This window comes from Elgaria multicarinata, chromosome 9 (assembly GCF_023053635.1).
Source record: "Elgaria multicarinata webbii isolate HBS135686 ecotype San Diego chromosome 9, rElgMul1.1.pri, whole genome shotgun sequence".
NCBI classification, from domain to species: Eukaryota; Metazoa; Chordata; class Lepidosauria; order Squamata; family Anguidae; genus Elgaria; species Elgaria multicarinata.
This window is the reverse complement of record NC_086179.1, coordinates 61,218,984-61,291,072: the sequence shown is the minus strand read 5'-3', so window position 1 is coordinate 61,291,072 and position 72,089 is coordinate 61,218,984. Positions and strand designations below refer to the sequence as shown.

At 41.1% G+C, this 72,089-nt stretch overlaps 2 protein-coding genes and 1 long non-coding RNA gene across 6 annotated transcripts in view; 1 reads left to right on the top strand and 2 right to left on the bottom strand.

Annotated features, from left to right (window-relative positions):
* The window catches only part of GXYLT1 (glucoside xylosyltransferase 1), a 31,088-nt gene extending 2,876 nt beyond the window's left edge, over positions 1-28,212 (bottom strand). Inside the window, exons 1-7 of one of the 2 annotated variants that reach the window (XM_063133995.1) lie at positions 27,885-28,212; positions 15,598-15,690; positions 6,065-6,236; positions 4,396-4,521; positions 3,226-3,477; positions 911-1,034; positions 1-108 (exon numbers count right to left, since the gene is read on the bottom strand). The exon at positions 1-108 is cut by the window's left edge and continues 65 nt beyond it. In XM_063133995.1, the coding sequence (XP_062990065.1) occupies positions 1-108; positions 911-1,034; positions 3,226-3,477; positions 4,396-4,521; positions 6,065-6,236; positions 15,598-15,690; positions 27,885-28,138 (1,129 nt within the window). In that variant the 5' untranslated portion in view covers positions 28,139-28,212. The remainder of the gene's footprint in view (positions 109-910; positions 1,035-3,225; positions 3,478-4,395; positions 4,522-6,064; positions 6,237-15,597; positions 15,691-27,884) is intronic. The other variant, XM_063133996.1, reaches the window with a different exon arrangement.
* A 5,682-nt stretch (positions 28,213-33,894) lies between these two features.
* On the bottom strand, positions 33,895-71,264 carry YAF2 (YY1 associated factor 2). Of its 3 annotated transcripts, XR_010025824.1 has the most exons (6): positions 71,005-71,264; positions 70,469-70,594; positions 68,677-68,760; positions 45,574-45,726; positions 44,907-45,411; positions 43,683-44,506 (listed from the first exon to the last, which is right to left on the bottom strand). XR_010025824.1 is itself a non-coding variant. In XM_063133993.1 (5 exons), exons 1-5 carry the CDS (start codon positions 71,028-71,030, stop codon positions 34,446-34,448), a joined length of 627 nt encoding a protein of 208 aa, XP_062990063.1. In that variant the 5' UTR covers positions 71,031-71,249; the 3' UTR covers positions 33,895-34,445. The 3 variants fall into 3 exon arrangements, 2 of the variants coding, with proteins under 2 accessions (XP_062990063.1, XP_062990064.1); XM_063133993.1 differs by lacking the exons at positions 43,683-44,506; positions 44,907-45,411 and adding an exon at positions 33,895-34,683 and having other exon boundaries at positions 71,005-71,249; XM_063133994.1 differs by lacking the exons at positions 43,683-44,506; positions 44,907-45,411; positions 68,677-68,760 and adding an exon at positions 33,895-34,683 and having other exon boundaries at positions 71,005-71,129.
* Positions 40,166-40,918, top strand: LOC134403647 (uncharacterized). The gene is made up of 3 exons (XR_010025825.1): positions 40,166-40,220; positions 40,641-40,748; positions 40,833-40,918. It is a non-coding gene; the product is annotated as an uncharacterized LOC134403647 (long non-coding RNA).
* Positions 71,265-72,089: the final 825 nt, after the last annotated feature.

Genomic DNA, 72,089 nt, shown 5'->3' with positions numbered 1-72,089 from the left:
TTCCATGAAGGATGAATATTCCTTCCTTTTCAGCCTCCTGGCAATTGCTTCCATAAATACAGTGGTCTGGGCGATAGTTCCATTGGCAAGGAAAAACAAAAAGGCTTTCTGTACAGAAAAAAACCCCAATAACAAAGTGATTATAGGCAATCTGTTAATTAGTTCCAAGTTTCTTTTTGGTATTGCATATGTGGATACATTAATTAAATAGATGGTATAAAATCTTAACAAATTGACATATGTGCAGTATCCTTAAGCTTCATCATATTGGGAATCCTATGAGGGCCATCAAATTTCACCTAAAACAGGATTTGGTGATTAAGGCCTTAGCTAGACCAGGCTATATCCCGGGACGAACCCCAGGATCGTCCCTGTGCGTCCACATGACGCACAGGGGAACCTGGGATCAGGCAGGGATCATCGCTCCCTTGCCCCGGGATACAGCCCTCCACTTTGGGCCCGCTTTTTCCGAGGAGCACGTGGCCCGTTTCCGTGGCTTTACCCGGCTCCGCGCAATTACTCGTGGGGAGCCGGGAGCTGCACCCATTGGGGTTAGGGTGGGGGGAGCAATAAAATAAAATTAAAAAAACAATTACCTTTGCACATGAACGTTCGTGTGCTCCTCTACCTTTAAGAAAATTTTAAAAATGGTGGGCGCAATGCCTCTCTTCCTGAGGTCGTCGCACCTTACGTGTAAACGGAGGCGAGATCTCGCGTTAATTGCAAAACGAGGTCTCCCCTCCTCTCCCCCAGACTTCCAGGTAGGTCTAGCTAAGGCCTGAGTCAAACTGAAACCTGATTAGCATATAAATGTAAAGAGTAGGTAAAAACTAATTTCAAATAAAACATTTTGCGAGCATATTTAAATGTGTCATTCAAATGGTATTCTAAACAAACAAAAGCAGCTTACCTGGATTATGAAAAAACATAATGTTCAGAAGATCCTGATCACCCCACGTTATATTCAATTTGTATTTTTTCAGCAATGGCATGAGAATTTCTTCCCACCGTAATCGTACTGTTGTCATATCATTCTTCAACATCAAAAATAATAAGATCAACATTAGCGCTAGTACAGAATCCAGGAGTCTTTCCACATTAGAAAATTATACGTCTTAAGTCCTTAAAATACTTATTTCTGACAATCTGAGGGTACAGTACATAGTACAAAAAATAGTACAGTACAAAAAATGTTTTATTGCAGCAGTATATTCTTGTAACATTTAATTATTTTAATTGACCTCTCATACAAATATATATTTATTATATATTTATACCTGTCTTAATAGTAATATTTATTATTCTAGCGGTATCAGCTATAAACCTTATTTATTTATTTATTTATTTATTTATTACATTTTTATACCGCCCAATAGCCGAAGCTCTCTGGGCGGTTCACAAAAATTAAACCTTAACACCATAAAAAGCATACATAGGGTAGTATTCAATGCTGCCCATCTGTGAGCGGGGCCCGCAGCTATTCCCATTCTGTGAGCAGATAGCCCCGCCGGTTCCCCATTGCACAGGCAGCACCCACTCCTTGTGCAATAGGGATTTAGTGGAAATGCTTGTTTATGGGAGCTGAGTGGTCATCATTGGATACTGGCCTCTGTTCTGCTTTAGAGGTATATGGATGTTACTTCCCATTCAAGACACTCTAATATGCACCAGAAAAACAAAGTAATTTTTAAAGAACTTTTTAAGCCTGTGCTGCAAAAATGGTCAACATGCAGTCCAAAGCAGTTTTGAGTACGCTATTTTTTCCAGATTCTATAAAGTGTCAGCTCTCATTATTTTAAAAGTATTTTTCAAATACTCCATTGCAGATACAAATGAGAAAGTGCAAGAGCTATAAATATTCCATGATTGAAAATGAGGCAAGAAAGAGGTAAAATTCATCACATTTTCAATTTTGATCATTTAAGCCAGGAGTCTCCAATCTTTTCGGGCCACTGAGCACATTTGGAATTCTGAAAATTTTCATGGGAGTTGTCACAAAGTGGGCGCCCTAAAGGGTGGGCATGGCCAGTCATAAAGCAGCCATTTCACAGAAATGGTGATACTAAAAGATGAGCAACTTGCCCAACAACCGGAATACCTGTCAGGCGGGGCGGGGGGGGGTATTTCTGAGCCTCAAAACACAAACCTAGTCCTTTGAATGTACAGTTCTATCTCTTGTTCAGGATGCCCTCTAACTTTCTCTCACATGTCCCATACTCCCAGCACACAAGATCCATTCACCCTAGTTACCCATTGCGTCTATATAACACCCGTTCAAAAGATGATAATGTTATTAAGTCCTCGATCCATTGCATTATGGGAGGTGCGGATTTGACCTTCCAATGTGATAGTTTAAGTCTTTTGGCTGTCATAAGGGCTCTGAAAAACCATCTGTGCTGACCATGTGTTAAATCAATTCATATTGTTTAGATAGATAGATAGATAGATAGATAGATAGATAGATAGATTCAAAAAGATCTGGAGGGCTGGGGCCTCAGAGGTAGGGCACATTTAAGCTATATTAAGACTGAAGAGCTGTACTAAATTTTCTGCATTTGGAATGAATAATTTCAAAACAAGTCTGTAACATAATAAGACAAGTATGCTTACTAATATCCATTAATCACCATTTAATTACATCCTATGAATTATATCCTTTTTCTTGCAAAAATTCCTATTATACATTACCAATTTCATTTAGTGAAAAGGCAGTTAGCATTTCCTTTTAATAATTTCAATTTTTTTTAGTACTGTAGCTGTCTAGTATGGAAAATAAATATATTTTTTGTAATATAAGTGTTGGTTATGAACAGGTTATGTGAACTGATTAAGCAAGTGGCTTAAGAGCAACACATACACTAAAGCAGACAAGTCTTTTATTGTAAGCTTTTAGTAGATAGTCTAGTAGCACCACCTTCTGGTTAGGTTGGTATACACACTCATCCTCCAAATATAACATATTATGCCTATTATTTATTTAGCAGGATGTTATACAATAAGGAACCAATGTCCTTTTTTATCAGAATAAGAGGTGAAGAAACCAGGAATAGGTTAAAAAGACTTTAATCTGGAGAAACTAAGTAGCACTACATGCAGGACAAGAAAAACAGCATATGTGCAGTTATGAAGTCTCAGTGAAAAGGAATAAATTCAGTGGTCATGGTAAGCGTTCCTTTTGAGTCTAAAATTTTAAAAGTTCTGTAAATGTGAAAAACATGCATTTACCTTGAAATACTTTCTTCTTATGCGGGTCATATTCATTAACATTACTCCAGAATTTATTCCAGTTTTTCCATAATATGGGTGCCTAGCAAAGCGATTATACCATCCAATACGAGGCTCTTCGTGTTCTGGTGCCATTGCAGCAATTTGAGTAGAATTAAATTTTTTCAGGAAAGACCAAATATCATCAACAGGTCTTAAGAACAAGATGTCGGTGTCAACATACAAAAGAGAGTCCACATCACTAAGGATTAACTATGAATGAAAAAGGGTTTGGGAAACAAATGTTAGGTCAAACACTAACCATGCAACTCATCCTGACCTATGAGCTATTATGGAAATTCAATATCCATCTATCACTGTTGCTTTCCAATAGATAGCTATTTAAACAAACATTCTTTAATTATCTATTTTTCACATCTATGAATTGATTGTGCACCATAAAAGAATAAGAGTTTAACATAAGCAGTATAAGATGATGATTCACTATAGACTAAAATTTAGTGTTATCCAGAACTGAAAACAAGGCTCTTTTGTTATGTTAAATTAAGTTTTGACATTTTGATGTCATTTTCCTCGTTTTAGTGTAGTTTATATTGTTAGAGATTTTATTGCTTTTCTGTTTTATTGCTTTTAATTTTGGAAGCTACTAAGAACTCCTGGTAGAAATAAAGTACACATTTCTAAATAAGCCAGTAAATGTTTGCTTTCGATTTTATATGGAAAGAAAAAAATGTTAAGATTCATCTATTATGAGTGCAAGTAAGAAAGATAAATAAAAAAGGGAAAACACAAAATTCCCTCTCCATTATTGTTCATATATACCGAGTTCCCAGTCTCTTTAGCTTCCAAAGCATGCATATATTCCCTGTTTGTGGAATACATAGAGCTTCCTCCTCCTCTCCCCCCCAAAAAACCCTTTTATACACACATACCCTCCTCTCTTCCAACTGGCATGAAAAGAGGAGACAACATCCTACTTAAGATCCAGATTGACTGTGGGCTGCCAGCTGTGCATTCAACATGGATTCCCTTTAGCCAAAGAGCAACAACTTTCATCCCACTGAGAGACCCAAATATACCAAATTGCTGCATTTGGAAATACATCTATATTTAATAAGGTGATTTTTTTTTTAAAAAAATACAACTTTTCCTATGACCACCACCACTTACTGGCAAGAAAAGCCTTTGAGAAGCACAGGGCTTGAACAGTTTCTTCCATTCTGCTGCATTCTCAGTTGGAAATGTGATGGGGTATAAAGTATAATTAAATTTTTCTTGATAACCCAAACTATTAAGCTGGAAAAAAATACAAATGTTAGTATTTTCTTAAAGATATTTCATAGGAAGAATAAGAATCATGATGAACAACTCTTCAACTAGACAGACACCCCGAGTTTCAAAGCAGTCTCAGTTCATACAGCGAGAGCTTCCCTCATTTCATACTTCCATAGTAACTGCTCTGGCTATAGAACAGTAAAGCTTTTTTAAAAAAAAAATGTAAAATCATTTAAATATTTGTTAATGCAACAAACAATACTGTAAATCAAGAGCATCATAAGTCTGAAGTGTTTTTATGGTATAGAAAGGTATCTTCACACTGTGTTTCATTTACTTTCAAGCCGCTTTGAGCACCATTTTCTTGGTGGAAAGGCTGGGTATAAAACAAACAAACCACCTTTCTATTGATTATGAGATAATCATTTTTAGAGGAGATAAATACAAGAACAGTGTTTGGTGGGGGGATTTGATGAGGGACTAAAGGCTTCAGAGAAGGGGTGTATGGTTTCTTAATTAACCATAATAAACCCCAAAGTCTAGAAAACAAGAAAAGATGCGACCTAAGATACTGAAGTCAATACTTCAAGAAATGTTTATGAAACAGTTTTGTCTTTTCCTACTTTCAGCAAATGACATACATACCCATGAGTTAGGTTAGTCAGTTATGTGCCTTCAAACCGGCTTCGACTTATGGAAACCCTATGAATCAGTGGCCTCCATTCGCATCTGTTGTAAACAACCCCATTCAGATCTTGTAACTTCATGTCTGTATCTTCCTTTACGGAGTCAATCCATCTCTTGTTCGGTCTTCCTCCTTTCCTTCTACCTTCTTTTTTTTTTGCAGAAGGAAGGCGCTCCTTCCATCCCCTCAAGCCAATACCCAAATGGATCGTGAGGTGGAGGGGACGAAGGGAAGTGCACATTCCTGGGAACACTTGAGGCACCACTGATTGTGGCACCCCACCCAGGGACAGCATGTGCACGTCCTGGGAAGCACGTGGGGAGCCGCCGATTGGCAGTGCCCAACATGCTTCCCAGGATGGCTGATACATGCCTACAGAGCCCCACTGGCCAAGAGCAACAGGGGTTTCTGCAACTCTTGCTTCACAACTCTGTAGGCACATGAAATAGTCAACACATGACACAATAATCAACGGTTGTGCACATAGTCAACTCTGCACACCGTTGATTATTTGTGTTGGTTATTTTGGGGAAATAACCAACCGTTGTGTGTAAAATGCTCAACAGACAACACAATAATCAACGGTTGACTATTTAATCAATGACTGACTATTTACCGTTGACTATTGTGTTGTCTGAACCCAATCAGAAAATAAAAATATGCAACTGGTTTTCACTGATTTCAGATCTAGGCAGCAGTTTGATTGTATTATTCCAAACAAACAGGCTTAGAGTAGTGTGAAAGCTAGACAGTCAAACAAAGAAAGTTACCTTATAACCAATCATCTTAGTAGTTAAACAATTACGATAAAAAAAATCACTACGAATTTTAACTAATCATATTTGCAGTTAAAAATTCACTAATTCTTTGAATACTTACCTTTCCTTTAAAATCACTGTGTAATGGGTCTTCTGCAAAAATATGAAATTGTAGAGGTTTGATGCTGAAAATAATAGCTGATTTCAACATAGTAACAGTCTCCTCCAATCTTTCACCGCAGGCTACCACTGCCAAGTGCATCTTCTCAGAAGGCATTTTCAGAAAATCATATCTAATACAGAGAATACAAGTAGTAATGGTTTCCAAAGGGACAATGGTAAATATAAACATTGAAACATTGCATTTTCAGGAGGATATTATTTGTATAAGTTGTATATTCTCTATCTTATATACAATCAATAAACAATTATTTGAGGGACATTCAAGGAAGTCATATTAGAACTATGGAGATAATGGCAAAAGGAAAAGACATGTTGCCAACTGCTCTTTGATTAGTGTCTGGGCTTTTCTAAAATCAGATACTTATTTTTCAGAAAGGACATTAATCAATTTTTTTTGAGAATATAACCCAATTTATACTGCATGACGTAACATCCCCTACTCTCTGCCCCACCTTATACCTCAGTGCCCCTTAGTGTACACACCATACTTAAAACTAATTTCTTACAATTAAAAATAGTTATACAACTTTTTTGTTGTAAGAGCAATAGACTAGCCACTAAGAAACAGTTCAATAAAATGGTGTTAGAACAATAATCTTGATGGATAGACTATATAAAATTTACATGAACCTTATGTCTAGATATGGCGTGTAAGATATATGAATACTTTCCAATGAGACTTCAGGTGCGGCACGTTTTTTGAAATTTCAGATACAAAGTCAATTGTTAAGTTGTAAGATATAAATTAAATATTAATACCAAAGGGGGGGTCTAGGTTTGCCAAATCTAAAATTATACTTTGCTGCATGTGGCTTGGTATGGATGAAAGACTGGATACTGTTGAAAAACAAAAGACTATTGGATTTAGAGGGACATGACTTGAGATTTGGGTGGCATGGTTATATATGGTATGAGAAAGTTAAAGTTAATGTAGAGTTCAACAATCATTATATACGGCGTGCTATCCTGAAAATATGGAATAAATATATGCCCAGATTATGTCAAAAAACACCATTATGGATATCAGTGCAGGAAGCATACCAAAGAAGGGAGAGGACAGGCAGTTACAATTGGTGGACATACTGTGATATTTTAGAACCATGGCAAGGGGATTATCAATTAAAGTCAAGAGAAGGGTTGACAAAAAAAGGGTACCCATGTCAATGGTTTGAATATATGCAAATGTCAGAAAGGTTTAAAATTGATAAAAAAAAAGTCTGTGGTTTTGAAACAACAAAGTCAGAATTTGAAAGGGCATTATGTACGAACGACGAACATGTTATTGCTAAAATTTATAAACTCTTATTGAGGTTTGAGATGGAGGAAGAACAAGTGAAAGAATGTTTGATAAAATGGGGCCAGAATATGGGACATAATATACCAATGGCACAATGGGAAAATATGTGGACAAGAGGGCTAAAATTTACGTTAAGTACCAATCTTAAAGAAAAATTTTACAAAATGATGTATAGGTGGCATATGCCACCAGCAAAATTGGCCAAAATGTATAAAGGGGCATCAGGATTGTGCTGGAAATGTGAAGAGCAGGAAGGGACATTCTACCATGCATGGTGGACCTGCAAAAAAGCAAAGACTTTTTGGATACAAATCCATTCTGTAATCCAAAAAATCCTAAAAATTAATATCCAATTGAAACCAGAATACTTTCTTTTGGGATTTATGGATGAGCAGATGAAAAAGAATTATGGGACTATATTCTTATATATGATGACAGCTGCAAGACTGATATATGCACAAAGATAGTGCCCACAACAGAGGAATGGCTACTGAAGATGTTTGAGCTAGCGGAGATGGCGAAACTCACGGCAATAATGAGGGGGAAATCGACTGTAAGATTTATAACTGAATGGGAACCTTTTGTAAACTTTATGAAGGGACGAGAAAAAAATGACTTGCTTATCTGTGGATTCAACCAATAGTGTAGAAAATGTGGAGAGAGAAATTAGAGATTTGGATTTGACAGTGATAAAGAAAAACAATAATAACGACAACATTGTTATATATTTTTGCTGAGCAGAAAATTGGAAGAACATTTTATTTGGTGTTTTGTTTGTTTGTTTGATTTTGTTTTGTCTTATTTTTGTAGCCGTGTCTTTATATGTATATTTTGTTTTGTTAGTGTTTTTTTATTTACTGATATTTGGAAATAATAATAAAAAAGATTAAAACAAATTAAATACTAGAGAGATGGTGAAATGCTGCATCAATCCAAAAGCAAGTCAAATTCCAGCACCAGACACTCCTTAAGATTTGAGTGCTAGAAAGTAGTTCTGGATTCAATGCAATATGTTCAGTAGCAAATGTTGTTCATTCTTTTTAAACTAAGAAAGTCAGTTTCAAACTTTCTTTATAGTCTCAACATGTATTTTATTCTGCGACTTGTAGGGGTTCCATTTTGAAGATCAATTCCTGCCAAATAAGGCATGGAACAAGAAATTCCAATATTACTTCATTTAAACATCTAAACACTACAGTTATTTTGGAGCGAATCCAACCACAAAATGTGACTTATCTCATAGTATAAAAGCTGTGAATGAATTTTTGGTTTAACTTTTGTTCACTCTTGCTAACTAAGAATTTAAGGATGCTTCAATAATACAGAGAGGGTGTGAATGAACAATAATGAGAGTCCTGTTTTCTCTCATCTTCTCCTTAAAAAGGCAGCAAAGCAAAGGCAAGTAGCCCCTCAATCTTTCTCTTCAAGGTGCCCTTGCTAGTCCCACACCAATTCTGCTTAGACTTTTTTCCAGACTCCCTCCTTACAGCCAAAATAAGATGCTCATGCCTGAAGAAAGAAAACCTGGAAAGGTCACTAGAGTGGCAAAAACTGGACTAATAAAATATCGAGAAAGTAGCACAGAACGGACTTTACACAGTTCTGACTTCATCTACTCCTTTAGCTTTCTCTTTCTATTCCCTCAAATAAATCTGAAGTACAATGAAGGCTTAGTCCATTGTTGGGCAATTTGTGGCCTTCCAGATTTTGTTGGGACTGCAACTCCCAGCCACCATAGCCAATGATGAGGGGTAATGAGAGTTGCAGTCCAGCAATATCTGGATGGTCACAAATTGCTCAACCCTGGCTTAGTCAAAGGAAATAAGATGTCAAGCTTGCAGTATCACCTATACTTTGAAGGGAATCGTGTCAGTTGGATGGCATAATTATTAATACTTTTTTTCTTTGAACAGCAGACCTTCTTGTAATATCACAAACTGCTTGTGAATTTCCCTTCCATCAATGATGTGGGTTTTCTGGAAAATTTGGAGTCAGATTTTTTTCCAATGCAAATTAGGTCAATTTGCATAGGAACAATTTCAATTTTTATCAGAAAATTTTCTGATGCTCTGGAGAGATCTAATTTAGCATGCTTATTTTACTTGTATTTAGTAAACACTAAAGCTAATAAAGTACCCAATACTAATGTTTATTTCCAAGCATTTGACTGAAATATTTTGAGGGGGGAAATTAAAGCGTGTATAATAATAATAATAATAATAATAATAATAATAATAATAATAATAATATATTTATTATTTAATAAAATAACATTAGTACAAGAATCAACACATCTTAAAAATTCGGAAAAGGCTAGTCTTCAAAGCTGTCTTAGGCCATACCCTAAGGATTATCCCAGGCAAATGGAGGGGTCGTCCCTGCCTGCTCCCGGGATCCCCTGTGTGTCATTTGGATGTACAGGGATGATCCTGGGACAATCCTGGGATATAGGCCTGGTCTAGCCATGGCCTTAAAATCACAGAGAGAGTTAATTTTACAAATCTACTCCAGCAGACCATTCCACAATCTGGGGGCGACATAAAAGAAGGTCCTCTGGGTAACAGATGTCAGCCTAGTTTTGGTTGACTGAACTAAGTTCTCCCCAGAGGACCTGAGTGTGCGGGGCGGAGAAGGCGACCCTGCAAGTAACCTGGACCCAAACCATGTAGGGCTTTAAAAGTAATAACCAACACTTTGTACTTTGCCCGGAAACTAATTGGCAGCCAGTGGAGTGATTTTAATGTTGGGGTAATATGCTCACCCCTAGATGTACTGGTGACCAACCTGGCTGCCATATTTTGAACTAGTTGAAGTTTCTGAACTAGGTACAATGGTAGCCCTATGTACAGCGCTTTGCAGAAGTCAAGCCTTGAGGTTACCAGTGCGTGCACTACTGTCTTTAGGTCTTCCAACTCTAGAAAAGGTCGCAGCTGGAGCAACAGCCAAAGCTGATAGTAGGCACTCCTGGGCGGGGAGATTGCAGGTTTAGACAGAAAAAACTCCTACCACTCCAAACATGACCCAGCCATCCATGCTGGTTGGGGCATGCTGGGAGTTGTAGGACTTTTCTCTCTCTAAGCATCCACAGGATTGCACCCCTAATGTGATTTAAATGTTATATTACATAGAAATGTACTGAAAACTGTTAAAAGACTTATGAATTTTAGCAACCCAAAGGAACTGTGCAGGATATGCTGACAACCACTCAACTATTTCAAGAGTTCAACTGTCAATCCACTAAGGCTGTTTGAGCACCTTCAGTATCACTGCCACTAGTAATTAGTTCCATTTCACACTGAGACAATGGAGGCTGGTGGCTTTGTTTTCAGTGAGGCACTGAATCCATCCTAGGTTTTAGTCAGAGCCACCCAGAACTCTAAAGGAGCTATCCAAGATGCTGAACTTAATTTGGGGATTGGACAGCTGCTTTAGAGTTCTGTCTGGTTGTAACTAAAACACAGAATGGATTGACAGCCCCACCAAAATCGGAGACACCAGCCTCCACTGCACTGAGACATATATGCATTTCAATGACATAAATGTATTCTCTCACATAGTTGCTAGATATACTCACTTGAGAGACATTAATTACAACTTTGAAATTACCACGTTTGCCAAATATTGTATTTGCATTTAGTACTGCATTTTACTAATGAACTTATGAGGTGGAAACATTTCCACAGAATAATAAAGCACTGAAAAAATTTCCACCCCACATCACTGCTTTCCATTCTAAAATCTCTTTTCCATGATCTGGTGTTTCAGAATCACAAACCCCCTTGGATGTGCAGAACTAGTAATGTGTTTTTGGGATCTCAGCCATACTATTATTAGAATTGTAGAAAACACTACCCAAGAATGTAGTGTATACAGTGGTGGCCAAAATTGTGGACACTTTTTGAAATTTTCATGTTTTGCAACTTTGCATGCTTATAGAAATGTTCTGTTTCACGAAATTCAAATGTTTATATATCAATTGAAAGACCTGATTCACGTAATACAACAATCCTGCTTCTTTTCCTGGGTGTCCAATCAACTCTTTTCTTTCATGCCATTGCTCTATTTATGATGTACGTACGTACACTTTAATTTGAGAAATACTTCAAATATTCACACAATCTCCAATTGTGCTTCAGTTACAGAACAAACAGTAAAACTGACTTTCCCCAACTTGAAACATGATGTATCGCAGCTACTGCTATGTGATTGGTCCCAAGAACAAGGACTGTGATTGGCCAGTAGAGTCTGCAAATCCAATCCACTTCTTCACTCAATCACCTGTGTTTGTTTTTAGACTAAAGTGAGCATAACTTTTTTTGTACTGCAGATATTTGCATTCTGTTTTGTGTATTGAATTCAGCATTACATTCCCTTTCAATTAATATATAAACATTTGAATTTCGTGAAACAGAACATTTTCTATAAGCATGCAAAGTTGCAAAACATGAAAATTTCAAAAAAGTGTCCACAATTTTGGCCACCACTGTAGCTTAGTCACTAAGAAGCAACTGCAAGAACTTCTTCTGGGTTAACTGCAAATAAAGTTCACAACAACAAAGGAAGATTGTGTCAAAAGCAGTGACAAATAAATAATTTTCAAGATATTCATCAATTATATTTTTACAAGTCTTCTCATAATACAACATATTAAATATTTTCACATACACCTCAATTAAGGGTCCCATGCGCACAGAAGTTTCACATTCTACTGTAACAGAAAATGCTCTATAAAAACACAGCTCCTTCCATTGAATACATTAAGCATTCCATTCTTATGAAAGTCTATTGCCTCCAAATTCTGTGTTTCACAAATTTCTCACTATATTGAAAACGAGTAAGATTTTTTGAAGTTTAAAATCATATTAAGAAAGTTACTATGTCTCTCAAAAAATATCTTATTTTAAAATGAAATCTGAATTTAAACAACTTGAAGTACTCTTATGATATCTTTAAAATGAACCACAACCATCTATTAAACACACTGGTCCAGTTGAGACAATCATCTCTCAACTTAGTAAGCCAAGATATGCAGAAGCCTTGTCCTCTGTCCTCACTTAGAATCATAGAATCATAGAATAGCAGAGTTGGAAGGGGCCTACAAGGCCATCGAGTCCAACCCCCTGCTCAATGCAGGAATGCACCCTAAAGCATCCCTGACAGATGGTTGTCCAGCTGCCTCTTGAAAGCCTCTAGTGTGGGAGAGCCCACAACCTCACCAGGCAACTGATTCCATTGTCGTAGTGCTCTAACAGTCAGGAAGTTTTTCCTGATGTCCAGCTGGAATCTGGCTTCCTTTAACTTGAGCCCGTTATTCCGTGTCCTGCACTGTGGGAGGATCGAGAAGAGATTCTGGCCCTCCTCTGTGTGACAACCTCTTAAGTATTTGAAGAGTGCTGTCATGTCTCCCCTCAATCTTCTCTTCTCCAGGCTAAACATGCCCAGTTCTTTCAGTCTCTCTTCATAGGACTTTGTTTCCAGACCCCTGATCATCCTGGTTGCCCTCCTCTGAACACGCTCCAGCCTGTCTGCATCCTTCTTGAATTGTGGAGCCCAGAACTGGACGCAATACTCTAGATGAGGCCTAACCAGGGCCGAATAGAGAGGAACCAGTACCTCACGTGATTTGGAAGCTATACTTTTATTAATGCAGCCCAAAATAGCATTTGCCTTTCTTGCAGCCATATCGCACTGTTGGCTCATATTCAGCTTGCGATCTACAACAATTCCAAGATCCTTCACGTTTGTAGTATTGCTGAGCCAAGTATCCCCTATCTTGTAACTGTGCCTTTGGTTTCTATTTCCTAAATGTAGAACTTGGCATTTATCCCTATTAAATTTCATTCTGTTGTTTTCAGCCCAGCACTCCAGCCTATCAAGATCACTTTGAAGTTTGTTTCTGTCTTCCAGGGTATTAGCTATCCCACCCAATTTTGTGTCATCTGCAAATTTGATAAGCGTTCCCTGCACCTCCTCGTCCAAATCATTAATAAAAATGTTGAAGAGCACTGGGCCCAGGACTGAGCCCTGCGGCACCCCACTCGTTGCCTCTCCCCAGTTTGAGAAGGTTCCATTGATAAGTACTCTTTGAGTCCGATTCTGTAGCCATTCACCCTTTCCCTTCCTAGTCTATTGCAATAGGCCTGGGAGTCTTCAGTTAAACATAGTATTCCATTACATCCAAACTAGGAAATCATGGTTACCAAGTTTGGAACAAGCCAGGACCTTAAACCAACTTCAAACTGTGTGCTTGCATGCCCTCCCCTTGCTTTGCTTGTAGCACAAAATCATAATTACTCATTAAATCCAAACCAGTAACACAAACCAGCTGCAAACCATAGTTTGCTGGTTTGGTCATAACAATAAATTATGCTAAAGAGTAAATAACAAATTGAAACAGAATGCATAGAGGAGGGATTGTGCAAGCATAAGGCTTTCTCAAGTAACATCAAAAGTGGTGAATCATTCACTGAACAAATGGCTGCTTTTCTCCACTAAAAGGGTACAAAGGGGTGGAGGTGAATCTCACATCTGCAGCTATCCATTATAACACAATGGGCTGGTTTACATGACATGACAGTCCACCATGGGTTATTTAACCCAAGGTGAGGCTTCAGCGTGTGTGGGGTGCATGCAATTATTTTGCATAACCAACCACTGGTTACAGGTAGTAGCGTCATGTGAATCTAGCTAGCAGGGGTTATGTTGTGGCTATGGGTAAGTGAATGGAAGCTATTGCTTCCATTCATAACTAAGTGCAGTTTTGCATTATGTCTAAAACTGGACAAAATGTGATATATAAAGTTGGCTTGTTTCAATAAACCACAGTTAAGATTAACCACAGTTTAGCGTTTAGAAGTAACACTAAACTATGATTAACTGCAAGCAGAGGTGAAAGCGTCCACTCTTCGCCTCACGGATACACTGGAGGAGGGAGAAGTGCATACGTCCAAGGCTCAAGCATGCTAACCACAGTAACATCCACAGAAGGTCTGTAGGTCAGGCATTGTATTTATAAGTGGATGTGGGGACTATTAAGTCATTATAGGCCCTCAGTTAGAGGAAATCTCACCATAATTATCCATAGAGTCCATAAGAGTGATTAATGTATCTATTTATACTTGACTTCCGCAACTACTTGACATCCTCAATGTATACAGTTATTTATCACTCTACTAACCAAACAACTAGGACATTTCATGGAGGAACACTATTTTGCCCTGTAACTACCAGCCTTGCTTTTGGACAGTGGCAGCCCAATTCTATCCATATTAACTTGAAAGTAAGTTCCACATTGTTTAACAGGTCTTGGTTCTATATTAACATGCACTGAATTACAACCTCAGGCCAAACTGCGGTTCCTTTCCTCAATTTTTTAAAAGGCTTCTAAATTGACATATGGACTAGCCAAGTCTCTTTTTATCCTCACTATGAATTCCTCAAGCCCACTAGCAGACAGTATTCATCAGAGGGCAAGGGGCATATTCACCCTAGAAAACAGTTGCATAGAATCCTAATTGGATGACTGGTGAGGAGAGAAGGAAGTAGCTGCTTAACCCCTTTCCTACCAAATCTTTGCTCAAACTCCCCCCTCTGAAAACTGCTCTCCACCTGGTGTGGGGAAAAGAAAAAGGGACCTTGAATCTTTTACTCACAAGCAGCCCCCTCTCAACACCTGTTTTACACTCAGCCTCAAAGTCACCCACAACAGCTTTCTATTAAACAAATGTTACGTAAAAGAATAATAGAACTACATGCAAAATGTAGTTTGGTCCTTCACTATCTTATGATTTTGTCTAGTATCCTTGTATGTTTACAGAGAGATCCAAAAGAAATTTGCATCTATAATTCTGCTGTTCATATGGACTACAAAACCAAACAAAGGTGGTGTAAAGGGTGAATTTAGTCACAAACCAACATGTTCTAATTGCTACAGCAACCATAACAACCACCTAGTATGCACACTGGTTCAGGAAATCTTTGAATTTCAACATGGGAAACTTTTTTTGTTTGAGGAGTTAAGTCATGGCTGAAAGTCTAGTAAGACTGATGCACAGTGACTGCTGGGGACAACAATCCCCAAACATTAATTGCTTCAGTATTTTTTATATTGCCAAATATTTATTAGCATGTCTAAAATTAGCTAATTGAGTAATTAAGACTTTGTCAAAGCCTACCTACGAGCAGCTTCCCAAAAGCAGTTCTTTCCACAAACATCAGAGGGCAGCATCCAATAGGAATTCCAGTAAGATACAGACACATGCTTACACCTAACAGGATAAGACAGAAACAGTCCTGCATCAATATTATTTGTTTTATTTAGAGATTGCAATGGGGTATTTTTGCTTGCTCATAAAAAATGGCCCAATTACTAATTACTGATTAGTTCTTGAAGGTCAGGCTTCTATCAGAGCAGGAATCTTGAGCCCAAGGACAGTTCTCCTGAAATGCTATGTACAGTGCAAGCCTATGGAGGTTTACTCAGAAGTAAACCCATTCTGTTCAATGGATTTACCCTCATATAAGTGTACACAGGATTGCAAACTTAATAACTGGCAGATGGGCTTAGTAATATTTCTTAGTACTAAAATTATATAACTTTGCAAAGTGCAGACGTTTATAAATATTTTATTTTAAAAACAACCAATGGTACACTTCATGTACATCTAAATCAGCTTTCCCGAATGTGATGTCCTTCAGATATATTAAACTACAATTCACATCATTTCCCACCAGCATCGCCATTATGAGAACTATATTCAAACCTATCTGGACGGCACCAGGCTTGGGGAGATTGATGTAAACTACTGGGAATTTTTTTTTAATTCCTATTCTGAAAGAACCCCACTCCCATTATTGATTGTGTTTTAAAACACTATTAGTTGCACCACAGCTTACATTGTTAACTATGTTGCCCTTTGGAGTCATTTGCACTTACCTCTTTTGGATAACCTACTCCTCCTCCAATAGTTTGCCTGGACAGCTAATAAGCTAAAGTGACATTAATGTTTTGCTAACCTCACAAGGCCCACATATCTTAAGGATCCTGGTACGTTTCATTTGTTATGGACAATAGATGATTTGCTGAGCAAGATGCTTCTGCTGTAATTTGTCCTTGCTCTATTACCCTACTACAAATCATTCCATCTATTTCCAAGTTTAGAGGTAAGCGTGGACTCTTATGTAGCCAGAACAGTACCTCCACACACAAAATAGAGGCTTGGGGGAAACCCAAGGTTTGTAGAAATACAGTGGGGAGAGAAGATTTTAAGAGGGGGACATCCGCCTGTGTGTACAGAAATGCTGGCTGGCTGTTGGGAGGAATAGAAAACCTGGTTGGGGTGAGGGGAATGGAATGGAGTATCATGTGGGAAGGCATGTCTGAATGATTGAAACACAGAACAACAGCACTCCACAGTGTGACTTTATTTATTTATTTCATTTTTATATAGCCCAATAGCCGAAGCTCTCTGGGCGGTTCACATTTTGGCACTAGTTTTATGCAATATATTTTAAATGCAGGAGTTTCTTAATAATGAAGACATTTTATGAAGAACTGATTAAAAAACAGAAGAGTGTACAGCAATATATTCTAACACTTAATTTGTAACAGGAAACTAGGCAGTGAGGAATGTGCAGATGCTCAGCAGAAGTTCTATGCTGAACAGCAACTAATCATCAGCTTATAACCTCAATGAAGCTGCCCTCAGGAATGCAATCCATCAGGAATTATAGGTTCCCTGCAGCTTGTTACCATATTAGCTTGCAGAAATCTATTTTAGTTATTTAGAAAATGCTGTCTCAATGGGCAACACACACAGTTCAAGGCTCACAACCAATACAAAATACCAGTTTGAACACAGGAACTGAAAGGGGGAAAGATATAACTTAGATCCTCACCATTAATATATTATGGGGCAGCTTTTAAAATTCAGTCCTATGTAAGCTAAAAGCAGTACCAATATAGTTGTTATGATAGTTGCACTAATATAGAACTGTTGGACTTCCACTAAATCAAGGGTGGGGAACCTGTGTCCCTCCAGAAATTGTTGTCCTAGACAGCATAGTCAATGGTGAGGGATTATGTGAATTGTGGTCGAGCAACATATGGAGGGCCATCTATCCCTGAACAAAATGGTTAATTTTAACGCTGCAAGCTCTGCAAGGAATAATGCTCCTCCTGCAATATAACTACATTAACATAGAGACTAACCTGCATTTGCAACTGAAAGTCTATCAAATTAAAATCTGTCACTCATAAAACAATTAATATATATTAAACTGAAACTCCCTTTATTAAAAGAATATCTGCTGTAACACTTGCACTGGAGTCAAGGCGGCACCTGCAGTGTTGCAGCACAGTTGAAACCTTATTTTCAGTCATATGAGCTGCCATACCCATAGAACAACTCATGAAATCAAACTTTTAGGTTCAAAACAACAGCAGTTCTCCTGCTCAAAACTAGACATCTTTCCCTTTTTAATTACAGAGCTCAAACAAGTCAATACGAAGCTACAACTGCATAGACAGAAGTGTGTTCTATGTCTTTTGTACAGCATGCTATATGGAGTCAGAGAACAACCTCAGGCAAGTTTCCTACTTTCATGTTAATGTTTCTGCAATAGTATGACTCATTTCTGCTAAAAGAACTAGAACAGCAATTATAGTATTGCATCAGAGTTTTCATCTAGTAGTAAGAAGTGACTAAAATGATTTGTAGAGGCATGACTACAAGCTAAATCTCAATCCTTCCCTTACATATAAATATTTAAATGATCAATTACCTTAAGATACAAAATCACTTTGAAGTACTGTGCGATTCACTTCGCAATGTGCAATGACAGGGAAATATGAACTGACTCATGACTGGCACTTATTCATAAAAAAAGGGTAGCTCACATCATTAAACCTTACCAGATCCCACATGTTTAGCTCTGAAGCTGTACTTATAAATACATTACATAAATACATTACATATGCAATACATCTATAAATACATTACATATGCAATACATCTTTGATGTTGACCTTTTTATAACAAGAATTCAAAAATATCTGAATTTAGCTAATGTGGTAGCATTGTTCTAAGAGCACGAACTAGAAAAGTCCCTGGTTCAAAATACACCTCGGTGATATATGTGCCAAGGCCAATGCAAAGACAATTCTGATCCTCTCCTGGCTACAGTGAAGTGATCAGAATCTGGCTATGGGATTGCATTCTCCTTCTACCAGCCCCTCTCTTCCTCCATGCAAATCCCCCTCACTCTTTCACACACTGTAAACATGGCCAGATCTACACCAAGCAGGATATGACACTTCAAAAACGTTTTCAAAACTGTATGTGGAGTGTGCCCTGGGCCCCAACAGTTGTCACTACTGTTATAAACCATTTTAAAGTAGTAGTGTAGATCCTGCCCCTGTTTGCTGTTATGCCTACACTGACATGGTTAATATGCATAATTGCTCACCATAACTCTGGTTCACATTAATCATAATTAACATCAGTTGAGATAAACTCTGAATTCATTGTTTTATCTATTCAGTGTAATAGGGAACAAAACAACACCACAGTAATAATGCTGTTACTATAAGACTATCACAACACGCCTTCTTGAACAACACAGGATATATCTAGTCAAATATCCTGTTTCCAACAGTAGCTAGCTAAATGCTTGCAGTAAGGACACAAGCAGGATATCCCTCCCCTCTTGTTTGTCCTAGAGCACACTGTCTCTGAGTCTGAATACAGAAGTTCTATTTAACTATCTAGCTAGTACCTGTTGACAGAGATATCCTCCATGAATATGTCTAATCACCTTTTTAAAAACATCTAAACCAGTGGCCATCAGCACATTTCTGGCATCAAATTCTGTAAGTTAATTATGCATCTTGCGAAGAATGACATTCTTTTCCTTTCCTGAATCTGTTGCCAATCAATTGCAATTGTGTGAGTCAGAGAGTTCTAATATTCTGTACAATTTCTCCACACCATGCTTAATTTTATCTATCATATTTCCCACTTAGGCTATTGTTTTCTCAACCAAGAGGTCTCTTTTAACGAATTGTCATATTTTATTTGTTTATTTTGTTTTATATCATGTTTGTAAATCGTAAGGAAGCTCCACTGAAGGGTGGTATATAAATCTTCTAAATAAATAAATAAAAGGTGGGGAAACTCATTACATATCTAGAACACAATTTCCCAATCTGTCTTATAAGGTCCTTTCTGTAGCTTGTCACACAAAACAAAGCTACCATATACGTGAACTAATCTCAATAGAAATTCTCAAACTTTCAGTGAAATAACAAGGTCAGAAAACAGACTGGCACAAACTAGAAATAGTGTCCTCCAAATAACTCTGAAAATACAAGGCTACCAATTATTCTACAGTATAACTCCCAACATGGAAGAACAGCTAGAGGGAAAAGTAGTGTTCATGAGCTATTTATTTAGCAACTACAGGAAATGTGCCTCACATATCAGAAATGTAGCTCACTTCTCCTACAGGTCTTTACCAGGATGGGCAGAGGTCCAAATTGCAGTTTGTCACCTACATCCTTGGTCAATATCAGTTGCAACTGTTCTGTAATAACTGGACAAAGCTAAGCCTCTCATACCTTCAGCTAATGCCTTTGCTAGACCTAAGGATTATCCTAGGCAAATGGAGGGGTCATCCCTGCCTGCTCCCGGGATCCCCTGTGTGTCATTTGGGTGCACAGGGATGGTCCTGGGACAATTCTAGCCATGGCCTGAGAGAACTCTCAAGCTGTAAGTACCTACACCAGGGGTACAGGACAGGTTTTTTGACCAGATAATGTCAGGCACTGTGGCCACATCCCTCAGACATCATCTGGTCCCCAGCCAAAGTGGTGGTGCTCCAGTTGGCACTTCTCTGTTTTGCCAATGCCACATTTTCCCCAATGTGGAAAGGGGCAGTTCAGGAGAAACGGCCCAAAGTGAGATCAGGGCTGCTTCACCTGTGCCACATCCTCTTCAGTAGGGGAAACCACGGCGAGCACACAGCTGCTCCTAAGCCACCCAAACCAAGGAATGGCATTATATTGCAACATTGGTGGAATTATGTAATTCAATTACATAACAGTGTCTTTTCAAATTACTGATTTGGAAAGAAAAAATGAATATAGATTTGTTGTATGTAGGATGTCCTGCATAAGGGTATTTTCTCATCTCTTTGTATCCTGACAGTGAAGCGAATGACCTGAAATAATTAGTGCAGGTTTACTGAGCCACTGATGACTATGTTAATAAGCTGAAAAGCCTCTGTAAGCATTCCAGACTTGTTGAAGTGATTGGTTAGTGTGCTGTTGCAGAAAATATTACAAAACTATGTATGCATGTGTAATCCTTTAATATTGGTAGTTTTATGAATTTTCCATTGATATTTTCCCAATGCTGCACACCTTGTCTGTGCAGAAACTATTCCCTTTTCATTACTTTCTGCATGGATGGCTTAAATAATAAAAATGAAGGAATTTAACTATACAAAAAACTTACACAGTTCACTTGACTTAAAAAGAAAAATTAAAAGCCGGGTTTAGAATATTTATCCAGCAAACAAAATACGCATTCTTGTTCACATCCGATGGGAATGAAGAAGTACTTTGCTCTTGAGAAATGAGGAAAAGCTTAGCTCCTCTAAGTAGGAATTCAGAACTTGGAGAGTTAGGGCAGTTGATTGCTATCTTTCTTTTTTCCCATCTCTGTGGCTAGAGCTTATATGGAACAATGCTCCAGCAAAAAACTCAAGGGACCAGATATTCTGTTTCCTACATCCTGCAATAGGAGTATACAAAAACAGAATGGAGAAGTGCTCTTTCCTAAATGCCTTGAGAAGCTTCATGGTTTGGACAGATGTAAAGCTTCTTACTGCCGTGAGAACCACTTGGCTGAAGGGTGGTATAGTAATTTATTAAATACGTAAAATAAACAATGAAATAAATAGATGCTAATTATGCCCACTAATTTACCAAATATTAGTTTGCCAGGCAGCTCGGTCCTATGCTTCTGCTAAGAAGGACAACCGATATACTTCTGCTTCCATCTGTGCAAGGTAATCTGTATCCTATTCTCCAGTATAGCTAGTTGCTATTCTGTCCTTCAGTCCATGAGTATTCCCTTTGCACCAATATTGCGCTAGGGTGCTGTCTGTTCACCTCATTCCCCTTTGTTTCTTCAACATGGTCTGTTTGTCAGCCTGTGTAGTTTTGAGTGAATTGTTACTATTTCTTGAAATACAGAAGGTTCATTAGGTGCCCGGGCCGTGTGTGCTGTCAACGCCTCTATTTTTGGGAAACAACTCTCAGCAGGGACATTCAGGGGAAAGTTTTGGGTGGGTAGATATCCTAATTGTGGTATGTGGTGGGGAAAGAGGAGAAAAAGAGAGAGAACTGTGACTGCTAGTCTTTTGGTAATTTATTTTCCCATTATATATGTTCTGACACACCCATGTTTTGATATGCAATTTTATACTGGTACAAGTTCCTGATTCTGGCACTGTAAAAAAGGTACTGATTAGCACTGCTTGTCCAATGTTATCCCAAATCAATTTAAGTTTTACATGGATATTATACATCTGTGTAGCTGCATGGGAACAGCTGTGCTGCCTAAGTTTCTTGTACACAAAAAGTAAGGTGGAACTTCAGGCTGCACTTGCGCAAGCTGGAGAATGATCTTTCGCCAGGGCATCTGAAATCATTCATTCGCAAACACACCATTCTGTTAGTAAATCTTTTTATTAAATTAAACAAAGTGAGCTTTAAGAATGCAGGTGTGCAGGATGCTAAAATAGGCAAGGGAGAAACAGGAGTGAGTTCCTGTATAATGAAGGAATCCCCTTGCCAAGATATCCCCCACCAAGCCATGGGAAACTGAAGACTGTGCACATATACCAGGGGTGAGCAATTTGTGGCCTTCCATATGTTCTGACCTACAACTCTCATCATACACCATGGCTATGCTGGCTAGGGCTGATGGGAATTGTACACCAAAGTATCTGGAAGACCACAACTTGCTCACCCTTAACATACATTGTGCACTGTTGTCACAGAACCCAACTGCACAGAGCAACATGCAAGCACAAGCTCTTAGTCAGCCAGGGACTAGCTTAAAGAACGGACACATTGGGCCTGTTCAGACAACACTTCAGGCTCTGTGGTTAGTGAAACCATGGTTCTCTGGGGTTAGCACTAACCACAAGCCATGCTGTCGCACACAACACTTTAAGCCATGGTTAGAGCTGCTAACCCTGCAGCAAACAGTCTGACTATGGTTAGTGAGTGAGCAGAATTTAGCAAAACACATCACACAAGACACCTTAAACCCTGCTGCTTAACCAAAAGCCTTAACCAGCAGGGTTTAAGATATCTTCTGAACAGGCCCATTTTTGTTCAGCATACAGTGTTGTGGGGAGTGGTAGATAAGAGATTGGCCCTACTTTGGTCCCTTTAAGCTGCATGGCCAAGTGCCTTCACAGCTTATGGGCACGCAAGAAAAGGGATAATTGGCCAGCTGGTGTTGTCAAAGCCCCACCAACTCCATTACAGAATTTGCTAAACTGCAAAGTGGCAGTGCCCACACAGCTTCAATAATAGTGAGGATTACTGGCCTTGGAGCCAATTTCCTCTGTCAAATACACTGTTGCTGGATTTCCTGCGCAGGCAGGAAATCCAGCAACAGCATTCAACCAGCAGCTGGTTCCAAGAGGAAGAAACATGCAAGTGAAGGGGAACATAAGAGCAATCCTCTTATGGATCAGGCCAAAGATGCAGCTAGTCCAGTATCCTGTTTTCCCCAGGAACCATCCATGTGCATCCAGGAAATTCAGAAGAAGGGCATGAATGCAATAGCCCTCCTGTATTCTTAGCCTGCTAGCTGCTGATCTCTGTCCTCTATATTTTCCTTCCACTCCCCTTCCCTTGCATGTTTTGTGTATTTAGTTTTTAAGTCTGGTGGTAGGGCCTATCTCTCTTCTTTTAGTGATGTGAGACACTTTGGGAAACAGTAATTGCCTGGAAAGCAGGATAAAAATAAAGAAAAAAAGAAAGTCAGAGACATAGTGCCTCTAAAAACATTGCTAATAGATTATGTGTCAGTTGTGGCCTCTCCTTCGATAGAGGTAGCTCAACTACAGTGATACTTGCTGTGGCTCAGTAGTAGAGCATATGCTTTGCAGGCATAAGGTCTTCAGTTCAATCCCAGCATTCCAGGTAGGACTGGAAAAACTCCTGCCTGAAACCCTGGAGAATGGCTGCCAGTCACTGGCCCCATTCAGAAGACACTTTAAACCACGGCTTTAACCACAGTGGTTAAGCCAGAAAGCCGGGTTGTGTTCAGAAGACACCTTAATGTCTTTTTTCCTCCAAGGAACCCAAGGCAGTTTACATAATCCTCCTCCTCTCTGTTTTTATCCTCACAACAACCCTGTGAGGTAAGTTGAGCTGTGAGTATGTGACTAACCCTAAGTCACCCAGTGGGTTTCCATGGCCAAGTGGGAACTAGAACCCGGATCTCCCGACTCCCAGTCCAACACCTTAGCCACTACACCACACTGGCTTTTTGCCTTAGTCACTGTGGTTAAAACCTTGGGGTGCCTTCTGAACATGACCTGGCATTCTAGCTTAACCAGCATGATTAAAGCCATGGTTTAAGGTGTCTTCTGAAAGGGGCTACTGTCAACAATACTTGGCTAGATGGACCAAGGGTCTGACTTAGAATAAGGCAGTTTCCTATATTCCTATACCCTAGTAACACCCAGATTAGATTAATATAATGTTTGAAGACTTCACTGTTTGAAGAAAATTCAGATGGCAGCTGTATTATGAGTTGTATTATGAACTGCTAGCTGAAATGAGCCTAAGGAAACACTATGGGCCTATTCAGAAGGTTAGGAATGGTTCACACAAAACACTCAGTCATGGTTCACATAACATGCTGAAACATAACGTTTAGCTCAAAATGCTTAACCACCGTGGCTTGGTGTGCCATCTGAACAGGGTCATTATGACAGTTTTGAAACAGCTTCTGTAAACCGCCCAGAGAGCCCTGGCTATGGGAGCGGTATATAAGTGTAATAAATATAAATAAATAAATAAATAACGGCTGCCAGTCTTTTTCTGAGCATCATTCGAAGGGCTGGTGCTTATTTTTAAAGCCATAGCTTGGGACTACAGTAATTATTTTTATTAGTTTATTACATTTCTATACCACCCAATAGCCACAGCACGTAAATCTCCTTTGACATAATCCAGTCCACGCAGTGTCATCATTGCAGACTTTTCTGGAAGTGTTCATTTCTAAACCAGCATCAGTGGCAATGGGAAGGAAAGCACTATGTCTTTGTAACATCTGAACCCCAAGGAGGCTTTCCTGGCACCTACTGATATAGGTATTCAGCTGCAGGTTATTCATCTTCTGAGATCTGTTTAAACATCAGCTGAATTGTTTTTTTTTACTCTACACTTTTGTTGCTCATTGGTCTATATTACTTCTGTTACGTTTACATTTGTTGTTATGCTATTTCTATTTTTTAAAACTTATTCTTTATTATAAATTGTCAACAAAATAAAATAAAAAATAAAAATATGGCCACAATTTCAATGCATATATATGAAATGTATAAAAATACAGATTTCTAAGAACTATACATAAACCTCAACAAATGTAGATGAAATATCCAAATAAGTATCCATTTGCAGGTGGCATCGATACACCACCCATTCAAATGTTGAAAGTGTTGTAACATCTTCAATCCATTGCATTAAAGGAGGTGTTTCTCTTTCCAATGTTGTAATGTTAGTCTTTTAACTGTCAGAAGGGTACGGGAATCCATTTGCGTTGACTATGCATTAACTTCCAGTTACCAGGTAGATAATTTTACAGAGCATGTACATCAATAAATATATTCAATATAAAATGTATCCATGTAATGACTCCTCCCCAAAAGGGGCAATTACTGAACATTCCCAAAACATATACTTAAAAGAAGCATTAGGTGTGTTGCCCCTCCAACAATTAGATGAGACAGGTCCCTTTTAAAAAGCCATTGCAATGTCTAGTAATAAGACGGAACCTGAGGTCCATAGCTGCATCAGGTACAGATGCAAAGGTGGTGATCCATTGATTAGGCAAAATGGACAATCCAGTCCCCTATTCCATTCCTGCATATCATGTTTATTCACCAATAATAAGTATTCATAGATTTGGATTGTAGGTCAATTTGCCTGTTCAGCTTCAAAAAGTGCTTCCAATAGTGAGGGAGATGCTAAAGCTGTAAAAGCAGAAAGGCCAAACTTAGATACTAACAAATGTTGCAGTTGCAAGCTGTAGCTGGCAAACCATTATTTAGTGCGGAAAACAGAGAACAAAAACTTGCATTCTCTTCCCCTCCTTATTGCTTTACTATGATTTTATTAGAATGTAAGCCTATGCGGCAGGGTCTTGCTATTTACTGTTTTACTCTGTACAGCACCATGTACATTGATGGTGCTATATAAATAAATAAATAAATAAATAAATATAATAATAATAATAATAATAATAAAAAAAAAAAACATCATCAGCACCCACCAGTTGATCCAAGGTAAAAAATGTATTATCCATCCATGTTCGCCACAAAAATAGTTTCTTAACAAATTTTAATTCTGGATTTCCCCATACTGTCACTTTAGCATGAGAAAATGGAACAAAATATAAATGATGTGTTATTACATGCCACACATCTCTAACAGCCGTTTACTGTGGGAGCACCCTATGCCTTCTAATGTCTAGAACCAAATATGCTATCCATTTAGAGAGAGGGTCTGGACAAGAACATTTCTGTTTTTAGCTGTTTATTGATACGTTACCTTGAGCATATTACTGAAGAGCAGGGTATAATTTTTAAATAAATCCTATTCATAAGCCACCTGAATACTTTACGGGTGTGACTTCTTGCAGCCACTGTTTACATAATTACCCACACTGCAACATGGGGTGGCGTGTCATCCGAACCTAGCCCACAGTGTGACCTGGATGCATTCATACCCACCCTACAATTCCTACAGCATGTCTTGGGTTGTAGGGTGGGTATGAAGCCACCCCCACTGCGTTGTGGGCTGTATTTGAATAATAGGGCAACTTGCACAGCAGCATGGGTAATTATGTAAACAATAGGCACGTGAACAGTACACGTGGGTGGGGGGAGCGGCAATGGTGAACCCAGTCTCCAATTTGACATACACACCCCATGAAAGATTCTTTAAACAGTTGCAGGGGCAAACCCTTTGCAACTGAAAGGAGAGGGTAGGGTAGGAAATTGACATGTATTCTCTAAGCCCAATTCCTAGCCAACAATGCTCAAGTTGGTTACTAGTTCCCAGTTCTATATGAGTGCAAAACTTCAAAAGAGAACTCAGTAAGTAAACATAATAAGGACCTAATGTTTAAATGTTCCTTTACCACAAACTAACAGGGCTACCTCATATCATGTGTCTCCATGACAGGATACTGGTCCCTTGAAGATAACCAATTCTCTCCAACCAAAACATTATTGTTACACAAAACCCATTAGTATGTGTCATTGTCAACTGATGCATGATGACCTCAGAGGGCACTGAAAAATAAGGATTTGGGGTGGACCAAATTAAGCCTTGGTTTACCCAAATCAAACACTCACACGTCCAGCAGAGTGTCATCTGAGGTCAATACACATTAATAAGTTTTCCATAAAAATGACTGTTTTACTGGGAGAGAGTTATTGCTTATTTTCAAGGAGATAGTCTCCTGATCACAGAGATATATCATAAGCTTAGTTTCGGGTGTCCTTCCTTCCACATGTACTTCAGCATCATACCATGCTCAGATGTGAGTCCCACTGTAACAGCAGGGCTTACTTCCTAGTAAGTGTGTTAGGGTTGCATGCATGTTTACTCAAAAGTCCCACTACACTTCACAGTAAGTCCAACTTTCCATTGGTCAGAGTGGGAGTAGAGCAGCCAGGAAGGGGTTCTTCCAAAGTAGTATCCTTTCATGGGTGAACCAGAGGCATACATTACAATACTTGTTATAGGACTCTACATCCAAACGATGCTTCTAAGAAAGCAAACTTCTCTAGTATCTAGTGAAGCATGTCCAATGGGCTTTACTCGTAGGTAAGTGTGCATAGGATTGCAGTTTAAGGCCGCAATCCTATTGCGATAATCCTGAGCCTGCGAACTCGGAGGCTTACGATGAACTTAGGCAGTGGAGGAGGAGTGGCGGAGGCGATCTTTACTTCCCCGTCCTCCTGCCCTGCATTTTCGCCAGTCTGGAACCATCTTATGTGTATTCCCTCTCTTTCTTTCTTTTAATTCATTCATTAATTCTTTGGTTGTATTTTTATACTTCTCCTCCTTTGAAACCAATCCCACACAAACGAAAGGAGAAGCAGATTCCCCACACTCACGAGCCCAAGGCCCAGACCATACCTTTCTGGCATCAACAGCAGCTGCTTTCGTTCGCTGCGGCCTGCGCTTCCCGCCACGGCCCTCCAGCCACCGACCACCACGTCGCCGCCGCCGCCGCCGCCGCCACTCAGCTGCCTCCTGACGGGAAAGGCGGAGTCCCCCTGGCGTCGGGGCGCCTCTTGCTCGAGCGACAGAGCGAGTTGGCTGAAGGCGTAGAGCAACGAGCACAAACCGCAGCCCAGGCACAGCAACGCCACCCGCACCAGCCGCCGCATCCTCCCGCGGCCCCGGCTGCGGTTTGCAGCCGGGGCCTAGCCGGGAGTGGGAACGCCGGCGGTGGCCGCAGCGTGAGCTCGGCACCAGCACGACACGTCGCCGGCAAGCAGAGGCGGCGGGCACAGCAACGACAGCGACGCCACTCCGGCTGCGGAGGTAGTAGCGGAACAGCAGCCCGCGGAGGAGGAGGGGGAGGAGGGCAATGACAACATCTAGGCGGTGCGCGGCCCGAGTGGGGAGGAGCCGAGTGCCTCGGGCGGCTTGGAGGCGGGGAGGGTGGTGCATTGTGGACGGCTGGCTAGGTGCAGCTTTGGTGGAGGCACGAGAGCAGCGTGACGCCCGACTTTGCGGCGGCGAAGTACGCTGCAATGTTGCAAGGCAGGCAAACATGCAGGGAGAGTGTGACAGGCATTAGGTGAGGTTTCCGGGAAGCAAATGCCTGGGGACGCTAGACAGTGAGTGCGGGTCGATCAGTCGTATAATACGCAGCGATGCGTCTTCTCCCCAGCCCCCAAGAAAGTGGATGTAAAGTGACAGGTGTCCAGTCCCGTCTTATGTGCGCATATTTAGAAGCCAACCCATCTGAGTTCAGTTGAGCTTACTAAGGGTGCAATCCTATGACTGCTTAGACAGAAATAAGCCCTACAATTTACAGCATCCCTCAGCTGCCTATGCTGGTTGGGAGTTATAGGGCTTGTTTGTCTAAACATGCATTGCGCCCTAAGTGTGTGTGACTATGGCTTATGCATAGGACAGCACAGTAGCTGTTCCAAACAGAACTACCAGAGGCAGGTTGACCACGCAAGTTGTTTTTTGTGAAGCAGCTTTTCTACTAAGGTACGCAAGGAAAGTATCTGAAGGATGGGAATTCAAGTTCACAGGCACTGTACACGACTTTCCACAGCAGGGCCATAATAATCATGTATTCCAAGTCATTAACCTCGGTTAGAGCGCTCCTTGGTCTTTGGGGAAAAAGGCAGAGGTGGCAACAGTGCTATCGCAATCTGCCTTCCTTGGGATCCATAGCACAGAAAAATGGTGAGATGCTCCCTCTTTTATTATGTATACATGAAACTTTAAAGTTGCTGAGGGCAACTTACTACATTTGATCGGCTGGAGGCTGTCTCCAAGGTACATTGAGCCTAAGTCCTTTGTAGTACAAAATGATCATACAAATAGAGATATGAGCACCATACACTACAGGTATTCATTTAATAATATGAAACATTGGTGTTCTTACAACATAAGGATCTTTTGGAATACAGTGCCACAAAATAGTCTTGTTCCAGAGACATTTCTAAATCTGGCTAGAACTCTAAGGAAGCAAATTATCCTCGTTCCATAAATCCAGAATTGCATCATTTTACCAGATTGGCATGCTGTGGCAATTAGTCAGAGGGATAATGATAGAGGAATCACAGAACATCTCTTCTTCCCTACACCATGCCCTTATTCCACCTAAAGCTAAATCACTCATAAGCACGTTCTGCATAAAAATATAATCTCCACTATATGCTGCATGTGAGATCCATTCTTTTGGCACTGCATTCTTGTTTCCCAGTCTTTTTAAGTGTGGAAGGGTCAGTGGTTTTCCTGTGAAGATACTTAAGAAAGTGAGTGATACACTGCTGGATCTACCAGCAGCTGGGAAACATCTGAAATTCTCTCTCGCCACAACCTTGCTTAAAATGGGTTGTTGCTATTGCCAGGTGTAGCAAGAACAGCTCTAATGGACTGCTGTTGTAGAATTTCCTCTCTAACTTTTAGATGGTTCAGCTCAAAGCAGACCTTTTCCTCTGATCCATTGGAATGAATGTTCAAATGTTTCTGAGGGGTGGTGGTGGTGGATCTTTCTAAAGTGAAATAACTTTCCCTAACACCAAAATTAATTCACTTTTATTCTACTCATCTTATACATAACAGTTTTTTTTCCAGAGACCTTATCCAGTGTCATTCTGAGTCATGTCAAATACAGAGATAGTTTTTTAATCATAACATTTCTAAGGCAGTAAAAAGATAATTGTAGTAAGAGAAAGGATCCCAGTCTTTCAACAGTGAAAAACAGAGAAGTGAAAAGAAGGGCACACTGCAATTAATGGTGGAATTGGGGTTGGAAATTATGTATTTGGGACTCAATCCTAAACATGTTTAAACAGGAAAAAAGTGCTACACCACCCTGCATTCCTCAGTCAGTCATGGGGAATGCTGCCTGGGGAATGTTGGAAGTTGTAGGGGTTTCCCCCACGCCCCTGTCTAAACATGCAAAGGGTTGTGCCCTTAAAGCCACTGTGAACCTAAAATGTGGCGTCCAAATGATGGTTTATTGGACCAATTGTAACCCATTTTTGCTTTACTTCTTTACCTCAACACATGCTAGCAACTGAAGACAGAATTTCTTAGTTTAGTAATCCTTGCTTACACGTTTTAAAAGCTGTATTTTAAACAAGGGGTTTTCTTTGCCACTATATAGAACTCTGTAACTTAGCTGGAGTAGCAGTTGGTATGTGTCATTCTACTGGGTCATCTGAATACACAGATTTGAACTGCACTTCCCCTCCTCAGAATTATAGTGGGCATCACCTGATTTGATACTATTTTAACTATACTGTTTTTTTAAAAAAAAGTCTTATGTCAACAATAGCTCCACAAACTCAGATAAAATGGTATACAGTATGGTGAGGGAGAATGGCCCCACTATCATTAATTCTTATTAAGAATTATGAGATTAGTCCCATTTTCTCTTTTTTAAAAAATAAGACTGAAAGTACTGTCACATTATGACATTCCTTAAAGTCAAATATTTCTAATATCCTGGTACTCTTGTTTTAAAACACATCTTATTAAGCAACTATATTGCTCCTCCTATATCAGCCCTATATTTTAGGGCTTGCAACTAGCCAGGATCTTAACATATGAATTAAGCACATTCCCTATAAAAATTAAATGACTAATACAAGGGACCCTTAGGAAATTATATTTACAATTGCTATGCCCATAAAGGTGCTCATATGCCTTTGAATAAGGAGCGTTTTAATGGTGGACACTGCAAAAGTAAATGTCCAAAAATGTATTCTTCATATGAAAAATAATGATGAAATACCTACCATAGCTCATTTTTAGAGCACATGCTTTGCATCCCTGGCAGTTTCAATCCCTGGCATCTTCAGGTAAGGCTGGGAAAGATTCCTATCTGAAATCCTGGAGACCCTCTGCCAGTCAGTGACAACAATACTAAGCTAGATGGACCAACATTCTGACTCAAAATAAGCAATTTCTGATGTGCTTATAGAAAATATGTAGCAACTGGGTATACGAGTTATATAAAAAAGTATAAGTTTTGTCAGCAAAGCATATTGATTTTGTTTTTACTAGAATTTTGTCACACGCACATGTAGCTATCATAAACCTACTTATTTGACTTTTATTGTAAACATCTAAAGCAATTTTTTTTAAAATAAGAAAAAAAATCTGATATTTAGGGCAAAAATAGTTATTTACATTGTTCTCAATGTTAGCTTTAAAAACAGTAATAATCTTGACATGTATTATTTAAAATCTGATCAGGAAACTCCTATTTTATAGGATCTTATTTTAACTATGTCAGCAGTAGTCCATTGGAAAACCCCTGTTAATATTAGATTTTAGACAGCAGCACCAAGAAATGAGGTATGCAAGTTTAGATATCACATCAGACTTTCATTTTATGCAACTAACTGTATTTCACAACTAACATCGTACAAAATAGACAGTACCATTGTGCCTGTAGAAGTACTGCAGTTAAAAACAGAAAAATACATTACTACAAGAAACCAGCAAACATCACAATTGTCAGGGGCTACAAAATTCCATTATTCTAGCTGAAAGGCTGTTATCATATATATTTAATATTTTGGGGGTTAGATTCACTACCAAAAATCCCAATCAAGTTTTCATACTGGTTCACAAAATAAATACTTTCAATGCGAAAAAGTGAATTCCTAGCTAGAATTTGAATAGTGCTCCCTGCAACAATAACCAGATGGACTGTGTATCAAATTTGAACCAACAAATAAAAACATTAATAGGACAATCCTATGTATATTTTCTCAGAATTAAATTCCACTGAGTTCAGTGGGACTTATTCCCAGGTAAGTGTGCATAGGATTAAAACCTAAAATAGGAACACCAAATATATAAATTGACCGGGCATTGTCTTGTAGCTTTGCTCTATCATAACAATTACTGCCGTCAGCCCCCAATAAAACAATATATAATGGGAGCCTTCATTGTTGTGTTACCTTTGTGGGTATGATGTACTGATAAAGGTATTTATGGGTGCAAGATGCTAATTGGGGCAAGTACTGGGAGCAACAGGAAAATGGCACAAGGTACAAATTAGGATGTTTTCACAACGGTTATAAACACCTTGTTCAATACAATTCTAAGCATATTTACTTAGAAGTAAATTCCACTGAGAACTGGGCTTACTCCATAGTAAGTGTGTTTAGGATTGCAAGCTCAGGCTGCTAAGTAAAAGTGCACAGGATTGCACTAATAGGCTGCAATCTTATAAACTCTTAAACTCAGTGGGACCTTTCTGAGTAGACATGCAGAGAGGATTGTGATATAAACTTCTAAGTGATACATTATTTAGAACACTATACAAGTGGAATAGAATCGTTTTTCGATAGAATGTGTGTTCTGATCAGTAGGTGTCCTTCATTTGATTGGCACAGTCATGTATAAAAACACCCTTAGTTACAAACCATCTTCCTTCCCACTGTATTCCTAATGCTACAGTTCTAGTGAAAGAACAATTAAGTAATTTGTGGATCAACACACTTAATTGATTGTAAACAAAACTGCAAAACCTATACTCATAAAAATATTTTATTGGAAAGTTTACATAATACCGAATGGGACTGTAAATCTTTTTATTCTGTATCTATATATTGCTAAATGCATAAATGTTCACAACTCTATCAAAAACAAAGAACTGTATTTTTCCTATGATTTGCTCTATAATATTTAATAAAGGATCTTTTTTTAAAAAAAGCAAAAGGCTGATATAGGAACAAATGTTATATATACACTACTTGCTTACTTATTCACTCTGGTGCAACATTTAATATCACTGGCCTGGATCCAAAAGGCTGCACAGGGAATTTCCACACACTCACACTCACACACTCACACACACTAACAGACATAGCATGACTTCCAAGGCTTACCTCTTTCAGCTGCAATCCCCTGCACCATCCACTCCCAAGACTCAGGAAATCTTTGGGAATAGTCTCTGATGCAGTACAAAGAGCTATGGCTAAAGAAGAAAAAGGAAACCACAAGCCTGCCTTAAAACTCTTTTACAAACGTAAGAGCCTCTTTGGATCCCAGCCTTTAGCTGAACTGATATATCACTATAACACTGGGAGGAGGAAAGAAGAAAAAGCCAAATGAGAACAGTATCACGTTTTAGATTTTAAGGTATCAACAGTAGTTAGATATTAAAAATCTAGATTTTAAAAGAAAACAAAACAGAAAATCCCTAATAATTTGTGAACAATTCATGTTCTATAAAATAGAATACCAGTGTATAAGGACAAGGTAGTACTATACTTGAATTATAAAGCTAAACAATTAATGCTTGTAACAGATTTACTTTTTTTTTTGCTTGTAAACATTACAATAAATGTTCTAAATGTGTGAGGAAAATATCGTAGAAGCCAGCAACATAATTCAGTAACAGTAATCTAGTAAAATGTGTCAGACATTGGCAAAAATTCATACAAATGTTTTATTTAATAACATTTTTCCTGTTCAACCACACCAAGTACCAGCAGGTGTTTTAAAGATAATCATTACGAAAAGTCTTTTGCAGCAATAGTTGATTAAGTTGATCTTTGACTTGCATACATATAACTATGTTTCACAATTCTCAAATAATACATATGTAGGCAGCTTGAACTATGTTATATTTTTTTAATTCAGTACATGCCAATAGTATAGAATCCAAGAGTTGTGTTAGAATTCATTAAACTAAAGGTGGAAATGGACTTACCAGTAACACTGCATCAAGAACATTCAAACCACATTTTCATGGCACCTTTGTATATGAACATTAAAAATTTAATCCGAAAATGTTTTGTAGATTGAAATGAAATTTAATTTCACTGTTGCACTTTGCTTGTATAAACCGCATAAATCATACTTGACATACAAATCGTGCATGGTGATAACAAGTCATGAAAATGTGGTAACTGTTGGCAGAAGTTGTGTATATTTGCAAGTTTTGGAGAGGAAAGACTAAAGAAACTGGAGTAATAAACTTTAATGAGATTCTCCATTCAATGATGAGGCTTCTCCTCTAGGTGAAGATGACCTGGACATTCCTCTCTCTGTATTGTCAGAACTAGAACCACTCTGACTGTGCTGATCTGCAGAAGCTGCACTGGAAGCAGGTGGTGACTTAGTTTTTTCTTTAAAGTCTGTAATAATGACTGTCAGATCACCAACAGTAACTTCCAAGTGTTGGGCGCTACTTCGATCCACATTTTTCAACCTGGGCCTAAAATAATATAAATAATCAAATTAAAGAGGTAACTCAGAACACCCCCATCTTTTATTTTAAAGTTATCTTTGGAGCCCAAATATGCAATGAAACTGGCTTTATTCTGAATCAGATAATTGTCTACTCAGACTGGCAGCAGCTCTCCCATATCTCCAGCAAAGTTTTTCTCAGCCCCTTTCCCAGAAAACTTATAAATGGAAATGCCAAGAACTAAACCTGAGAACTTATACATCCAAAGCATGGGCTCTACCACTGGGCTCCATCCTTCAACACTCTAATAACTAATATTCAAATGTTCAATAAAAACAATTAATCCTAAATTGGCTGTACATCATTATTCACAAAGCTTGGTGACAAAGAAAGCACATTTGAAGGGGACATTGGGAAAAAGAGGTGGGTATGGGACAAATAACATGAGGAAAGGGAGTGGGAGAAATATCATAGGAGAGGCAACACAAAGAAGTGGAAGAACTTGATATATGTTTTCTTTAACATTTTTCTTTTCAAAATTGAAAAACAAATGTTTTCAAATGGGAAGGCTCCAAGAAGCCGCCTTCACATATGACAACAACTAGCTACATGGATCACCACCATCATATGGAACATCTCCAGGACAGCACTGGTGGCAAGTCCAAAAGTGTGTGATGCAACTGTGAAGATAAGAACATAAAGGAGCTCTGTTGATCACACCAAAGTTTATATAGTCAAGCGTCCTGCTTCACTCAGTGGCAGGGCCAGTGTCAATGGTAGGTATGGTTGCACAGCTGCCAAGTGCCAACATCCCAGTAGAGACCCACAGACAAGAGCGCACTGGAGTTGGTCCTCCCCTTCGCTATTGCAACGTGTTTGTTCATCTTCCTATTGCTCTGGCCAGGCAATGGTGGTAGTGAGAAGGAGGAGCAGTTGATGCCACTGCCTACTTACTCATTGGCTTTCTGCCTGTCAAGCAAGCAAGTGGTAGCAATGATGAGAAAGGATGAGTAGCAATAGCAGCTAGTGAGAATGGTGGTAAGATAATACACTGAGGGAAGAGAACTCATTTAGGATATGTTGCTCAATGGCCCTCAAAAACCTGTAGCTGGCACTGCACAGTGACCATCTAAATGCTTCCAGAAAGCCATAATCAAGGCATAAATCAACAGCCCTTTCCTGCTGTTCTCCCCAGAACTGGTATTCAGTGGCATACTGCTTTGAACGTGAAAGTTCATATAGGCCTGGTTTGGATGTAGAATAATATTAAGATGAGAGAGGTATGAGGCTTGTGTCTTCAATGCTTTTTTATTCCTCCATTTTCAACACACAGTGATTGAAGACTTCTTGGGTTAATTAACTAGCTTGCTGTTTCATCTGAACCAGAAAACTATAATCAGGTTTGAAACAAACCGGGATTTGAAACCACACTTTGAAGTTGGTTTCAGTTCTTCATTTATTTTAAACCTGATAAGTGTAATTTTTTGGTTTGGAAGTAATGGGGAATGATGGGTAATTAACCCAAAAAACCTTTAATCATAGCACATGACAAAGGAGATGGAAAGGATAGTACAAGGGCAGTGCAAGAGGGCAAAAGACTTGTGCCCTATCTCAGCTTAGGCCTTAGTTAGACCTAAGGTTTATCCCGGGATTGTCCCGGGGTCATCCCTGCCTGCTCCTGGGATCCCCTGTGTGTCATTTACATGAACAGGGATGACCCTGGGACGATCCCGGGATAAACCTTAGGTCTAGCTAAGGCCTTAGTAAACCAAAATACATTCAATCTCAATCAACCATAGTTGTCATGAGTAACAGCTGATCCTCCAAGAATACACCTCATCCCCCTTTTAAAGCCATCTAAGATAGTGACCATCACTTCATCTTGTATTTCAGTGAATTTCATAAATTAATTTGCATTGTGTAAAGTATTTCTTTTGTTTACTACCAATTTCAGTGAATGATCATTTTTATATTATGAGGGAGAAAAATCTCTCTCTATACCCACTCCTTGAGTGATTTTGTAAATCCCTATCATACTCCCTGCTTGTCGCCTGTTTTCCTTCAAATAAACATCCCAAATGTTTTAGCCTTTAGTTGTACAAAAAGTGCTCCAGACCTCTAATAATTTTGGTTGAGCTTTTTCTGCATCTTTCTAAGCTCAGTGATGCCCTTTTAAGATGGGGTGGTCAGAACTGCACACAGTATTCTGAATATGGCCACTCCATAGATTTGTATAAAGGCGTTTTGATATGATGTAACAATCTGTTCCATATGATGGTACTAACCCAAGCAGCTAACTATTTACATACATGACAGCAATCACATGGAGCCATATCCATGTTGAAATGGTGGCAGTAAAATCCAATACTACAATCACTTGTGAAGCAGCCCGTACACAGAATCAGATGATGAATCAAAAAGTAGTCCATCCCTGCTCCTGTACTGCACAGATAATGGAGAATTAAGCGTTCTCTAAAGCTACATGGCCTTTCACTGAACATTGTAGGGGTAGGGTTGGTAGAAATGTTTTAAAGTTATTTTTAAAATATTGTGTTTTAATTAAAAACACAGGAAGTTAGTAGACAAATTATGACCCTGTTCAGAAGACACACTAAGCCACAGTGGCTAAGCATTTTGAGCTAAACATTATGGCTTAGTGTGTCCTGTGAACCATGACTTAGCATTTTGTGTGAACTATTCTTAGCCATAGTGGCTACATAACCATGGTTTAAACACATTAACCATTTGCTGCAAAAGGGTTAGTGGGCTAACCCTGGCTTAGCATGTTGTCTGAACAGGCCCACTATTTATTATTTCATTTTTTCTCAAATTTATAATATGTTTGAGTAGCCCAAGAATAAGGTTTTTTTAAAAAAATCAAAATATAAAATCCTTATATAATAATTTAAAAAAGACAACAGAAAACATATAATTTAAAGCAGAACAACAACAATCACAACTACAAAAGTTCAAAATCAAAGGACTTCAACATCCTACTCGAGGCCCAAAGGCCTTCTGAAAAAAAAAAACCAAAGTTTTCAACAAGCTTTTTAAAGATTGTGACAAGCTAACTAGGCAGAGATAGGATGCCACAGATGAAAAGGACCTGGATTTAGCCCTCATTGTTCAGGCATCCCCAAATGAAGAAATGACAGGAGGTGCTCCATAAGATACCACAACTTCAGATCGTATAGGACAAGGGTGGGGAAATGCAGGTTGCTTACCTGTAACTGTAGTTCTTCGAGTGGTCATCTATGCATTCACACATATGGGCTTTGCGCCTGCGCAGAGACCAGACCGGAACCTTCTCTAGCTGAGTGGAACGTTTTTGGCGGGAACCCCTCCCCCACGCTACCGCGCATGTCCATGGGGTTCCCGCCCTTACCTCAGTTTACAGGAGTCCGACGTTGTGCCCCCATAAACATGAGAGTAAAGAAAATAAAGTACATTCCACAATAAAACAGTGTTATTTATAAGTCTCACACCACCAAGTGGGGATGGTGGGTGGGTTGTGTGAATGCATAGATGACCACTCGAAGAACTACAGTTACAGGTAAGCAACCTGCATTTCTTCTTCGTGGTCTCTATGCATCACACATATGGGCGAGTAGCAAGCTGACATACCTTTGGAGGTGGGTTGGTGCATCATCTGAAGATCTCTGAAAGCACTGTCCTCCCAAATGAGCAGTCCTGCCTCGCACGGGTGTCCAAACTGTAGTGCTTGACAAACGTGGATGGAGTGGACCACGTTGCGGCTCTACAGACTTCAGTCAGTGGAACACCTCTGGTGAAAGCCACCGACGTTGAAACAGCTCTGGTGGAATGAGCTGTTACAGGTTTCACTAACTCTAATTTAGCAATAGAGTAGGCCAATTCTATTGTCTCCACTATCCAGCGTGACAGTCGTTGGCAGGAGACAGGGAGTCCCTTAGAAGGCTCACCATAACAAATAAACAGTTGCTTTGTTTTTCTAAATGTCTCTGTCCTGTCTTTATAAAAAGCAAGAGCCCTTCTTACATCGAGAGTATGCAAGGAAGACTCAAGAGGTGAAGTTGGATTAGGAAAGAAAGCAGGCAAAGTAATATGCTGGGACAGATGAAAAGTTGACACTACCTTAGGTAGGAAAGCTGGGTCTGTGCGTAGCACAACCTTATCCTTATGAAAGATAGTGTATGGAACATCTATCCTAAGAGCTCTAAGCTCACTTGCACGTCTTGCCGATGTGATGGCTACTAAAAAGATTGTCTTTAAAGTTAGAAGCCTAAGGTCTGTCGAAGCCATGGGCTCGAAGGGTTTGCGTGTCAGAGCTTGCAGCACAACTGACAGGCTCCATGGCGGCACGATACTCTTCACAGTCGGTATCGTGTTCTTCAGCCCTCTCAAAAATTTCTTGGTTGTTGGATGGGTAAAAGGTGTAAAACCATCCACACCCCGGTGAAAAGATGTAATCGCAGCAAGGTGAACCCTGATGGATGCGAGCTTAAGTCCCTGCTGGAAAAGTGTCAATAAATAATTGAGGATGAAGGGTAAGTGGCAAGATTCTGGTGTTTGATCTTGTACTGAAGCAAAGTTCCGAAATCTTTGCCACTTTGCTGCATAAGTTTTCCTAGTGGAAGGCTTTAGTGCTGCCAATATAATGTGATCCACAGTCAAAGTTCTAGTTCCAGAGGAGGAGTGGTTGTTATCCTCCATGCAGTCATCTTGAGGGTCGACAGATCTGCGTGTCGAACCCTGCCCTGGTGTCGAGACAGTAGCTTCGGTGTCGACGGGAGCCTGATGTAATCCCCTCTCGATAGCCGAAGGGCGTGAGCGAACCACGTCTGACGAGGCCACCACGGAGTGATGAGGATGCAATTGGAGTTGTCCATCTGGATCTTGGCTATCACCCTTGTCAATAGTGGGAAGGGAGGAAACATGTACAGGAGATTTCCTCTCCAAGTCATGGTGAAAGCGTCTCCTAAAGATTGCTCTCCTCTTCCTGCCCTGCTGCAATACTTGGCACAAATTGCGTTGTCTTCGGTAGCGAAGACATCGACAACAGGACGGCCCCAGTACCGAAAAAGGCTTTCCCGCACTTCGACATCGAGCTCCCACTCGTGGTCGACATGGAAGGACCTGCTGAGAGAGTCCGCAATGACGTTTTCCTTGCCGGCTACATGGATCGCAGTCAGGTAAGTCCTTCTCTTTATGCACCAGTTCCATATCCTGAGTGCAGAACGGTTCAGAGGGTGTGATCTTGTTCCACCCTGCCTGTTGATGTATGCCACTACAGTAGTATTGTCTGTCGCGATCAAGACATTCTTGCCCTCGATCATCTGTGCAAATGCTTTTACTGCATTTTCTACTGCCAGGAGTTCGAGATGGTTGATGTGATGCTCCCTCTGTGATCGAGGCCAACGACCCTGAGAGGTTAAGGAGCTGCAATGGGCTCCCCATCCTTCTAAGGATGCATCCGTCGTGATCGTTACCGAAGGCGCGTCTTGTTGGAATGGAACGCCTTCGAGAAGAGTCGACATCGAGAACCACCATGTCAGGGATGCCCTCACTTGCTTCGGTATCGAAAGGTAAGTCCGTCGAGCATTGTGCCTGAGATCGAAAGTTCTCAAAAACCAGGTTTGCAATACCCTCATTCTGAGTCTTGCAAATCTGATGACTGCCGTAGTAGCTGCCATCAGACCTAGTAGTCTCTGAATTGTCCATGCCGAAACTTTTCGGCGGCTCTCGGTATCGATGGCTAACTGCTGCAAAGTGTTCGCCCTGGTTGAAGGTAAGTATGCTCTCCCGTCTCGAGAGGATAGGGTTACCCCTATGAAGTCCAATCTCTGCTGTGGAGTCAAAATGGACTTTTCGTGGTTGACCCACAGCCCCAACGAGTCCAACAGGTTGAGGGTGGTTAGTATATCCGACTGGAGCGCCTCGCTGCTGTCCGCTACGAGAAGCCAATCGTCCAGGTACGGATACACGTAAATGCCTTTCTGCCTTAGGTGGGCGCATACCACCGCCATAACCTTCGTGAAGACCCTCGGCGCCGTGGCCAATCCGAACGGAAGAACGGTGAACTGGTACTGGGACGCTCCGATCGAAAACCGAAGGTAAGCTTGATGCGACTTCCTGATGGAAATGTGGAAGTACGCATCCTTCAGATCCACCACTGCAAACCAAACTCCTTTCTGTAGAAGCTGCAGAATTGAAGTAACCGTTGTCATACGGAACTTCCTCGGGGTGATGAACTTGTTCAGTTGTCTTAAGTCCATGATCGGTCGAAGACCTCCATCTTTCTTCGGGACCGTGAAGTAACGAGAGAAAAAACCCTGATTGAGTTCCTCTGCAGGTACGGGAGAGATGGCTCCCTTCGATAGTAAGGTCTGTACCTCGAGCAGCAGAGGAGGGGATGGAGTCGTCACTTTCACGCCGGAAAAAGGAGGGAGGGCATCGAGCTCGATGGCATAGCCCGAGTTGATGATAGTGAGCACCCAGGAGTCTGTTGTTATTAACTCCCATTGATGGTAATGGGGTGCTAGGCGGTTCGCAAAAGGGGGTGGATCTGGAGCCGAGGAGTCAAACCCGCTGCTTCTTAGAGAAGTCGGGCTGACGTTTTTCCTGTTGGAAACGGCTCTGATAAGGCCGTTTCCTTTGAAGTTGTTGCTGCTGCTGCCTTGGTTGCTGGTATTGAGGCCGTTGTTGGTATTGTTGTTGTGGAGGAGGTCTTATCCATCTTTTCTGTCGGTATTGAGTCTGTGGAGGAGGAGCAGTAAACCCCATCTTTTTGGCTGTTGTTCTCGCCTTGTAGATAGAGTCCAGCGTCTCGTCGGTCTTTGTATTAAATAGACCTTCGCCATCGAATGGCATGCTCTCTATCCTCCATTTCGTTTCTTGAGTAAGATTGGCTGATCTGAGCCAAGCGTGCCTCCTCAAAGAAATGGCCCCCATCATCGACTTTGAGTGGCAATCCACCTGGTGTCGAGCGGTAGACAATTGCTGCCTTGCTATGGCTGTCGCTTCATTCTGAAATACTCTTGCGAGCTCCTTCTTATCCTCCGGAAGATGTTCGCATAGAGAACCCATCTTTTCCCAAAGGAAAATCTGATATCTCGCCATAGTTGCCTCGTACGCCGATGCTCTGATGCCCAAGGATGAGGACGAGTAAACTCTCCTGCCAGTTTGGTCCAATTTTCTCCCCTCTCTGTCGACAGGTGCAGAATGAGTCTTTTGTGACTGTCCCTGTGCCGATTCCACTACAATGGAATTAGGCTTAGGATGCTGAATCAAAAATTGTGCATCCTCTTCCTTAACTTTATAGAGTGTTTCCAATCTCTTTGATGTTGCCTGTGTCACTGCAGGGGTTTTCCAAGACAGTTGAGCCGTTTGTTTCAAGGCTTGAGGAACAGGAATGGCCAAACGTTGGTTCGTTGTCGACTGAAAGACATCATAGATTGGGTCGTCTACCGATTCATCTGTCTCCTGTATGTGGAGTCCCAATGCTCTGGACATCCTAAGCATATGGTCCGAAAAACGTACCATATCGTCCGAAGGAGAGGACGGGTCTGTATCGTCGATTGCATCGTCAGGTGAAGGGGCAGCTGGAGCAACTGAATGTTCAGATTCAGAATCGGAAGGATAGTTATCCTCTGGTGATGATAACGTCACCACTTGCAGACCATGTTGTTCGTCTTGCGGTAGCACAGTAGCGGATGCAGCAGATGGTATTGTTTGCTGTGCACGGTGTCGAGGCGTCGATACCGTCGACATTAACTGAGCGGATGGAGAAGGCAGAGGCAACTGGCAGACTCTTGTTGTTGGAGGAGGTTGTGCATAATAACCTTCCTGCTGGTAGTAACCTTGATCCCCTTGAAAATATTGTTGAGGACGGTATCTTTCCCAGTCATAAGTGATGTATCTAGGCTGGGAATCAGAGTACTGCGATGCTCTGTCCCAATCTGTTCTTGAGGTCCGTCTTGGGGAAGGCTGTACAAGTTCTTGCGGCCTCATAGGTTGCCGAGCGGACGTTACCGACACTGAATCCCGAATTTCACCCTCGGACAAACTTGGAGGACATGTCGGTACCGTGGCCGTCGGTACTGACATAGATCTCGGTACCGAAGGTGACCTCGGTATCGAAGTGGTCGGTACGGCAGGAGGTGTGGAATGGCTCTTGGCCGATTCCCGACGTCGAGGTGACGGTACGGTGGATTTCTCCACGTCCCTCTTTTTCTTCTTCTTCTTTTTCTTCTCCGGCTCAGAAGAAGATATCAGAGTTCTGGCTGTTTTAGAGATTTTCTTAGCCATAGAACTCGATAAAGACCGACCAGGCGTGAGGGGTATCTCAGCCCTATTTGCTCTGGTCTGCACTTCAGTGCTATGGTCTGACGGTTTCTCCATAACAGTCTTTGTAACTGCCGTTTTACGGGCAACAGACTTATGAACCGCCGTTCTTTCCATCGAAGGGGCCTCTGTGGCCTTGAGAGCCTTCTCCCAAAGTAAGGAGCGGAGTCGGTCTGCTCGGTGTTTTCTGGTTTGTTTGGTAAAAGACATACAATGGTGGCAGGTCTCTACCACATGTCCCTCTCCCAAACAGATAATGCACAAAGAATGGCCGTCAGACGGAGGGAGCTTAGCTCCACACTTGACGCACTTTCTAAATGGTGCTTTGATTGCCATAAAGGCCTCACACGACCGAAGTCGCTGAGGAGAAATCTAACTACAAAAAACTCTTTTTTTTTTTTTTTTTTATATATAGATAAAGAGAGAAAAAGGACGAAAAAGAAGAAAGCTGAAGAAAAGGTAAGCTAGAAAGTATTTTAAACAGATTAACAGAGAAAACGCTAGAGGTAAAGTTATTCGGTCTAGGCACAACGGCGGACGACGAAGAACTGAGGTAAGGGCGGGAACCCCATGGACATGCGCGGTAGCGTGGGGGAGGGGTTCCCGCCAAAAACGTTCCACTCAGCTAGAGAAGGTTCCGGTCTGGTCTCTGCGCAGGCGCAAAGCCCATATGTGTGATGCATAGAGACCACGAAGAAGAACTTGTGGCCTTCTACATGTTGTTAAGATTCCATCCCTGATTATCCCTGACATTGGCCATGCTGGCTGAAGCTGATAGACACTGAAGTCCACAATTTTTTGACCAGCCACATGTTCACCACCATCACTTCAAAGAAACAAAGTGGCAACCCATGCACCTGCTTAATGATATGAGTTTTACGGGCCCTTCAGCTAGCTCCAGAGAGTAGTCCAGCTGCTGCATTCTGGACCAACTGAAGTTTTCAGAAACTCATCAAAGTCAGCACACATAGAGTACATTATAGTAGTCCAAATGAGGTTGCTACATGTACCAGTGGCAAAATGCTCATTTCCCAGGAAATTTTGCAGCCAGCACATCAGGCATACCTGGGGAGGAAAACACTCCTCCTACTACTACTACCACAACCTGCAAATCAGATCAAGAATCACTGCCAAGCTGAAAACCTGCTCTTTCACTGGGAGTGTGACCCTGTTTAGAACAGGCTGCACAGCTATTCCTAGCTCAGGTGGACAGTCTACCATCAACATGTTCATCTTATCTGGATGGATTAGCCAATCACCCTTTCCAAATAACAGTTCAGGGATCCCAGTGCTACATGGGGATCAGAGGAAAGGGTAAGATCTAACTGTGTGTCATCAGCATATTAGCTACATCTTACCACAGATTTACATACAAACTTTCCCAGTGGCCTCAGGTAGATACTGAATGGGCAATAAGATGGACCCATTTTAAATCTTGATTAAGTGGTAATAGGGCCTACCTGAACTGTTGTTAATTTTGCTGTCAAGGTAACAAGTGCAGTTAAGGAGGGCAGCAGGAATTCACGCTCTAACAGGGGAATAAAACATACAGTTTCACAGCCACTCCCATTTGCTCAATCATGGTTAATGACCATGATCATTACATCATAGGCATATGAACGTATGAAGCTGTCTTATAACTGGCAGCAATTCACCAGCGTCTCAGGCAAGGATATTTCCCAGCCCTTGTACCTGGGATTTCATGCAAAATACAGAAAACAAACTCTAGTTTCAAACTTTGGTTAATTTGAAACATGGGTTATATAATACATGCAGTGTATACTAGTGTATATTAATAGATACAGCTTGCATTCTGTAACTATAGATAGTTGGTTGCACCAGTGGAAATTCATTTTCCCCATCTGAGCATTGTTATGCTGTATGAAGAAGTGCAATGTGTGTACAACTTGTCCAGTTTTCAGACTTACATCCTTGACTGTCACAGCAAATTTCCCTTTCTTCAAGCTGAGGCCACATAAATATTTGAAGGGGGAGGCCCAGAGCCAATGGCTTAGTTTGCATCTTGCTGAAATGGTGGTCACTGTTATAAGGCAGATTTTATGTCCTAAATTTAAAGAGATAAATGTACCCTGGTTTCAGATTTTTCTAGAAATCTATGTTGTACCATGTGAATACTAAATTTCAGGGTTTTTTTTATTAATTGTGGAATACATGTACAAATATGATACTCCTGTCAATAAGTAAATAAGCCCAATCATTTTTATACATATAGATTAAATGCATAATGTGTCCAGCATCATATGGGCATAGATACAGCTACATTTCAGACCCTCTCCAAATAAACACACTCAGCTTTGTGGGATCCACTTCCCCATGGTGTGATCCAATGTTGCTGGGAAGTGTTTGAATATCACAACTATGTGGGTAGGGCTGATTGTGTGGGTCTTTCCCATATGATCATCACCCTCCGTCCTAAAGATGAAAAAAATATCCTTTTAATTTCACACACACGTTTTATTTAGTCACCATGTTGGGTCAAGTTGTCTTGTTAAACACCATCACTAAAAAAATGAGTAACTACTGCTTTAGTTACCCTTTTCTAAGAATTTTACAAGATAAAGAACCGAGGTTTACCTGGTTTTCTTATGACTGTTCTTTTTGCTAGTAGTTTCCTTTTCACTTTTTTCCTTTTCTACTTTGTCTTTTTTCTCTTTCTTTGATTGCGTAGGGGGCACAAATTGCTGGGTAACTTGTTGCGCAACCAGCTGAGAGACAGGTCGAGGTTTCCTGTGTGCACATGTATAAGAGAGTGTAAACTCAACAGCATCAGTAAACGCAGTAAATTTCTGCATAGCAATTATTTTTGTAAACTGATCAAACAGTTGAGGAAAAACACCCACTCAACACCAAACCTTGTACATTTATATAAAGATACACATTTCATTTTCAAAAGAATGCTAAGGCACACATTCCCTTGAAGATGAGAAGGTGCCTTGACTTCTATTAGCATAAAGGTGTGTTCAACCAAAGTGCCTTAAGATAATCTAACGTTAAAACTTCCAAAGAAGAGCTTGGAAAGAAAAAGTTCTCCTAGCATTGACCTTAAATGTCTGGTAAAGCGTATCCAGTCATGAAGTGCTTGTAATATGACAACAACAACAAAAACCCTATGCCTCAAGACTTGTATTTACTAAATTTTATTGTGGGAATAAAGAGATTTACAGTGTAATCATTTCCATGTCTACACAGAAATAAACCCCACTGAATTAAATTGGGCTTACATTTGCATAAATGGGGGGCTACTTAATTGAAAACTGAGATTTACAGTGCAATCCTAAGTGGTGTCAGGGAGAAGCAAAACAGCAGATCTATAGCCTCATACCAAGATTTGTTCATTCATTCACAGGGCATCTTGCGTTGGTGATGGTTTAGCTGGGCAGTTCAGCAAGTGGATCTTTTCATTTTAAATTCCCCAATTGATTAGGTATGCCAGATCCAGGCTGGTGTAACTGAGGGCTTTGTCATTCTTTAGATAGGATCTAGTGCTAAAATAAATAAAATGACTACTATTACAACTACTACTTTGTAATAGTATTTAGTAGTAATTAATCTAATCAATCTTTTAGATATTTAGGAAAACACTGAGCATATACATAGGTTTTTACTGCTATTTAGAACAGGACTGGGCAGAAGGGAGATTTACTGATAGATCTCTGAATGATGTGTGGTAGAACAGGAGTCCCAGTGGGGCAAAATTTCTGTAAAATTGCTGTCGTAACCCCAATACTGCTAATGCAGAGAATGAAATGCATTTCCTAAGACAATAGTCCCCAACGTTTTTGGATCCATAGGCACATTTGTGAATTTGAGAAACTGTTGTGGGTACCATTGCAAAATGGCTGCCATGGGGGATAGAACTAGTCACATATTGGCTGTCATGGACTCCCAGCTAGTCAAAAGTGAGCCAAAGAGGTGGCGGTGGGGGTGGGGGGGTGGGGCAAAATAGTGGGACTAGAAGCTGGGAGGGAGAGGAAAATAGCAAGGCAAGGACTAGAGGAAGGAGAAAGAACAAGGCTAGAGGCTGGGAAGGGGAAGAAATAGTGACGCTATAGTCTGGGAAGAAGGGGGAAACAGCAAAGCAAAGAGGTAGAGGGGAGAGCAAGGCTAGAGGCTAGAAAGAGAGTGAGAGAAGAAGGCTAGGGAGAAGGGAGAGTAAGAGTGAGGAAAAGGCTTGACAGGAGAGAAATAGTGAGGCTAGAGTTTGGAACTGGGAGAGAGACAGCAAAGGGGAAAGATCTGTGTAGTCAGATGATGGGGTGGGGCAAGAAAGCAATTCTTTCCTTCTCTGCCTGCCTTCCAACAGCTAATCTGCACCAGGTGCAGGAACAGGAAGAAGAAATTGGTTCCCTAACATTTTTCAAGGTTTTTATATACTAAAAAAATGTTTTGAAGGGGCAAATGGAGAGCTTTGTGGGCACTATTAGAGGTCCTTGCAGGCACCATGTTGAGGATCCCTGTGCTAGGATAAAGATCAATTTAAAGAGCAACTTGGATGAGACACGGATTTAATTAGGTTACAGCAGGGGTGGGCAACCTTTTTGAGCTGTAGGCACATTTGGGAATTTAAGAAACTGTCCTAGGCACCACCACAAAATGGCTGCCATGGGAGGCATGGCAAAGGATAAGTAACCTTCCTAAAAGACTGTGTACAAGGAAGAGGTAACTAAACAGCTCCTTTGAACCAAAGGTTTTCAGCATCAAGAGAAACCTATTTTACAGCCATTGCAATTGTCAGTAACAAAATGTTTAATTTAAAAAAAGTGGGGGAGTTAGGGCACCTTGGTGGGCACCGAGAAATGTCAGAGGATGCATTGGTACCTGTGAGCGCCATGTCATCTACCAAAGTTACAGTATATTAACATTTTTAAAGTCTGTGAGAGAATTAAAATTTGCATAAATGAATAGAAGAAATTACTGCCAACAGAGCCCTGTCAATTCCCCATTCCCAGATTGTTGTGCATGAAGAAAAAGAACAAGCCACTAGAATTCTGCAAGCTCCAGTCATCAAAACAAAAGTCAGTTCTTCTATTTAGTAAAGTCTCTGAGATAAGAACATCCTTAGCACTATTCTTTCTTTTCTTTCTATACTGCCCCAAAACTGAAGCTCTCTGAGAAGTTTGCGTAACAAAACTTGAAACAATAAAATACAATAATATAGTAAAACATAATATGAAAACCTTAAGTTTAAAACAGAATAAAATCAAAGTAAAAACCAAAAGGCAGAGTCAGAAGCAGTGGAAAGATCTAAAAACACATTAACACACTTCACCCCCATCTACAGAGACACTTTCTGAGGCGGTTCTGTTTAAAACTGAATTTTCATAAATTCAGATTTGCTCCCCCTGTGGGATGCTTGGGGCTCATCTACACCAAGCAGGATATTCCACTATGAAAGCGGTATATAAAAGGTGGGAGCCACACTACTGCTTTATAGCGGTATTGAAGTGCACTGACAACTCTTGGGGCCCATGACACATCTACACCGAGCAGGATATAACACTATGAAAGCAGTATGGCAGTGATATATGGTATGTGTCAATGGGCCCCAACAGTTGTCAGTGCACTTCAATACCACTAAAAGGCAGTAGTGTGGCTCCTGCCTTTTATATACCGCTTTCATACCACTTTCATAGTGGAATATCCTGTTTGGTGTAGATGAGTCCATAGCCAATTCAGCAGTGTATACATTTAAAAAAACAAACCCGCTTACACAGAGCAAACAGTACCCGGAACCGTATTAGTTCAGGGTTGTGTGGGCAGAGTCCCACGAGTAGAAAGAAACGCCAACAATTATTTTTGTGTAGATGCAATGAGCAGAGAGTAAAAAAAAGTCATCCCAAAAGCCATTCCCAATTCCCCTTCCCTCTCTCCAGTGCTGAGTAAGTGCAATTGAAGACAATGTGATTTACAAAAGAGAACAGGGCTCCTGCAGCTTTAACTGTTGTGATGAAGAGGGAATTTCACTAGGTGCTGCATGCATACAAATGACACCTGCTGAAATTCCCTTTTCTGTACAACTGTAAAGATATAGGAGCCCTGCCCTCCTTTTCATATGGTCACTCTATTTAAAACAAAAAGCAAAGCAATTCCTAACTCCCCATCTCTCTCTGCTCCCATGCTGAATAAGCACAATTGAAGAAAATGTGTTTTACTTCTGAGTATATGCAAAAACAAAGGGCAAAGCAACCCCCAGTTTCCCACCCCTTATGTGAAGGTCTGCCCCTCTGGGTAAGCAAAGATTTTTTAAAAAGGCAAAGCAATTCCTAACTCCCCAGCCCTCTCTCTGCTACCATGCTGAGTAAGTTCAATTGAAGACAATGTGAATTACTTCGGAGTAGACATGTTTAGACAACTCCTCTCCTTGCGTCTACCCTTTGATGATGTAACTTTCCCTTCTGCTAATCAGTGCTGCCTCCCCACAGCCGGTGTTGCTAGTTGAGGTCACGCAGATTCCCAAACTGCATTAAAGCTGGGGTGATAGGAAAATCCATCACAAAACAACTTTGCAAAAGTCAGGTTTTACAGCATGAAAACCTGCAGTTGCTGCAGAAAGGAACGTCACGTGCCACAGTTGTGTGAGGCGCAATATCACCACAGTGTAGATCCACCCTTCATGCCATTCAGCAGGAGCACCCAGAGAAGGGCCTCTGAAGATAACCCTAGAATACAGGCAGGTATATCTGGAAGGAGACAATCCTTCAGGTAACCTCTTCCCAAGACACTGAGGAGTTTGTAGGTTAATACCAACACTCTGAATTGGGCCTAGAAAATGACTTACAGCCAGTGCAGATCATAGAGCGCTAGCATAACCTGATCAAATTGGCCAGGCACTGTCAACAATTTTGCTTCCCTATTTTAGACCAGCTAAAGTTTCTGGACCATTTTCAAAGGCAGTCCCACATATAGAGCACTGCAATCATCCAAACATGAGGTTAGCAAAGTACGAATATCTGAAGCTAGGCTATCTCTGTCCAGATAGGACCGTGTTTGGTGTATCAGCCTACGCTGATAAAAGGCGCTCTGTGCCACCAAGGCTATCTGTGTCTCTAATGAGAATGCTGGGTGTAAGAGCACCCCCTAAACTATGAACCTGATCACGTAGGGGGAATGTAACCCTCTCCAAAACAGGTTGAATATCACTCAGCTAGGCAGACAAACCACCCACGAACAGTACCTCTGTCTTATCTGACTGAGTCTGCTTATTGGCCCTTCTCCAGTCCATTATTGTGCCCAGGCACTGATTCAGAACAGCCACTATCTCACCTGAATTTGATGAAAAGGAGTCAGAGCTTAGAGTCTGTCATCATCCGCATATAGATGACACCTCAGCCCATACTTCATAGGACTTCCCCCAGCAGCTTAATGTAGATGTTGAACAGAATGGAGATATAATAGAGCCATGTGGCACCCCATCGCATAACTGCCAAGGGACAGAGTAATAATCTTCTTCTGCCATCTTCTAGAACTGGCCATCCAAGTAAGAGTGGATCCACTGCAATACAGTATCTCCAACACCAAGTCCAAATAACCTATCCAGAAGGATATCATTGTTGATGTTATTTAAAGCTGCTGAGAGGTCCAAGAGAATCAACAAGGTCACATTCCTCATATCCTTTTCTCAGCAAAAGTCCTTCCATAGGGCAACCAAGGCAACTAGACCTGAAAGCCTGTTTGAATTGATCTAAATAATCAATTTCAATCAAACGTGTCTGGAGTTGAGCAGCAGACATTTGTTTAGTCAATGTTAATGGAACTGTTAGTCCATTTAATTGAACTTTTATATTTAAAGATTATTAGTATCATAATTAGTCTGCACTGGTGATCCTGCGTCTTCTATACAGTGGTCCCCTGTAGTACAGACTCTTGAATACTTTCTAACCATAACCCTGCATGCAAAACTACTGGATATTAGTTCCTTTTTTAAACAGATTAAACAAATCATTAACATAAATATACACTGTGAGTCCTGACTCTTGGAGCTTGTTTAAAGCTCCTTTTCCACAGCTTGAAAACATATGATTTACTCAAATTCCTACAAAAGCAGTTAGGATACTTCCTTGTATTATATAGTGTCACAAGGAAGAACATAGTTATCAGTAAGAAGATCTGCAGATTGCAAAGTTTTAATGATGTGCTTTATTTCTCACTGTATTGTTTACTGTTTGTCTAATGAGCTCTCATTAAAATGAGGCACTATCTTATACTTTATTACCTTGTAAAAGTACAGCTGCATGGCCTTGGTCAAAAACAAGAGCTGTGATATGTATAGGAAGCACACCGGTGGAAATGAGATTCAAACTCATGACCTCCTCTGCCTCATTCAGGGAACATTACCCTAGGACAAACTGACAGACACACACAGACACACAGAATATGCCTGGTCAGTTTAACTGCTGATATACGTTTTGGCTGTTCTTAGCATAAATTAAAAATAATTTGATCCTCAAAGAAAATTGACACATGATTGATTATCAATACATAAATGGTTTAACAGGTCAGCTGAAAACACCAGGTCAACATGCAATGCCAAATCAGTGGGGAGCAACACTGATTATGAACCTACTGAGGCCATAGCTAGACCTAAGGTTTATCCCTGGATCATCCAGAGGTCAAACCTGTTCATCTAGGTGACACACAGGGGATCCAATGCCTAGGCAGGGGTGATCCTGGATGATCCCAGGATAAACCTTAGGTCTAGCTGTGGCCTGACTAGTCTGACATTACTTTTCACTTCATTTTTGTGTAAATAAAAGAAGCCTAAACTAAAACAAATATATTTAGCAAGACATAAAACAATTAAATGGACTCTAAAGATAGCTGGATCCAAACTTACCCCTCCATGCCTAGAAGGGCTGCATCTGTTTGTGGAGATAACTAGGATCAAATGGAAGCTCCCTCACTAGAAAAAGGGGGTGAGGTTGCAATTTCCACCAGTCCTTCCTTCCCCCTGCTGCACTACCTTCTATATACTGGTTTTAAATATATGTGTATTTTGCTTGTTTTTGTGGTTTTTTAAAATCTTTGTATATTGTTTTTAAGTGTTTTTTTATCTTATGTGAACTGCCCAGAGAGCTTCGGCTATGGGGCAGTATACAAATGTAGTAGTAGTAGTAGTAGTAGTAGTAGTAGTAGTAGTAGTAATAATAATAATAATAATAATAATAATAATAATAATAATATGTTCCAGAGGGGGCCTGACCCTTCAGAGCAGATGCTGGAGAGCATAGGCTGTACAGAGGGGAGCAACTTGTGGCCCTTCACATGTTTTGACCTACAACTCTCATCAGACCTAGCCAGCACAGTCAATAGTAAGGAATGATGGGAGCTGTAGGCCAAAACATCTGAAAAACCACATGTTGCCACCTCTGAGCTAAAATGACACCTTCTGCCCAGTTCAAGGAGTTGTACTCCAAGCAACTCTGTATCCAACCCACAGTGCTGCACAAAATAACAGCCAGCTAAAACATGTTGCCTAATTTTGAACTGTCTGAATTATAGTTTAGCAACATCACATCTTGTGATTATACCTCTAGCAGTTATTAACTATATCTAAACAGAACCTCCATATTTAGAAGCAAATGTTTGATTACCAGGGGATAGGTATTCCCATCATGCCTTCTTTTGAGAACTTTCCAGAGGCATCTGCTGAGCACTCTTAGAAGCAGAATACTGAACTATATGTGCCTTAGTCCTATCCAGTAAAGCAGTTCTTGTATTCTAAATTTGAACTGAAATGATTGAGAAGTATAATCCAAAGAAATGATACATTGTTACTATTTAGTTTGAAACCTACAAGTCACTTTGGCTATTTCTTGCAGCAGTAAAAACAGCAAGTGAGCCTCTGGTTGCACTCAGCTCTCTCCAATTCATATGTCTCTTCTTTGGACTACAGCCAAGATCAAGTTACATGAGCAGTATGTCCCGTTAGTGTTCAAAGCAAGCAGTGTTAAAGCAAAGCATCAAAGATTCTTTTATTGTCTTCTCATTGGTACACAGAAACTAGTTTTAGGCTTCAGATTCACAGCTCCCTAGCTCCATTTTACTTTTCTTTTAACTGAAAAAGTGGTTTTTCTGAAGTGTCAGATCTTTAAAAAAATTGAGTGCTTTCATTTCCCGAAAAAAAATCTACCAACGATCAAGTAACTGTGCTTGTAATGTAACAATCATTGAAAAACTATAGTTGCATCCCTATTCATATCATTTTAAAATAAGATGTAGTAATGTTTACTAGGGGTGTGCACGGACCCCCCGCTCCGCCCCGCGGGCCGATCCGAAAATTTCGGATCGGCCCGCTCCGCCCATACTCCGCTCCTCTTCGTCGCGGAGCTCCGGCTCCGAATCGGAGCTCCGCAGTGGAGGGGAGTGGTGCCAGGTAAGGCCGGGAGAGGAGGGTGGGAGGTTTACCGGGCCCTGCCGCCTTCGCCGCCCGTGTGGCAACGGCAGCAGAGCCCGGTAAGGGACCAAGGGGGAGGGGGGCCTTACCTGCCTCCGTCCGCGGTCTGTCGGCTTCTTCAATTGAGCCCGCGGTTCAACCAGGAAATCTGGGCTGCAAGTGCGACAGCGACAGGGCCCGGTAAACCCCACTTACCTTTCCGGCGGAGCTCCGGATCGAGGCGAAGGATCTGCCTTCACCTCGATCCTCTTCGCCACGCTCCACCGGCCCCCCAATCCTCTTCGACTCCGCCTTAAGGGGAGGCGAAGCACCCCGCTCCGCTTCTAATTCGCCGGTCCGATTAGAAGCGGAGCACATCCCTAATGTTTACGGAGTTATTTCTTGATCTGTACAGTTTTTAATGGAAGTAAGGGGAAGCACTGCTAGGAACTCTCATCTTTGCCCACAACGTATAGAACTCAACCATAACAACCACTGACATTTCAATTGGTCCTTGGAAAAGCAAAAGCTAAAACTAAATTACAATATGAAAATAATCCGTCAAAGCTTCTGCCGATGTCAAAATAATGCACCAGACTAGGAATTTAAGTGACTGATTTTTACTTAAAAGGAAGAGCATTCGATATAACATATTTAACCATTCATATTTAATTTATTATGTAGTTAAATAAATTCATACAACTAATTTTAGCGAAGACATTTGTTAAAAAACAATGAATTAAATAACCCTGTTCAAATAAAAATTGACTATTTTGCAGACAATCTCAAGTTATGTAAGCAATTGTGGCAATAGCTTAAGAATGTTCAAAATGCTGACAACCTTTCATATAATAAGCTTATCCAAAAAGAGAAATTGAAAATCAGGCAACAACTGAAGTGATTAATGAATAAAAATGCCTTATTTAAAACTAGCATTCCAGGTTCCTCATAAGGCCTTTTTAAGCTATGTTAAGTATGATAGCTTGAAAAGGCCTTTCGGGAAAAGTTAGATTGCATGTGTTTCTTGACTATAATTGTTTCCAGGTGGAAAACAATACAACTCTAGTCAACACTATTTTTAAGAGACCCTTTGAAAGAAAATAAGACTTTGGTACAATTGAAAATAATATTTAATGTTGATCATATAAAAAAGACATTCATATTATTTATTGCAGACAAACAGAAACAGCACATAAATGCAGAGTTACTCTGAACTCATCCATGTTTCTAAACTTTATAGACATTTGCAAATATGTACATGCTCATTTCCTTTGCTGGACTGGTACAGTAATGAACTTTTTAAGTCTACAGAAAGCCTTCAAAGAACCATTGAGAGGTGTCAGTGCAATGGTGACCAGAAAGATGATTCCACACAATGGTGTGGTTTCCAGGTTGACTACAATAAACCATGACTTAGCACTGAGTCTACAAGCCTCTGCCTTAGCAAATCCTTGGGCTTGTACACTCCCCTTTCCCAATTCCTGCTCAGCCAGGAGGCGGCCTTAAACAAGATTCAGTTTCAGTTTTGATGGTTCCTGGCTTGTCGTTATGTACAAACCATGTATAACATGGTTTAAAACGAATTGTAGTCCACTGCAGAACAAACCAACTTTAAATCATGGGTTGTTTAGGTGGCTTTTTTAAAACAAAATTCACTCAGGCTCACAGAGGCTCGTCCACATAGTACTGCATTATTGTTTAGTGTTATGTTCGAATACAGCATTGTCAGATCATGATAGTAATGCTTTTACCTTTGAGACACGGATATTATACTTTCTCTGACAACTTTGACTTATGTCTGGATGGGTTGGCCAATCATATTAAAACCAAAAGGGATCCTTAATAAAGCTTGGTCCTTATTCTCATGTTTGTATGTGTGTAACATGGAACTGACTGGCAATAAACATGTCAGTGGGAATAATGCTATTTTATTGTTTTGCTGCAAGACACTGGAACCATGCACATTATCTTTTGTCCTCAGAGCCATGGGTCATTTGGTAGAAAAATATACGGTCTATCAAAGTAAAGCAATCTGGATATAGGAATAATTATTTCTCTTAGTCTTCATATGGAAAATATACAGTGTAACCAACTAGAATACATATAACGCAATCAAAAGCAATCAAAAATCTACAACACTGAGATAGTTGATGCATGAGCATTACAGTTCACACAAAAAAGTACTGATAAATAGGACCTTTGCAACTATTGTTTGGGTATGGGTTACCACCCCCTTTTGATTAATATAGCATTAATATAATGATTTGGAAAACAAACAAACCAGTATTTCAGTAAGAACTGCTCCTTTGTTCTTATGTTTCCCTATGAGTGATTTTAGGAGGGATCAGAGATACTCTGCTCTATTTGGGTTAGCAATGTGAGACCACTACCCCAATCCATAGTTCCTTGCACACTGATTGTATACACATAACTGTATGAAAGAATTTGGAGCAAATGAGATGTGGTGGATTGTGGGACCATGTTCTGGCTCACGTGGAGAGCCTCCAAGGATATAGGAGCCTTTTCTCTTAAGACTGTCACCCTCCATGAGTACAGGTGTCAGAACCTGTGAAAAGGGGGCAGGGCTAGAGTGCTCCTTCTCCTTGCATGTTTGCTCTATTCAGGTACTGAATACCTGAATAGGACTCTAGTGTTTCTGTACAAAAATGCAAGCTAGTGATGAAGAAGACATGGTAGCTGCTAATAGACATTATATTCAAACATTTGCTAAGCTACACTTACCAGCTATCCTACAAGTTCAAGATTATGGGATGCAACAAAACTTCCATTGAACTGAAGATACTAGGTGTTTCCATGTTCAATGGTGACTTGGAAATTCAGTATGAAGAACTGACATAATAATTGCAAAACCAGCTATAATCACTGTGAGTCACTGACCCAGTTTGTACATAATCAACAAACCATCGTTTGTTAACTATGGGTTGTTGAAAATGCAGCAGGAGTAAGCATGTGTGCTGGTTCCCGGTCACCTGCTCCCACTTCAATAGACATGGGATGATCCATCCCTGCATTGTGCAGTGATATTCAAACCTGGGGGCCTGGATTTAACGATGGGTTCAAACTTTGAGTTCATCATCCCCAAACAATTCAGAGTTCCAGGTTCAGCTGCCATGTTAACCAATCCAGGGGTGAAAGTGTGCAGGAACCAGTATGCACACTCGCTTCTGCTCATGTTCTCAACAACCCTGTTTCTTAACTGTGGGTGGTTGTGACATGTGAACCTGGTCAATGTGGTGTCAAAAATTTAGGATAACATCAAATGACACTGTCATGGCACACACTGAAGCCTACATCATGAGAGGGAGAAAGGAGAAAAACAAGTTAGTCCCCAATTTGCCCTTCCCCTCCTGTGTTCCTCACTGCTGTCACCAAGTGAATGTCTTTATATTTCCTGGCAGCTTCCACTAAAGCAGCCCTTTGTAACTGATATCTCCAATGGACTTCCTTACTGACCCAAACAATTCATTGTATTGAATAGAGTGGGAAGGCAAGTAGGTGTGGTGTGAAAATTAAGGCATCAGAGCAAGGTTAACCCTGTAACATTTAATTTTTACTAAAAAAATTGAAAAAGAGCAACACAGTATTGCAATGATATTTCTAGAGGAAAACTGCAGACTTTAAACATTTTTATGGTTAACTACAAGAACAATTAGGCTATGAAAAGAGTATGAAAAAAATGCATCACTCCAAAGTTCCAGTCTTTGCCCACATGCTGCCAGATGTTTTGGACTACAATTTTCATCATACCTGACCATTGACCATGCTGGCTGGAGCTGATAGGAGTTTAGTCCAAAACATCTGAAAGGCACCACATTGGGGAAGGTTCCAAAATATTGTCTAGACTGTTCCCCTATTTAAGCCAAGACCTATTAATAAAACATTTTTTCACCTCATCTCACTAGTTTGGTAGTACAGCTTCCAGCCTTAATTTCTGCTTAGTTTCTTTTGTCCCTGGATTCTAGGACATCTGCCACCTTCCACCATGGGTTCTTTATTTCAATTTCTAGCTCTTGAGCTAAGTACCTGCTTGCCAGCTTCACTTATATGAACTATTCCAATTCCAACTACCTCACCCAACCTCTTAGCCAATTAAAAGGGCAGAAGATTTTTGCTAAGTTTCTGGTTCCCATAGTACCTGGTTTTAGAGGGTAATTATTTCCCACCCATCCTGTTAGGTTTGAGTTTCCTGGGCTGATCCATGGGCAAAAACAAGTCTCTAAACACCAAATTAAATTTAAATGGAACACAGCCATTTTGTAACTAAGAAAAACACAAAATGGCTGAACAATTTCATTCCTACACAGACACAAATGTATAATTCTGCAATGGAACGGAAAAGATATGCTGCATGTGAATGCAGTATCTTGATAGTAATAATAAAAAAGTATCTGACATTGCAGGTTTTGTGCACAGGCTATGCTTTGAAATAAAACTCCATCTTAGCCATGTTGAATAATCTATAGATGTGTCAAGAGCTACAACTTTTTAGCCTAATTAAAACAAAAGCAATGTCTGCGACACATGAGCATTCTATATGTTCTGCTCAGCAGAGAAGGTGGCACTAAAAGAGATGTGATATATACACACAGCCCAGTAGTGTAACTAGGATGAGTCAATAAGTGCACTGATCCTGAACAAGGGCATCTATCCTGAGTGGACAGGAACACATAACTGACAGAGATTATATAATATACCAACAGTGATTAAAATAAATTTAACTATGCATTAAGATATACATGGAGCTGCCCTTGAAAATGGTCTGGAAGCTTCAACTAATGCAAAATTCTGTTGTTCTTATCTACATTCTGAGATCAGAGGTAACAAAGGGAACCCCTACATGCCATTCTGTCTGGTTTGCCTAGGTCAGGGGTGCACAATGCAAAGGTGGCTTGTACTCCCTAAGATAGGTTGTTTGACACCCCAGCCCAACCCATCCCGGTGCCAATTTTGCCTTAGGAGCCTTATCCTCTGAGGACAAGGGTCAGTTTGTGGACAATGACAGCCTTCAAAGAATTTACAAACTGGTCACAACTGGCCACTCACTTTCATAAGGTCCAAGATGTAACAGGACTTCGAAAAGCTTCATTGGACAACAATATGCAAGCACAATGGTGGCACAGAAGTAAGAATTATTTGCTATCAACACCATGGAGTAGACTTTAAAATGGGCTCTAGTCTGTGTTTGGTCAGATTTGTCACAATTCTTCCTCCATCATCATCCCTATCATATCGCTACCAGTTTCACAGACAGCAAGGAGCCAACTGAGGTCTAACAAGTTAGAAAGCTTGTTTAGGAGCAATCACTTCAATCATCTAGGCCACATATCTAACCTACAGGTTGACCAAAGTTTCAATAAGAAATTCTTCCAAAACTATCAGGAATTCATCCAGGTCTATCAGTCTCTGTATGTGGGTGATTTTAATAGGCCCCATCTCTATAGATCAGAAGTACCAGAAAATCTAATCCCTATCCTCATGTATTCTTGTCTCTACAACAGAGGAAGTTAACCAGAATGGGTTGGGGCGGGGCACTCTCCAGGCTGAATGATGTCAGAAGATGTGACCTCTCCCTCTGATACCAAAGAGGTAGGGCCACATACCCTGATGTAATTTGGTTCCCAATGAATCTCTCAGCAAAGCCAATGGATAAGCCCCACAAGCAATGAAGACTCTTAATTTGCCCCATGCCATTGGAAAAAAGATGCAGAGCAGATGAAGCTGTGAAGCCTGGCTTTGCTTGTCCTTCACCTGCAAGCAAAGCTCCTGTAAGCGCTCAACAAGTACACAGCCACCACTTCCACAACCCCTTATCTCTGATCTGTCCACTAAAAGGGGAGCCATGCACAGGGGAATCCCCTTTCTACTTCCAATCACAGACCATTGAAAAGGGCATTCCTCTCCTTGCCTCCCCTAAAAGACCCCAAGTCCCCACGCCAGGGGGTGGGACCTGGGCGTGGGTGGGGTGGGGTAGGGCTGCAGAGGGAGCCCAAGCCTCCACAGGCTGGATAATCAATGTCCACATGCCATATTAGGCCCACAGTCCAGAGGTTGCCCACCCATACTCTACAGGGAACTGTGCAATCCTGCAGCATCACATAGGTAAAGGTCATTCCCACCCTATATCACCCAAACCAAAGTGGGACTAAATAACAGTGACTAGTGGGGAGAGTTATTCTTGTTATGATTTCCACCTTTGTCTTTCTACGCCTTTCCAAAATGCATGAGACTTGAAAAAGGCAGTGGTGAGGCAACTCCTAAAGAAACTCTCCATGGACCCCAAGGACTGTAACAACCATCAACTGGTAGCAAATATCCCCTTTTTAGGCAAGGTGCTCAAGCAAGTGGTTGCTGTGTAACTCCCAAGTGTTCAGGAATGAAGGTGATTACCTGATCTATTTCAATCTGGTTTCAAGCTTGGTTTTAGCACAGAAACTGCCTTGGGATAACCTGCAGAAGTACTAGGAGTAAAAATATTCTACTTCTGTCAGCTGCTTTCTATAACATTGACCATGCTATCCTGCTAAATAGGCTGAGTCATCAGCATGGTGTTTCAGTGGTTCTATTCCTATCAGGATAATTGATTCCAGAAAGATACTGTTAAGATGACTTGTGGCACTACACTATAGGTTCTCACAGCCTTCCATCTTGACACCTATGATTCTACAAAAAGAACAAAGACCCAGAGTTCAGAGAACTATACAAGTAAAATTGCAGAGTTGTTCTCTGAAGAACAGTGTGCCATTCAAGACACCCAGGACACAATTGTCTGCTACTCACCCCTCAGCAACTTGGGGTTCTCCTGCAAGGGCAGTGCCTGCATGTTCTGTGTCACATTCCAGCCCCTGCATGCCAGCATATACGAGCTATTTATGGTGAGCGTCTCGAACCCAGCCCCAGAGGCCCACCCCATCTCGAGCAAGAGCAGTCCGGCAGCCCTATGGACTAAGAGTTAGCCTGGGCCAATCCCAGAACTTCTTCCACCAAAAGCCAGCACTGCAGCACTTCATGAGGTCAGGCAGCGCTATGGAGCGCGGAGCCATCACTCCCCTCATGGGCTCTACAGTGGGCCGCCCCCTTTACCTGCCCCCTGACAAGGCAAGTAAAGTTACTTTGGCCCTTTTACTTAGATTCCTTTTTTGTATATCTATGTAACTGTATAAAGCAACCATACCCATGCGAGTAGTCCTATCATGTTATTCTGGCATGCATTTATACTCCCTTTTGAGCAATTCTGAACATCAAGTAATGAGGAAGGTGAACTGAACTATTAGAAACTAGAATACCAAATAACAACCCCAGTGTAGCCATGCTTCAATGACTCCTGTGATTGTCATGACAAAAGAAAGGAGAGCTTGAACAAAATGAAAAGTAGTATAATTTTTAACATCCCAGGCCACGACGAGGTCAAGGCATCAGAGAACATTGTCATAAGTTTCAGTTCATACCACAAAACCTGAATTCTGATAAAATATCTGTATCTCCTTCAATCATAAAACATGGCTAAAAGCATAGTTCCTATAAGTCTGAAACATTGATATTGGAGCTCATAAATATTTTATAAAGACATAAGAGATGAGTAAGTGGTTGTACAAAACAACTTCAAGTATCATTTTAAAAACCCCAAATATTTTATTTCCCAATGAACTAACTATACCTTTCTCAACAGCTACAGATAACTGTTTTGTTAAAATCCTCCCAAATGGGATGGCATCAGAACAGATATAAATGGGACACATTAGCAATTAATCCCTGCACTCCCTCCAAAGCGAAGAAGGTGCACAAAATTTTGTATTGCCAGAATCTCTTTCAATATCGTCCCTTGTGGGGACTGCACTAGGTGGAAAACAATCTATTTCTATGCCCTCTTTAATTTGAAGGGTAGAGGAGTCTCCCTACCCAATCTCCTCCAATTGTGGGAAGACATCAGAAGACACTGAAAGAGGCAGTATTATAAAACAGAGCACTGGAGTCTTCCAGATGAGGCTTTTATGGCACCATCACCCTGCCTCATTCATGGAATTATATGGTGGTCATCTTTCCCTTGTAACCTTCTTGTGTTTTCCCAATTCTTCTTTCACCTTTTTTCTTATCATAGAAAATCTGTTAGATTTTTTAAAAATATGGAATAGCTACACAATGCCTTCTGGCTGTTGAGTATTGGGACCCTTCCATCTAGAAGCACCCTGTATCCTCCTCCATCAGTCCGAGTCTAGGACAAGAATGTGCGTGTTCATTTCAAATATGAAATCTGGTATTTAGTCACTAAATTTAGTGTAACAGAAGCATTCTAAAAAATCCTGCTTCCTATTTTTTTTTTAGAGAAAAACTTTCTAGCTATCATGGTTTTGAAAAACAACTTGTAAGCAGGATTCAGTCTGATGAAGGTTTAACACGCATATAAGCAAAATTTCTGCATTAGAATTTCAATACGGCTGTAATCCTATACCCACTTACCAGAAGGTAAGTCCCATTGAACTCAATAAGACTTCCATTTGATAGGACTGGACTATAAATTGCTTCTTTTCCCTTCTGTTCAGTTAACTTTCTAATCTACACTTGCCTTCCCCTCCCACCTATCCAAAATATCCAAATTTGAAGTCAAGTAGTAAAGTATGCAAATTAACTATTATAAACATGCATAACTACTATATACACACATATCTATTATATACACTAATGTGCATGGGGATGGGGAGAGAGATACAGTGTACAAAAATTCCAAGACATCCCCCCAAATATGGGACAATAATATTTTCAAGCTTACAAATGTTTATCACTGGGTTAAAATAATGCTAAACCATAATACTCCTGTTTCCATCAAGGAAGAATGCACTAAATGAAATAACTTCCTGTAACTATTAAGATTTTATTGTAGATATAGCTCCTCTCACAAACAAAATAATATTGCAGAGATATAGTGTTAACTAAATATATGCTCCAATATGTAGACTAGGGATGTGCTCCGCTCCGATTAGGAGCGTAGAAGCAGTAGCGGATTGGCCTGCTCCGCCTTACCCAGAGGCGGAGTAGGAGCGGACCGCGGACCCCCTAGAAGCAAGGCGAAGAGAAGCGACCATTTTTCGGAGCTCCGAGTTCAGTCGGAGCGCTCCGGTCGCCATCTTGAAAACATTTCGCCATAGGATTGCATTGCGGCAAATAATCGCGCATAACTACGTTGTTTTTGAAGCTATCGTTCTGGAAATTCTTGTGCACAGAGAGTCGTGGATGGGGGTCATTTTGAGACCACTCTCAACTTTCTGCGTTGTCTGGGTCGCGGGCTATATTTTTGTGAAAATCGGGTCAACCGCGCGGCTCAAACTGCCTTTTCGGCTTTTCGCCCATAGGATTGCATTGAGGGAAAGAATCGGGGATAACTGGGGGGGGGGGTTAAGCTATCGTTCTGGAAATTCTTGTGCACAGAGAGTCGTGGATGGGGGTCATTTTGAGACCACTCTCAACTTTCTGCATCGTACGGGTCGCGGGCTATATTTTTGTGAAAATCGGGTCAACCGCGCGGCTCAAACTGCCTTTTCGGCTTTTCGCCCATAGGATTGCATTGAGGGAAAGAATCGGGGATAACTGGGGGGGGGTTAAGCTATCGTTCTGGAAATTCTTGTGCACAGAGAGTCGTGGATGGGGGTCATTTTGAGACCACTCTCAACTTTCTGCATCGTACGGGTCGCGGGCTAGACGTTTTTAAAAAATCGGCGGGAAAAATACCTTTTTCAAAGGGCTGAGGGGCAGAGTCAGCTCCCGGTCATGATGATCCCAAAGTTGGAGGAGGGCATAGGCAAAACAGGTAACTTGGGATTCTGGGAAACTTCTCTTTCATCTGAACGGGCTTTTCCCCGTGTTTTTTAACACAGTAGCCCCACCAAATGCACAAACACAACCTGAAATCATATACTAAGCCAAGAATAAGAGATAGAAAAACACAGCACTGCTCCCCACCCTAACCTTGGGGAACAACTGAATCGATGTGGTGCAAGGGGATGAGCTCCCCTAGGGCATCTCATCATGGACGTGCCCCCACTCTCTCCTGCACTGGAAGGCCATTAGAGCCTTCCAAAGAGAGTAAAACGGTGGAGCAAATGCCTATCATGAGTTGAAGTGAATGGTCACTTTTCAGTGGTGGAGCAATGCCTGTTCTGAGTCGAAGTGAGCGTTTTACTTCTTCTCAGAGCTGTGGCTGTCAGTGTCTTGAACTGGCAGCTACTTCCCCCTCCCCCGGGCACGTCCCCCTATTGCTGGTAAAAGACAGATATAGCCTTTTAAAAAAAGTTCTTCTTGTTGTTTATTGAGCAACACTGCTGCTTTTAATTCCACCCCTCCTTTGTTTATTGATTGATTTATTCCATTTTCTATGCATTACTGGCTTATCCTTGGCTCACTTCCTTATGCCCCCAGAAATGCCAGCTGCATGCCTGCCTGCCTTCCCTCCCTCCTCCCCTGCCCACCTCGCAGGGATGGTGTGTGTGGGGTGCCCGATTTTCAAAAATTCGCCAAAAATCAGGGGATGGGATTGCTTTGAAACTTGGCATGCGTGTGTATATCCCCATGAGGTGTCATGGTGCCAAACATGAGGTTTCTAACTTGAACAGAAAAAAAGTTGTATAATTTTTTAGCTTTCAATGCAAGCCTATGGGGGGGGGGGGAACGGAGCTCCGGATCCGGATCCGGAGCTCCGGGCGGAGCGGAGCGGAAGTGGGCGGAGCGGGGGCGGGGCGGAGCGGCCCGATCCGGAAAATGGCGGATCTGCAAGTGAAGCGGAGCGGGGGGTCTGTGCACACCCCTAATGTAGACCCGTTTGCATGTCACCAACAATTCAGTTAACAAATTCAGTTGTTGGAAATGCAGCGTGAGCGAGCGTGTGAGCTGATTCCCATAAGCCTGCCCTGCTTATGCTGCTCTAAACCACTCAGAGATGCTAAGTCTCTGGGTTGTAACTGTGGGTTGTTGGTGATGTGCAAACTGGGTGATAGATTTTCTGTACATAGATTTTCTGTGGTCAGGAACCATAAGCACAAATTAGACGTGCATCCAAATACTAGATGTCATCCATCTGCACTACATTGCTTTCAATGGGATGAACATCCAGATATGCATCCTATTAATATTCTGCAACAAGTAGAGCAGCATGAAAGCATAAATTCATTTTTATTTTACAATATTGTTCAGTAAATTTCATCCATGCTCATATCTGTCTACTATTCAGAACAAATGGAATAAACATAGAGACTTATAATTAGCAAACATATATATTATTGAAACTGCACATTTCTGAGGACACAATTACTAGCATTTCTCAGCACTGAAGGTTTCTCAGATTACCCTGCAGCACAGTGCAATATTTGGCAGTTGTTTTACAATGCAAAGCAATGCCCTTCGGGAACCATCTCAGGCTATCACTTCCACACAGAAAGCATTTATCCTCAAAAGCATAATAGCAAGGGAATTCATCCATTGTATCACCTGGCAGTTATGACACCATATGTTTTATGGAATACTGATCATCTCACATTCAAACACCAAATTTGGTTTCAGTCCTGCAAAATCTATTTACACTTAGTCTGATCTGAATGGATAGTGTGTAATGTCCTTCAAGTGTAAATTTAGAAAAGACTGTCAACATAGCTGCTAAAGACCTGATATTACAATTCTATATAGATTCATTCTAGAGCTGTGCATGGCTACAGAATAATTGCCTGAATATATACGCACATGAGCAAGATAGATAAGATATGGATATATGAGGGCAAAATAAGATCTTCTTGTACATAGTAGCAGCACAGCTACTAAATGTTTTGCTTGCTTTTGAAGATACCCCTTTCAATTTAATGAAACGATCATGAATATACGTGACAATTCCTATATTTACTGAGCTCATCCCCATTCCTGAATTTACTGAAATTCCATCTCTTTCTCTCTCTGTGTGTGTCTGCATGTATGTATTCTATATACCAAAATGTATCTGTGTATTTTAAATTGAGATTGTTAATATTGTTAGAATTATGCTGCAAGCTATAGCTATAGAAACAATGGTTTATCACAATTTGATACATTATCAGAACTCTAATACTGCAAAACCTACATGTGTTTGACTTTATCCCTCTGTAAAGTGATTCAAAGAGTAAAATGTTTAAATCGTTGTCAGATACAAAGCTTAATTTTCTTTAACTTCTGAAGCAATTTTCTATACAATAACCGTCGTTTTATCTCCTGATTCAGACCTGATAATGTATTTTTTTACTTGTGTTTTGTAAAATGCTCTTAAATCTACTTAGGCACAAAACAGATTATCTCACAGATATCCCAAATGCAGCAGCTCTTGTAGAGTCCCACCTTCCCCTACCACCCGTATGACTGGAAGTCCAAGGATGGCCATGCACAAATGGCTAGAAGGGATGCAACTGCATGATCTCTATATCAGACCTCCTAACACATAGAATTATAGAATAGTAGAGTTGGAAGGGGCCTATAAGGCCATCGAGTCCAACCCCCTGCTCAATGCAGGAATCCACACAGGTTTCCTTCCAGATTGATTCCAATAGCTTTTCTCGCACCAGCTTTGGTGCATGAGAATGTCTGAAGCATCTGCATATAAGGAAAGGTAGTCAATGCTCATTTTTATATTCTACTACATTCCTGATCTTGCATACTCTTTTCACCAGAAAACCACATCTATTTTGTATCTCTTTTACTAACAGAACCAACATGTATTTTGCATCTCCATAACAGCCAGAACTACCTATTCCTATACCTATTTGAGAAAATATATGCACAGTAAAATTATATTTGCACTTTGTAAAATATAATAAAGTATTATATTCTTGGCACCATACATAATTTAATATAAAATTCACTATCAGAAGATATGTAACTTTTACATATTATGTAAAAAGAGAAGAGAAAAATTACTTTAGAATCGGTGTATTAATGGCTATCAGCTATAAATAAATGGAACCTTCATGCTCAGTGGCAGTATACCTCTATCAGATACTTGAGACAAAACTTAATATCCCACTTATAAGCTTTCAGTGACATCTGGCTGACTGCTGTTGGAAATAGCATGCTGAACTAGACGGATCTTTATCTAATCCAGCAAGGCAGTTCTTCAAAAGCTGTCAAGAGTATCTTCAAGAAAATTCTGGGTAGAAAATAAACCCCTTGTTATGCAGCTGAATAGTACTAAAGGCACGAACAAAGTACTAGAGAACACCAGGCATGGTTCCAATGATCAGGAAAAATAGGCCGATGCCAAAACTGCTTTATTTAGGTATTTATTTATCACACTGAAGTGCCAGCTATGATAATGGTAGAAAACATTAAGCATAGGTAAACCAAGAAAGATTAGAGACTATCTGGCTCACTGAAATTGTATTGAAAATACATGACAATATAAATAAAACTAGGGAAAAATCCTATGCATGTTTAGAAGAAAAAGAAATCCTACAACTCCCATCATTCTGCAGCTAGCCATATTGGCAAATAAATAATGCATATAGTATTAGCAATATTAAGAGATTATGGAAACATCATCTTAAATTGTTTGGCTAAATCACCACTTTACTGCATTCAATAAACTTTTAACTCACCAATTTCATGGAATGTTCAGTACAGACACACATGTGAAATGAAGGGTTTTTTAAAAATAGAACTGAAACCTGTAAAGCTTACTTATACTCTAAATTATTTAGATAAGTACTGATTAGGAGGTGTAGTGATATGCCTCCTTACTAGAGTGTAAGACCCATTAAATTCCATGGCATTTACACAAAATCAAAAAGCAAATCTGCAACCCAGCACACACACATATGTTCCACTCATGCATATGTTATTCTCCCATGACCTTTTCAAACTGGCTCATTGGGAACACCAGTTCAGCCTTGCCGGAACAGGTGGGTGTTGTTTTATAGTGATTAATGCTAATGCTGTTTAATAAAATAGATCATCTATACCTTTGGGGCGGAGTTTCATCGCCCAGTTCTAGATTTCTTTAACTAAGCACCGAGAGGCTGCGATCTCTGTCTCGAAACAAATGGCTAGATGCTGTGGTCAAGTGAAATAGGCTAAAGCTAACCCAGACAAGACAGAGGTGAAGCTAGCAAGGAATCCCTAGGCTCTGGAGGATTTTAATATGCGTGTGATAGATGATAGTTGAAATATCCCTATTGGAACAGGTTCAGAGCCTAGAGGTGCTTCTCAATCCTGCCTTGATAAGCAGATAATGGCAGTTGCCAGGAGCATTCTTTATCACGTTTATAGATCCAATCCCTTGAATAACAGGAACATGAGTATGATGATCCATGCTTTTGTGACCTCCAGGATTGACTACTAATGTGCTCTATGTGGGATTACCTTGAAGATTATTTAGCAGCTGGTGCAGAATGCTTCCACCTATTGCCTATTGAGCATCAGAAGATGGGAGTATATTCAACCAGTATTGGAACAACTGTATTGTCTACCAACTTGTTTATCTTGTGACCCAATTCAAGGTGATGATGCTTACTTTTGTGACCAGAGACGAAGGGAGACTGCCCTTCTGTTTATCAACCCTTATGCCACCAACATTTGACAGGTCAGACTCTGTTTCATATATCTGTTCTCATGGTTGCACTGAGGCAAATAACCCCTGTGACTTATTTCCCCCACTGTGCATTCCGATTGTGTGCCACCTGGATTTGCCTAATTATCCTCACTGGCATGGCTTGTCAAGTCGTCTGAACCTGAGAAGCATGGCTTGTTTAGGGGACAGCAACCCTTAAATAACCCATGGGTTCTTGTTGGGCTATTTCAGGGTTGCTGCCCTCTCAAACAAACCATGCTGCCCCATTTCAGATAACACAGCAACCCACACCAGTAATAGCAATTAGGTAAAACTGACTGGCAGGTGAGGCTGGGAAATAAGTCACAATGGCTTATTTCCCTCAGCAGCAGCATGCAAAACGGCCCTTTCCCCTCATAAAAAACAATCACTGTCAGGAAGAGGGCCTTTACTACAATGGCCCTGAGGCTATGAATTGCTATCCCTATAGATATTAGGAGGCCTTCCTCCTCTGCCTTCCATAAGCTTTAAAAGATACCTGTTTCAGTGGACATTTGGCTGTTAATTTCTATTTTTAGGGTTTGTTTTACATTGCTTTTATTATTGTTTAAATTATGTTTTATTTGCTCTGCAAGCCACTTTGTGCAAAAGAAAAGCAGTATATAAATGTCTACAATAAATCAATATTAAATAATACATGCATATGTTTCAAGACTTGACTCTAGGTATAATTCAGTACCTCAGCATTTTTTTCCTCTGATGCTGGTGCACAACAGACTTCTGTTTGTTCATCATACAGAATTTTCCATGCACTGAAATGTATCTAACATAACAAGTATATTATAAATGCCTTGCATTAACTGTAAAAAGTCATAAAACATTGCTGGTGGTTAAAACACACATGCATACATCCAACTATGTATAAAGAAGCCTGCTCCCAACATACTGACATGTTTTAGTGTTACCAAGTAACAGGAATTGGGTCTCCAGGTACTACTGCACTAAGAGCAAGACTTTGCATCTAACTCTGCATGGCCCAGTCTGAAAAAGGCTGGGAGATGGTCATCTGGTAGGAATCATCCATACTTAATGCAGGATGATTAAGATGGTAGGGGAAAGAACAGGTTTATCAGTAACTGTTCAAAGGGAAGGGTAGAATGTGGGAGGTGAGACTTAGAAGGAGAGAATATGTCTATTTTAAGCTCACGGACCTTATAACCAATGGTAGGCAAGTGTGGAAGTAGGGGCATCTTACCTCTATCCATGTGCACAGTTGCTGACTGGCTAGCAGCTCCTGTTGCCATCAGCAGCACATGCCAGGAGCTGCTACTGAGACATCTCTTGCCGCCACCATCATCCACCACACATGTGCACACAAAGTTATCAGTAACCACATTCCCCCCCCCCCACCTGTGAATATCTTGCAACAGTAGCTTGAGGTTTTCACCTCAACAGCCACTAGTCTCAAGCCCTCACTGGCAAATACTTCACAGGGGTATGTCCTTCCTACCACTCCCCACACACCCCACCTGTCATAATGCTGGGATTTTAATTCTGGTGAGATCATAAATGAAAGGGAAGGTGGCAGATAATAGTGGTCCTGACTTGACAAAATATTAGCAATGGTAATATAAAACACATTCAAGAGACTCTCTGCTGAACTTCACTGTATTATATTACTTATTATGATCATTATCCCTTTAAATGAACTAAATGGGTCCACACTGGGTTAAAAGCAGGGAATCAATTGCTTCAAAATAAAATTAAAAGCCTGGCCCATTTTTGTCCTTTCTTCAATAGATGATGGATTAATCTTTTCTCCTAATCTGCGCAACTGATCATCAGTTTAAGTCAGCCCTCTCCAACTGGGTGCCCTCCAGATGTGTTGGACTACAATTCCAATCATCCCCAGCATTTCCAATTGCTAAAGTTGATGTGAGTTATATTCCAAAACATCTGGTGTTCACCATGTTGGGGAAAGCTGGTTTAAGGATTTGAAAGCGCAGGGAATACTATATCCCATGAACAGAGTTAAAAACAAAACAAAAAGCAAATCACAGCAAAGCAAAGCCATTTTTACTTTAAATGCTGAGGAAGAAAGGAGCTTATTTTCTTTCCTTTTTTAGCCCAGCCCAGGCGACTGGAAATCTGGTACAGAGGCCAGCAGAGAATGTATGCATTTTTAAAAAAGTTCACAGAAAAGGAATTCTTTCTCGGTTGGGGGGGAAATGTTTATAAAGGCAAAAGGAAGAAGGCGAAGAAGAACAGAACGGAGAAGCGCTGCCTGCAGCACATCCACTCCCTACTGTCACCGTCTCCAGAGAAGGGAGGAGGACAATAAATAATCAGCCTGCCCGGGTGGCTATGATGGTGGCAGCCGCCGGCTCTGCTCTCCTTCTTCCTAGCGGTCGTGCTCGGCCGCCTTTGCTTGGCCAGCGCAGTTTTCTCCACGCTCCACCCCGCCAGCTCCCACCCCCGCGTTGCCTTCGGGGATGTGGGTGTCAGTCCAGGCCTCTCGGCCGCTCACTCACCGGGTGGAGGTGCCCTTCCTCACATCGCACATCATGCACTTGAAGGCCTCGGCGCTGTTCCGGAAGGTGCACACGCTGCAGTCCCAATAGCCCTCGTCTGAGGAGGGTTTCGGCTGCCGCTTCGGCCTACCCCCAAAAAGCGGGGAGGGGGGAGGGAGACGGGGGGGAGGGAAGGGGAGGAGGGGGAGAGAGGGGGAGACACAAGGAGGGGTTAAGACACAAAACAAGACATCGCCGCGCTCGCTCCGTCTCTTTCTTTCGCTCGCCTTCCCTCAGGGCCTCGATTGGCCCCGGCGGCGGCCGCCGCTTATCGCCAACTACCTCGTTCTCCCCTCCACCTACTCCTCACCGCCATCGTTTCTGTTACGTTGGGGGGCGCCAAAGGCTTTGGCAGCCCAGAAGGAGGGAGCGAGGGGGAGAAGAAGAAGGAGCCCCCCTCAACAACAACAACGCCGCCGCCGCCTTCCCCGCTCGACCCCCGGCCTGTCTGAGGCGGCCCCTTCCTTCTCGCCTGCCCGCCTTCCCTCCCTCCTCACCTTGTGGGGCTCTTCTTGTCTCCCATGCCGGCTCCAGACGCGTCTCCAGCCCGGCGCGGCCCTTTGTGTATTTGTCAATAAGGAGGAGCGAGCGGAGAGGCGGGGGCTGGGCTCTACTGCGGAGGGACTCCGCGAAAGGGGCAGGAGGAGGAGGAGGAGGAGGAGGAGCTGCCGCCGCTGCCGCGAACAACTACCGCGTACCGCTTGCTGCTTTTTGCGGCCGCCGCCGCCACCTCCAGTTGTCGGGGAACTCCAGCTGCTTGCTGCTGCCGCCGCCTTCCCCCCTCCTTCCTCCGCTTTTTTCTCCCTCACGTGTCCCCCCGTCGCCAACCAGCAGCAGCCCGCAGCCAGGCCAAAGCCCAGGCGCCCCAGACGGCGGCCGTGGCGGCGCAGGCAGGTTTCCCTTCGCTCGGGTGGCGGCAGCAAGAGGGGCTGGATGACAAGGAGGGAACGGCTCGAGTCAAAGAGGCGGCGGCGGCAGCAGCAGCAGCTTTTGCAGGGAGCCCCTGCTGCACACGACCACAGGCCCCTGGGAAGTATTCTTTTGCACAGCCCTCACCCGCTCCAAAAAATATGTGCCCTATTTATTAGCTCCAAATAAGAACCGCCGCCGCCAGGCGAGTTCCAATTTCAACCATTGCTAATTCGGCTTAGAATTCCCATTTCACCCATAAAACCATACCCTTGGTTTCCGTGCTAATCCGGAGTGACTAATGCTATCCTGTTCCATACTCACAGTCAATGCGGATTAGAATCCTGACTTCAGCTATATGTTTAGTTACTTAGGCACCGACAGGGTTGAAAACGCGCGCATGCACGCACACACACACACACACAGAGGCCTGCTGCGATTGTATGTATGACAGCAATTTGAGGTCACCACTGAACAGTGACCAATCTGCACTGAGTTGATATGAGTACGCACCCATAAGCATGCCCAGGGGGAGAACCTTACCACCCTGATTGTGATTATGAAGTGGGTTGAAGTAACTAATCTGCATGCTCAATCCACTATGTTATCTAGGAGGAACCATCAGAATGTAAGGTATTGGCAGATGGCCATTATTTGGAACATGTATTCAGTA

Bases quoted from the DNA above. Each gene is read 5' to 3' on its own strand.
- YAF2 (XM_063133993.1), bottom strand. From the start codon at position 71,030: ATGGGAGACAAGAAGAGCCCCACAAG. The intron at 70,595-71,004 runs GTGAGGAGGGAG...TTTTGGGGGTAG, and splicing joins GACAAGAAGAGCCCCACAAG to GCCGAAGCGGCAGCCGAAAC. The intron at 68,761-70,468 runs GTGAGTGAGCGG...TTGTTATGTTAG, and splicing joins AGGAAGGGCACCTCCACCCG to ATACATTTCAGTGCATGGAA.